At 47.4% G+C, this 69,943-nt stretch overlaps 2 protein-coding genes and 1 long non-coding RNA gene across 4 annotated transcripts; 2 read left to right on the forward strand and 1 right to left on the reverse strand.

Moving 5' to 3' along the window:
- Positions 1–18,130: 18,130 nt before the first annotated feature.
- On the reverse strand, positions 18,131–18,805 carry Gm51894. The gene is made up of 2 exons (XR_003949674.1): positions 18,714–18,805; positions 18,131–18,566 (listed from the first exon to the last, which is right to left on the reverse strand). It is a non-coding gene; the product is annotated as a predicted gene, 51894 (long non-coding RNA).
- Positions 18,806–21,073: 2,268 nt separating this feature from the next.
- Vdac1 (voltage-dependent anion channel 1) lies at positions 21,074–49,620 on the forward strand. Of its 2 annotated transcripts, none has more exons than NM_011694.6 (9): positions 21,074–21,375; positions 34,522–34,591; positions 35,141–35,190; positions 36,614–36,766; positions 36,871–36,923; positions 44,073–44,300; positions 45,806–45,956; positions 47,639–47,696; positions 48,655–49,620. In NM_011694.6, the coding sequence occupies exons 2-9, from the start codon at positions 34,525–34,527 to the stop codon at positions 48,744–48,746; spliced, it is 852 nt and encodes a 283-aa protein (NP_035824.1). In that variant the 5' UTR covers positions 21,074–21,375; positions 34,522–34,524; the 3' UTR covers positions 48,747–49,620. The 2 variants fall into 2 exon arrangements, with proteins under 2 accessions (NP_035824.1, NP_001349622.1); NM_001362693.1 differs by lacking the exon at positions 21,074–21,375 and adding an exon at positions 21,820–22,182.
- Positions 49,621–56,650: 7,030 nt separating this feature from the next.
- On the forward strand, positions 56,651–68,946 carry 9530068E07Rik (RIKEN cDNA 9530068E07 gene). The gene is made up of 3 exons (NM_153117.2): positions 56,651–56,826; positions 63,269–63,780; positions 67,168–68,946. The coding sequence occupies exons 1-3, from the start codon at positions 56,691–56,693 to the stop codon at positions 67,297–67,299; spliced, it is 780 nt and encodes a 259-aa protein (NP_694757.1). The 5' UTR covers positions 56,651–56,690; the 3' UTR covers positions 67,300–68,946.
- Positions 68,947–69,943: the final 997 nt, after the last annotated feature.

The following is a 69,943-nucleotide window of genomic DNA, read 5'->3' on the forward strand; positions in this document are numbered from 1 at the left end:
GCAGATGTCCCGCCAGCAAGAGGGGGTGACCTTGAAGCTTAGGTTCCAAAGTGCAACTCAAGTTGATCCTAGAGCAGACCCCCAGGAGGGAAGGGGAGACTGGGTGGGATCCAGAAGAGCGCCTGCCGTGCAGTGCTTTAGAAAGGCACCGTCTGCTCAGCTTTTTCTTTCTTATTTTATCTTACACGTTATTATTGTGTTAGGAAGCACGCCTACTATGGGGACATGTGCGGAGGTCAGAGGACAGCTCTGTGGAGTTGGTTCTCTCCTTCCACTTTTTATGATCTCGGGGACCAAACTTCAGTCACCAGACCTGGGCAGCAATCGCCTTTAGCCGCTGAGCCATCTTGCAGACCCCTGCTTCAGCATTATCATCTCTGAAATGGGCTAATGAAGATACCTCCCTCTGGGGATGCAGGGAGGATTGGATGAGATTGGGAGCCACTGCTTTGCTCAGTTCCTAAGGACTAAAAAATGGTGGCCTTTAACAAAAGCCTACCCATCCCCATCATGAGTGCGCCATCAGAATGAGAATGAGGAGCTGTTGGCAGCGAAAGTCCTCATTCTATAGTCACCTCCCACCAGGCAATTGAATCCTGCTCTGAGTGAGTTAGTTCCTGGCCCTGGTGTGGTCCAAAGCTGAGCTGCTCCTAGTCTGGCTTGTTGTGTGTCCTTGAGTAGTTGCTCTGCCTTTCTGAACCCCGGCGGCCTCATCCACTCTAGCATAACTGCCTGTGAAGAACAAATAAGATGGTGCATCTAAAACTATCAGGCGAGACCAGGAATCAGCCGGGAGCTACAATGGTTCAGGCTTTGGAATATCACTCTATAGGCTGTCTGCCGGCCACCACCCTTCAGACTGCCACTCACAGGTGCCCGTGAAGGCTGCCGAGAGGCAGTCCCCATCAGCCTGTCTCCTACACCCACACACTCTGTGTGGAGACCACAGGCGCCCAAAGGGTATGCTAGTCTCTGCTCTACCGCGTACCCTCTCCTGAAGGCAGGCATTTCAGAGATTCCAGTTTCACCAGGAAGCTCAGATCCAACAGGTCAGTTGGACAGGACCTGACTGCACACCCTGGAGACAGCCCGTGCTAGATGGGCCAAGCCTGTCCCTTGGGGCAGGACATCTAGCCTGGGCCTGTGAACTAAGGGATGGAGATAAATTTGCACTAGGGGCTTGCATCAACTTAATCCATTCCCACCCATGTAAGGAATTCTGGAGCCACTGAATGAGAAGCCTGGCCCTACCTGGGCCTAGTTATCCTCAAAGAAACGCTACCCAGCGTGAGTGGCGGTGGCCATGGCTCCGGCCCCTCAAAGCGGTGAGCAGACAGCCTTGCTGCTGAGTGTCCCCCTCCCCCGCCCTGCCCTGACTCATCCAGAAAGCACGTGGCCACAAGAGACTCTGTCCTTTGCCTTGGGTTTCTGCTCCCCACTCAAACAACCTTGTTTTCAAGTGAAAACCCACAGAGCGCTCTCCCCGGCTCTGATCCTCCAAACAAACAAAGGATGTTGGTCTGTGTTTTGGTTTGTTTTGAAGCTGCAGAAGAGAGAGGGAAATGGGTCACCTCAGGAACTCCAAGGGTGGTGGCTGAGGGGTGTGTGGTGGCCTTGGGGGGGGGGGTGGTGCCTAGCTCCAGAGCACTGTTTGGCAAGGTCACCCTGGGTGGGCCCTAATCCTCAGGGAATGACCCCCCCAGGATGCTCTGACCTGGGTGGGGGTCCTTATGGGGCTCCAGGATAGGACCACATGGGGAAGGCAGCCGGCTGGGGTCCTAGGCAAGACTCAGAGATCCTTTGCCAGGTGATCAAGCAAAGCTTGTCTTTCTCTGAAATTCAGTTTCCAGGCTACCAGGCTCAGCCCTGACCCCAGCTGCGGGAACCTGGGGCCACTGGGGACACACTGTCAGGCCTGAGGCCGGCTTCCTGCTTCTTTCCGATACTCTGCAGAGGCCCCCACAGTACCTAGGACCCAGGTTTTATGGCTGTGCCCTTTTGGGGTCTGTGGCTGTTCCTCCAAAGTGCTTTAACCTCTTCCCTTCTTGCCCATGTGGCAATCCGGATGGCAGCCAGCCCCTGAGGGATTTGTTTTTTGAGGCGAGGTCTCAAGGAACCAGGATTAGCCTGAATCTCACTGTGTAGCCAAAGATGAACTATACAGTCTGATCGTTCCGTTCCCACCTCCCAAGTGCTGGCAACACTGGCGTGGACCACCACACCCTGGTAAACAGCACTGGGGTTTGAACCCAGAGCTTTGTGCGTGTTAGGCAAACACTCTACCAACAGCTGCATCTCCAGCCATTTGTTAGTTTTACCATAGGTCTTACACGTAGCCCAGGGTGGCCTTGAACTCATGGGGATCCTCCTGCCTCAGCCTCCCCAGTATTAGTGTTAGGCATAAGTCTGCCCAATGGTTCATGCTCAGCTCAAGTCAGTGTTTTGGCGTGTGTGTGTGTGTGTGTGTGTGTGTGTGTGTGTGTGTGTGTGTCCTTAATTCTTATTGTGAAAGAGACATAGCTCGTTTGGGCAAGATACACAGCCTTGTTTTGCACATTATATAGAGAGGCTCCCAGGCCTCCCTGCTGAGTCCTTGGCCAGTTAAAGTAAAGCAGGCAGAAGCCTCCTGAGGACCCATTTCTCACTTTGGAGATGTCATAGTGAACTCTGGGTGCTGCCGTCAGAGAAGACATCTCATTGATGAGCAAAAGATAATATGGAGAGCCCAACCTGGGCCTTTTTGGGGGTTCCCCTGGCACTGGAAGGGCTGTGATGACACCATTTGCTTTCCCCCTGGCTGTCGTAGGTGTGTGGGCAGGTGCTTTGGGAGGAGGGGGCTCTGCAGCACATCCGCCCACCCCACTGATTCCACAGGAGCAGAATTGAAAACACCCCTGAGTGGACATCTTGGTAAAGCCACGAGTGAACAGCGAGTGGGGGCGTACACCTGTAATCCCAACACTTGGGAGGTAGAGGCAGAGGCAGGTGCTTCTCTGTGAGTTGGAGGCCAGCCTGGTCTACAGAGTGAGTCCCAGGACAGCTAGGACTACCCAGAGAAACACTGTTTCAAAAAACAAAAACAAAAACAAAAACAAAAGCAAAAAGTCACAAGTGGAGCCAACCAGGTGTCTATGGTGCACAGCTGTAATCCCAAAACTTGGGAGATAGAGGCAGTCGGATCAGGAATTCAAAATCAGGAGGTCAGCGTGCAATACACGAGACACTAACTCATAAAAAGCCAAATAGGATGACGGGATGTCAGCAAGAAAAGGGGCTTGTCCCACAAGCCTGGTGACCCGTGTTCCATCCCCCCAAACCATGCAAAGGTGGGAGGGGAAAATTGACTTTAGAAATTCCTCCGTCTTCCGCAGGAGTTCTCCATGCCCCCTCCTCCTCCCCTCCCTCTCCCTCTCCTCCCCTCCCCCCCCCATAGTAGTTATAAAATTCTTAAAAAGCTAAACAAACAAACAACCCACCTCAGTGGCCAGAGGCTAGTGAGGACTCCCAGGTTCACCCTCTCTCTTACCGTTTGGGCACCAGGAAGAAGAAATCCCTTCTCTTTGGTCATCTTCTAGCGCCACCTGGTGGCCAACTTTTCAAATAGCAACGGCGCTTTCAATAGACTTGGTCAGAGGGAGCTTCAACAAATGCAGTCAAGGCAAAAATGGTCTTTGGGGCAAGGGCCAGCTATGGTAGCGCTTCCCCCAGATGATTTCAACATGAGCCAGGGTGGAGAGTCGCTATGATACCATAGGTAGGTTTTTTGTTTCTCTAAACACCAGCAAGGAAGGGTGAGTGCGATGGATGGGAGACACCCCAGGCGCCTTCCACAGAGCTTTACTTCGCTGGTGTGGAATCTCCCTTCATTGCTAAGGGCTCAGAGGCCTTCAAACCAGTGGACAGTGACCACCGGAATGGAGCACCGCGCAGATCACCCACGGAGCCCATGATAGACCCTCACATCATTGTCTGTGCTGTTTCACTAATTCCCAGTTTTCATTCAGAGCCTTTATTAATTTATTTTATGTCTTTATTTTTGGGCTAATATCTTGTCCTGTTATTTAACGTGGTGTGTGTGTGTGTGTGTGTGTGTGTGTGTGTGTTAGTCACACGTGAGCATGAGCACATTTGCCCTGGCATAGATGTGAAGGGTCAGGAATCAGCCCTGTCCTACAGTGTGTTCTGGGGATTGACCTCAGGCCCTCAGGCTTCTGTGGCAAGCACTTTACCCACTGGGCCGTCCTGTCAGCCTTACTTTGAGCCAGGGTCTCTACTGAATCTGGAGCTTATCGGTTCAAGACCAGCATATCTTTCAGAGAATACAATTTAATTTACTATGTATAACATAGTTAAGTTGCTGGCCCCAAATATCCTTCTGAAAAACAAATGTCCTAGTATCTGGTACTTTTTATCTTTATTTTTCTTTTCTTTTTTTCTTTCTCTTTTTTTTTGTTTATTTTTGTTTATTTTTTGTGGATTTTGTTGTCATTTTGTTTTGGAGAAAGAGTTTCTCTGTAACAGCCCTTGCTGTCCTGGAACTCTATGGACTAGGCTGGCCTTGAACTCACAGAGCTGCCCCCTCACCCCATGGCGTTCTGATATAAAACAAATGTGCCACCATGCCCGGCCCTTGTGGGTTTTTTTTGTTTTGTTTTTGTTTTTGTTTTTGAGGCAGTGGTCTCACCACGTATCTCTGGCTGTCCTGGAATTCACTCTGTAGATCAAGCTTGCCTCACTCACAGAGATCTGCCTTCCTCTGCCTCTGCCTCCCCAGAGCTGGAATTAAAGGTGTACACCACTAGCAGTGGCTAGCTAGAATATTGTTATTTTTATGTTTTAGTTATTTGTTTGTCTGCTTATATATTTGGTGGTGGTGGGAGGGTTTGGGTCTACATGAATATGAAAATCAGAGGACATTTGGGACCCACCCTTTGGATTCCAAGGAGTAAGCTGATCCCAGCTGTCAAGCTTGACAGGAAGCATCCCTACCCACTAAGCCACCCCACCACCCCTACATTTGTTTCTTTATGCTGCTCTGAATTAGCACACATTTGGTGGTCCAAAGAAACACCATTTTGAGTCAGGAGTGTTGGTACACACCTAGAATCCCAACCCTTTCGAGACAGGAGCAAGAGGATGACCAAGGCCGCTCCGGGCCACATTAAGTATGAGGCCATCCACGCCTATAGCCTGAGACCCTGTCTCAACAAGACCAAACAATATTTACAGTGCTGGCAGCCAGAAACCTAAAATGGCTTCCCTGGGTAGGCACAAAAGTGTCGTCAGGCAGGCTTCCTCCCTGGCTCTCAGGGATATCCTTATGTTTGTCTTCTTCAGCCTGAGGAGTTATGGTTCCTGCCATGTAGCCTCTTCCTCCAACTTCAAAGCCAGCAGGTGACGTCTTCTCTTGTCACTGGAGCTTCTTCAGAGCAGGCGCTCCTGTCTCCCTGTGTGAGGACACAGATGAGTAGACACGGGGGCGGTCCCATGAGATAAGGAATTCCTATTGCCTCTGGGTGAGGGGGTAGCACACACTTTTAATCCCAGCACTGGAGAGGCAGAAGCAGGTGGATCTCTGGAGGCTCCTGGTCTACAGAGCGAGTTCCAGGACAGTCAGAGCTACATAGAGAAGCCCTGTCCCAAGGAATCCAAAGAAGAATTCCCATTGCCTCCATGTGGTCTATCACATGCAACACATCGATCCCCTATCCATAGTGATGTAGTGCAGGCACACCCACTGAACTGCTAGTAACGGAAAAATAGAACGCACGGGGTGCTGGAGAGATAGCTCAGTGGTTAGGAGTGCTTGCTGCACGTGCAGAGAGCAGAGCTTGGCTTCCAGAACCCATATCTCTGGCCCCACACTCCATCATGGCTGTTAAAGTCGATCTCTGTCTGTGCCATTCTATCTTAGTCTCTCAGTTGTCCCCAAGACCATACTTCTCACTTCACAGAGACATCATCTCTCTCTGAAGCCTGATCTCCTGGAAGGAAGGCAAGGACTTTGGCATGCCTGGTCCCTCCAAGGTCCGGCACAGAGGCCTGCCCATGCCCCCCCCCCCCAGCATTATCCCTTGATTGGCTTCAGGAAGGTAAGGTTTATTCTGGTTTGAGGGTACTCCGTTGTGGTGGGGAAGGCTTGGGGGCAGGAGTGTGTGGATTCTAGTCACACTGCATCTGCGGGTAGGAGATGGGAAGGGGTGCCAGTGGTCGGTTTGCTCTTTCCTTTCCTCCTGTTTGATTCAGTCTTGCCCTCCCCCCCCCCCCCCGCGTCCCTGCCCCCAGTCATGGGATGGTACCGCCTACATCCAGGGTCTTCCCTCCTCTGTGCAACCGCCACACACGGGTGTGTTTCCTAGGTGATTCCAAACCCAGGCAGGTTGACAATGAAGATTAATTATGACAGCCTCCTACACCCAACCTGTGAAGATCAAAAATACCTCAAGAGGTTGCTAAAATGCTCCCCAGAAGCAAGGACTGAATCTCCTTTGGGATCGGGTCAGAGAGCCATCAGAACACGCTATTGGGGATGAAAGGCAACCCTAATCGTTTTCTTACTGGCCCCACTTTCCTCATCAGGAAAAAAGTGCACTGATGCCTGCAGGAAAATGAATTTTCTTCAAGAGATCACACAGGCTTCCAAGCAAGCAACCTGGGGTGGTGCTGCCACCTCTTGGTGAGTGGGTGGAAGTACATCCGTGGGCGTGGTTGGCAAGCTATTGCTACCTAGTAAGAGCCTCTCTATCTCTGCCAGGGAGCCCAAGTAAAGGCCAGGCAGAGTGGACAGAAATAGAGGAGTCAGCAAACACAGGGAATTTTATATCAATCAGTGGTGTTGAGAAGAAACCTGGTCTAGGTTCAATTCGCCCCTTTTCCTGTATCATTATGTATCTCCGACAAGAAAAGGACACCAAGAGCGATTTGCCCCACAATAGCTGCCCTTGACTAGATTGGTGGGCGTCCCAGAGGCTGTCCCCTCCCCCAAGATTGGCCTCTGTGGAAATCAGGAGGGTGGCGCAGCCAATGGTCGCACCTAGATCCGCCATCTTCCCCAGAGGCCACGCCTCCTCCGCCCTTTCCCCAGTTACAGCTAGAAACTCAGCTTCAGTCCGTGAAGTCTACGATTTCCACTTCATCTAATTCATTTGACCCACTGCCACCTTCATCTTAAGCCCGGCTTCCCTGGGACTGTACTTTAGTCTTCCATGACTCTGGCTGCAGTGTTCATGGGGCTGTATTCAGCTGTGTTTGGCTACGCCTAGAATCTTCTATGAGACTGCTACAGATTACATTCCTGTAGCATTCCTCTTTGGAGGAAAATGGGGTGAAGACGCTGCTAGGGGCCTTTCTCAGCTTCTTTTTAATTTTGATTTTCTTCTTCCTCTTCCTCTTCCTCTTCCTCCTCCTCCTCCTCCTCCTCCTCTTCTTCTTCTTCTTCTTCTTCTTCTTCTTCTTCTTCTTCTTCTTCTTCATGTATTTATTTATTATATGCAAGTACACTGTAGCTGTCTTCAGACATACCAGAAGAGGGCATCAGATCTCATTACAGATGGTTGTGAGCCACCATGTGGTTGCTAGGATTTGAACTCAGGATCTTCAGATGAGCAGTTGGTGCTCTTAACCTTAACCTCTGAGCCATCTCTCCAGCCCTTTTTTCTTCTTCTTAAACATAGTCTCATTGCATAACACTGACTGGGCTAGAACTTGCCATGTAGACCAGGCTAGCCTCAAACTCAGAGATCCAACTGCCTCTGTCTCCTGAGTGCTGGGTTTAAATGTGGGTCCAGTCAGTCTTCATTTTTGTTTTGTTTCGCTTTGCTTTTATGAGAAAATATCTCACGTGGTCCAGACTTCAACCTTTCTCTGACCTTGAACTCCTGATCATCCTTCCTGTACTCCAGAGTGCCTGGGTCACAGGCATGTGACACTGTGGCCAGTCTTTACATGCTATTTCTACGGCATTTTGAGCAAAGTCTATCTAATCCTTTGATTATTAGTTTTGCAAGGGCAGCGGCGGCACCCGATTCTCCCATATCCTGTTCTGGCTCAGTTCTTAGTGCTGGGGAGCAAGACTTTCAGTGGAAGCTGAGTGAGCGAGGGACATCTGAGGGAGAGGGACAGGACAGAAGCTGAGAGATGTCCGGGCATAGGTGTGCTTCCTCCTACCATGCAGGTCCCAGACCCTGAAGAAGGTACAGGGCTGTGGTGGTTTAAATGGGAATGGCTGCCAACAAGGGTGAGCACACACACACACACACACACACACACACACACACCTGCACATATGCCCCTGCACACACACTAAATTGTTGAGGTTTGGTTTTGGTATGTATTGTAATACTAAATACTGGTTCCCAGGGACAAGAGAATCTGCACACACATAAGAGATACCATGTAATCTTGCTCCCCAAGTTATCCCTGATTGGTGAATAAAGATGCCTACAGCCTATAACTGGACAGAAGAAAGATAGGTGGGGTTTGGGTTCCCGGGCTTGGAGTCTGAGGAGAGACCACAAGGAGGGAGTCTTAGATGGAGAGAGGGAAGATACTATGGGATAAATGAGTCATGAAAATATGGCCTTGAGGGCTGGCCAACTGGAGTTAAGAGCAGCCCAGATGGAACATGACAAGTTATAACTCGGGGTTATTGACAGGGAAGTAGATATAAAAGCTTAAAGGGTAGATATTTGCCCAGCTGTAGTGCATTAAGGGCTTATTATAAATATAAAGGTTGTGTGTCGGGGGCTGGAGAGATGGCTCAGCGGTTAAGAGCACTGACTGCTCTTCCAGAGGTCCTGAGTTCTATTCCCAGTAACCACATGGTGGCTCACAACCATCTGTAATGGGATCCAATGTCCTCTTCTGCTGTGTCTGACAGCTACAGTGTACTCATATAAATAAAATAAATACATCTTAAAAAAAAAAAAAAAGGTTGTGTGTCTTTTATCTGGGAACTGAATGATCACAGGCAGGGTAGGAACCCCCAGTTGAGATTGAATACTTACTACAACACTAAATATTTAGAAATACTAATTTATTTTTATCTTATATGCCTGAACATCTTGCCTGCATGTACATAAATGCCCCATGTGTGCACCTAGTCCCTGAAGAGGCCAGAAGAGGGCGCCAGATCTCCTGGAACTGGGGTGTAGATGGTTGTGAGTCACCATGTGGATGCTAGGAACAAAATCTGGGTCCTCTGCGAGAGCAACAAGCGTTTTTAACTGCTGAGCCATTTCTCTAACCCCATAAAAGAATGTGGCTTGTTGTTGTTGTTGTTGTTGGGTTGTTTGGGACAACCTCTCTACTATGCAGACCAAGCTGGCTTTGCTCAAACTCAGAGATCCATCTGCCTCTGCCTCCCAAGTGATGGGATTAAATACATGTATCTTCACACCCAGCCTAATTTTTTTTTTTAATATCCTGAAGCTCTCAGAATGGTGGGGCATGCACTTAGGATGCTGAGGCAGGGCAAGGTCTAGTTCAAAGCCACCCTGGATACAGAGGGATCCTTATTCCCAAGATAGGAAAGGAGAAAGGGTTCTGAAATGTCTTTTCACACAGGCCGAGTGTGGCGATGCACGCTTGTAGTCCCGACACTCCATAGGCAGAAGTATTGCCACAAATTAGAGGCCAACTGAGCCACGCAACTCGGGCCTCAAAAGGCTAAACCACTAGAGGACACCGCAGAATGTAGAGCTGAAAGCAGCCACACTCTGACTTTCTTTCCTTTTCTCTTGCTAAGGGCGCACTCTCCTCTGGGCCGGCTGTTCTCAGGGACCTTGAGGGGCTTTGGGTGTGTGTGTGGAGGGGGGGTTTGTGAGTAACGGCAACACTCATGGTAGAAGTGGAGACCCTCAAACAGGGCCACGGTCCACCTGCAGCTACCCAGCCCTCCTCCCAGGCCTCCCAGGTATGAATCCTTTGAGAATCTACTTCTCTTCACTTCTCTTGGCCAAGTTGGCCACAGTGGCAATCTCCTTCAACCCCAGCATCCCAGAGGCAGAGGCAGATAGATCTCTGTGAGTTCAAAGCCATTCTGGGAGTTCTAAACTAGCCAGGGCTATGTACTGAGGTCCTATCTCAAAAATAAAATAAAATTAAATAATAATTAAAAAAAAACAAGAGCAAAACAACAACAAAAAAACCATTAACAACAAAACACAAAATTGGGACTGTTTTGTGAGACAGGGTGCTCAGGCTAGCCTGGGACTCACCTTGAGCTCCTGATTCTCCAGTTTGTACCTCCCAAGTGCTGAGATTATAGGAATGTGCTAGGTTTGTTTGTTTGTTTTTATGACCGCATCTCATTCTGTTGCCCAAGTTAGCCTGGACCTCCTTATGTCACCCAGGCTGATTTAAATTTCTTTGTAATCTTGCCTCAGTCCTCAGAGCTGGGATTACAGGCATGAGTCACCATACCTGGCTTCAAATTGGGATTTCTTCAACTGACTTTTCCTCTAGGATACTGCCTTAGTTATTTTCCTATTGCTGTGAAGAGACACTGGGACAAAGACAACTCTTATACAAGAAAACATTTGATTTGTGGATTGCTTACAGTTTTAGATGGTTAGTTCATGATCATGGTAGAAAGCAGACAAGCGTGGTGCTGGAGCAGTAACTGAGAGCTTTATATCCTGATGCTTAGGGCAGCTGGCAGGGAGGGAGGGAGGGAGGGAGGGAGAAGGGGGCGGGGAAGAGAGAGAGAATTTCCTGGTTCATCTGTGTCCATAGCTGATTGGTTAGTACCTATTGTCATTTAGAGACTGGGCCAGGCCTGAGTTTTTGAAACCTTAAACCCAGTGGCACAATTCCTCTAATCCTTCCCAAACAAGTTCACTAACTGGGGACCAAGCATTCAAACACTGGGGCCTATGGGGGCCTTTCTCATTCAAACCACCATGGGGACATTGTGTCTCTTAGGGGCTTTGTGGGTTTATTTTCACAGAAGGCTTTGAAAACAAGCAACCGTCTACGTTTCCTTCTGCAGGCTGGGTAGGGGTCCAGTCTCCTCCTGGGCAGGATCATTTGCCCTGGGATTCTCTTGCTCTGTCTCTGTCTGTCTGTCTGTCTATCTGTCTGTCTGTCTGTCTGTCATCTGTCTGTCCACATGTCTGTCCGATAGACTGACAGATAGAAGTATAAAGTTTGTGTTTGGGGCTCTGTGTATGGGGGAAAAGGGAGGTACCCTTGACAGATGCAGCTTCGGCATAGTGACAAGAAACCTACAGGGAGGAGCTGGGGGGCGGGGCGGGGCGGGGCGGAGCCGGGCGGGGTGGGGAGGACTGAGGGAGGAGCTGCTTATGTAAGAGTCGCCGACAGAACTTGTTTGGTGACCCCTAGGTGGCAGAGCTGCTAAGTTTAGACTTGAACCTGAAACTTTTGATCCTGGAAAGGCATCAGAGGCTGGTGTCTTTGGTAAGAAGGGCTGTGTACCCTGAACCTGGGATATGGAGGGGTCTGATGGGTTTGGGGGAAGAAGCTGAAGAAGTTATGGCATGTCAGAGCAAGCCCTTAAGGTCAGTTTCCTGCCTCCCTCCTCCAGGGTACTCAGAATCCAACCAGCTTGTTGATTTATTATCTTTCTAACTGTCACTGTCAAGAAAGTCCTCTCCCCGAGAGGGACAAAGGGCATTGTAGGAAGGGCAAAAAGGATCCCATAGTTGGAGATGCCTGAGCGGATCCAGACTTTGCAGGTAACATTGTGTGTATGTGTGTGTGTGTGTGTGTGTAATTTCCACGGAGGTGTAGCAGTAGCAAGCCGTATCAGAGGCAGTACAGACACTACTGTCAAGATAGGCAACAGGTCACATCCATACCCTCTCTCCTGACACCAATTACAAACCTAGGGATCCCTGAGGCCACCCTCACATTTAAGAACTCACTGGGATCTCTGTCACTCCCAGTCACAGGTAAAAGCAACTCAGGAAAGGGTCAAGTGGGCAAGACCAGGAGGCGTCCCAGGGAACTGTCTGCCGTCTCCTGCAGATGGAGTCCCAGCTGGTGCTCACTGCTCTCCAAATGTGCCAACTCACACGGAGCACCATCCGCTGCCTCAGGTGCTACCTAAAGCGCATATTGGGGTTCCATACTTGCTGCCTGTGAGGTCAACACCAGTCCTTCAGATAGTCTAAGGCCCAGCTTCGTAAGCTTGGCTCAAAGCTGGTAACCATGGCAATCTCGTTGATTTACACTGTAAGGCCAACTCTCTAAATGAAGATCCGCTCCTAGAACAGCACTTTGTGGAAGCTAAGGGCAAAGGCCAGACCTCCTTGTAGACAAGGTTAAGAACTTTACTTGAATGTAGATAAATTCAACTTCTGGCCTGCATTAGGCTGCAGAGGCCATTCTTCAGGACTGAAACCCCCCAGGACATGGTCCTCAGCTGCACAGACTGTAGAAGGAAGCCCAGGGGACTGGCTGCCTGCTTGCATGCTGTAGTCACCTGTCATACCCTGATGGCATGTTGAACACCAGCTGGGGGACAGCGTCCTGGAAAGGGACAGGGTGGACAAGCCAAGGCCAGGCCTGACCCCAGGGCAGCATTGATTCCAGAAAGGAAGTTAGCAAAGTTGCCATTAGGTATTGAGCTCTATGATGGAAGCAAAAAGCCAAGTTCAAAACAATGTGGAAGGAAGAACCTACCTTTGAATAGGAGTAGAGGAAGTGACCACCTGGTGGAGGATGTGGTTCCGTTGGCAGAGTGCTTAGTGTCTAGCATGCAGGAAGCCCACAGCCCTGGGAGATAGAGGTAGGAAGATCAGAAGTTCAAACTCATCCTTGGCTACCTAATAGTGAGTTTGAGGGAAGCCCGGGCTACGTGAGATGCAGAGATGCAGTGTCAAAACAAAAAACAAAACAAAACAAAACAACAACAACAACAACAACAACAAAAACCCAAAAACAACCTTTAGTCCTAGCACCCAGGAAGCAGATATAGATGGGTCTCTTTGAGTTCAAGGCCAGCCTGGTCTACACTGTGAATTCTATAACAGCTAGGGCTACATAGTGAGACTATGTCTAAAAACAACAAAATTCCCCCAAAAAACAAGAATCAAGTAATGCTTGTTCAAGTCTTCTTTGTTTTTGTTTGTTTGCTTGTTTGTTTTTTGTTTTGTTTTGTTTTTGTTTTTCAAGACAGGGTTTCTCTGTGTAGCCCTGGCTGTCCTGGAACTCACTTTGTAGACCAGGCTGGCCTCGAACTCAGAAATCTGCCTGCCTCTGCCTCCCAAGTGTTGGGAGTGCACCACCATGCCCAGCACTTGTTCAAGTCTTAAGGAGTTGGGTTGTTAAGTCAAAGGACAGAGGCAGGTACAGCTTTGCCCCTAGGGCAAACCCCATGCATCTGTTCACTTGTGTAGCCTGAGGAGACAATGCTATCTCTTGCAGTAGTATGGTATCTTAGCCAATGATCGATTGATCGATCTCTCTCTCTCTCAAATACACACACACACACACACACACACACACACACACACACACACACACACATATGCGTGCTGAGCAGAGAAACTCTGGCTTCTTTCCCACTTAAGGTCTCCGGTAGGAAGGCAGCCTCTGACAATTTCACTTTCCACACTCCAGCCCAAATTGGAGAGCCTCACAGCTGCCAGGGCAGGCAGATAAGTTTGCCACCCAATAGCAGAAACGACCGCACTTACTCCAAACCCTAATCATTCCAGTGCAGCAAATGGAGAAAGAGCCTCTGTCTTTATTAAGATTTTTTTAAACTTATTTTTATTTTTTGAATGTAGCCCTGGCTGTCCTGGAACTCACTATGTAGTCCAGGCTGGCCTCAAACTCACAGAGATCCTCCTGCCTCTGCCTCCCGAGTGCTGGGAATATAGGCGTGCACCACCACGCCCAGCTAAGAAGAGATTCTAAAATACAAGTGTGTGTCTGTGTGTCTATGCCCATGAGTGTAGTGCCTGCTGAATCTGAAGACTGAAGCTCGAGATACAGGGACATGGGTCACGGGTGGTGGGATGCTGACGAGGGTCTTCTAGAAGAGCAGAAAAGGTACTTAACTGGTACCTTCAGCCTCCTGTCCCGGATTTGAGACAGGGTCTCACTCTGTAGCACAGGCTGGCCCACATCCATAGAGGCAGGGAGAGCAATGGGGTTCCAGGGGCAGAGGAAAAGGCACAGGGAGGCATCTGATGATACAAAGTTTCAGCTACACATGTTACATAATTTCCAGAGCTGTACCTGCTGAAGCGTCCATGGCTAACAGTCCCGGGACAGGGATGGCTGCTGTCCTGTCTATTTGATGGAGTTTACAATTTGTAAACCTGGGCATGCCGGTGAGGGAGTTTCTAGAGTGGGTTGATTAAGGAGGGAAGCCCCGTCCTAATGCTGGGTGGCATCTGCTCAGGGGCTTAGCCTACATAAAAAGGAGAAAGTGGGCTGAGCCACCAACATTCATCTCTCCCTTCTTGCTGACTGCGAATGCCCTGTGACCCACTGCATCATGTGGCTCTTGTCATGTCTTTCCTGTTATGATGGCCTGCCTTCTCAACTCCCAAGCCAAAATAACCCTGTCCTTCCTTGAGTTGCTTTCGTCAGACACTGTGTTTCAGTAAGAACAGTCACTCATACAATGGTGGATTGTAAGTTTAAGTTAGATGTGAAGACAGATTTTTTTTTCCCTTTGGTTTTGTTTTGTTTTGTTGGTTTTGAAAGACAAAGTTTCTGTGTGTAGCCCTGGAACTTACTCTGTAGACCCGGCTGGCCTGGAACTCAGAGTTCTGCCTGCTTCTGCCTCCTGAGTGCTGGGATTAAAGGAGTATGCCACCACTGCCCTGCTTGCTTTGGTTTTCTGAGACAGGGCCTTGCTCTGCAGCTCTAGGCTGGTTTTAAACATAAAATCTTGTAGCTTCCCTCATGCACACACACACTGCCACTAATATAACTAATTATAATTATATAATAATTTTTTAAAGTTTCTGAAAGCAGATGGTAGACAAGATGGCTCAGAAGTTAAAAGCATTTGCTGCTCTTATAGAGGACTATGGTTCAGTTCCCAGCACTCACGGGGAGGCACACAATGATCCTTAACTCGTTTCAGGGGATCTCGCGCCCTCTTCTGGCCTCCATGGACAATGCATGCACATGGTACACAATCATCTATGCAGGCAAAACACTTATCACATAAAATAAAAATAACATATAAATCTCCTTTTAAAAAGTCAGGAGAGGGGCTGGAGAGATGGCTCAGAGGTTAAGAGCACCGACTGCTCTTTCAGAGGTCCTGAGTTCAATTCCCAGCAGCCACATGGTGACTTAAAACCATCTGTAATGGGATCCGATGCCCTCTTCTGGTGTGTCTTTAGACAGCTACAGTGTGCTCATATACATTAAACAAACAAACAAATAAACAAACAAATAAATCTTTAAAAAAAAGAAAGCCAGGAGAGATTGGTTAGTGGGTAGAGATGCTTACTATGGGGGCCTAACTAGTCTTTGGAACCTACAGAGGGAAACTGACTCCATACGATCTTCTCCAACTGTAGCCCCCTCCCCTAATATTAATTAAAGCAATTGTTTTTCAAAAGATTTCTTTAGTTTTATGTTATGTGTATGAGTGCTTGCCTGCATGTATGTAGATGTACCACATACTTGCCTGGTACCCTCAGAGGCCAGAAGAGTGTTAGATTACCTGGAGCTGAAATTACAGGTGTTTATGAGCCAATATATGGGTGCTGGGTCCTCTGCAAGAGCGGCCAGGGTTCTTAATGGCTGAGCAATCTTTCTTTCTTGTCCCTAAGATCAGTCATTACAAGGGAATGTAGGGATGTGGTTGGCATCTGTACAGCTTGTTGATGGAGATAGATGGTTTCCTGGGTATTTGTATCTAATGTCATGGAAATCTATGTATTAAACATGTATAGTTTTTTTTATATGCCAACCACACTTCAGGAAAACAATTTATTCTTATTTTGTATTATTTATGTATATACATGTGTGTGTGTAGGGGTTGTGAATGTGTGCCACATGGGTACAGATACCTACAGAGACCAGAAGAGGGCGATAGATCCTCTCCAGCTGGATAACAGGTGGGTGTGAGCTGCCTGAAGTGTGTGTGTGTGTGTGTGTGTGTGTGTGTGTATAACTGAACTCAGGTCCTCTGGTAGAGCAGGAAGTGCTCTTAACTACTGAGCCATCTTCAGCCCCAAGAAAATAGATTAAAAAAAAAAACTCTTTAATCCCAGCATTTGGGAGGCAGAGGCAGGAGAATTTCTGAGTTCGAGGACAGCCTGGTCTACAGAGTGAGTTCCAGGACAGCCAGGGCTACACAGAGAAGCCCTGTCTCAGAAAACCAAAAACTAATCAAACCAAACCAAAACCAAAACAAAAAAAACCCTGCTAGCCTCGAATCCTAGGACTCAGGAGGTAGAGGCAGGAGGATTTCTATGAGTTGAGGCCAGCTTGGTCTGTCAATATAGTGAGTTCCAGGCAACCAGGAGTATATAGAGAAACCCTGTCTCAAGAAACCAAAGTGGGTGGAGATATACCTTTGTGGTTAAGAGCACTGATTGCTCTTGCCAAGGACCTGGGTTCAATCCCTAACATCCATATGTTGGTTCATAATTTTTAACACATGCATGATAGTTCACAACCATCCAGAGCTCTAAGGGATCCAACGCCTTCTTCTGACCTGCAGGGGCATCAGGCATGCATGTTGCACACAGACATATAAAGGCAACATCCTTAGTGTAAAAGAAGTAAGTCTTTTTAAAAAAATAATCTTTGCTGGGGATGATGGTACATACCCATAATCTTTTTTTTTTTTTTTTAAAGATTTATTTATTTATTATATAGTACACTGTAGCTGTCATCAGACACACTAGAAGAGGGCATCAGATCTCATTATAGATGGTCGTGAACCACCATGTGGTTGCTGGGATTTGAACTCTGGACCTTCAGAAGAGCAGTCGGGTGCTCTAACCCACTGAGCCATCTCACCAGCCCATACCCATAATCTTAACAGTTAGGAGGTTGAGGCAGGAGGATCACGAGGAGTTAGTCAACTTCAGCAACATACCAAGACTATGCCTTAGAGATTGAATATACTCACAGGGCCCCAAGTATAGGATGGGCATCGCTCGCCCTTGTTGGGCCTGCTATAACTTGCCAGCAGTCAGTACTGTGGTTACAATAATGTGGATAGCGTTATAATTGCTCCCATTAATATTATGAATGAAGATTTCCTCAGAGGAAGCCTCTGAGACACTTTAGCAGGCTGAAGATGATGGGGGTGGGTCAGGACCTAGGGCCATTTTATTCCCTCAATCCCCAGGACTCACATGGAAAAGGGAAAGAACGGATCCCTGCAAGCTGTTTTTTAACCTGTGCATGAAAGTATAACGTAAAAACAAAATTCTAGGCCTTTAGGCCCAGGCTTGGGAATGTGACCTCTGTGACTTAATGCTCCAAGGTATGCTAATCATAAAACAGATAGCGACATTCCTCCACCCGCCAGCTTCCTGGGTTCAAAGAGTGTTCATTCACAGAAAGTCACCCTGACCATTGCTGGAACCCGCTATGCAAATGTGCTATTGTTAGGGGCTCTTAGAAACTGTCTTGAGAGATAACAGGAATAATTACCAGGTATTCCTTGTGACTCTTGTGACTTTGTACTTCCTTGGGACTCTTAACTGGTATCTTTGGTATTTTCCAACAAAGCCCTCCCCACTTCCTTGAGTTGTGGTTTCTTCCTTTAAATACCCCCTTACCCAGCTACTTGGGGTGCCACGGTCCTCTACCCCTGCGTGGTGTATGACCGTGGGCCCGAGAGCGCTCTTGAATAAGAGTCCTCTTGCAGTTTGCAGCAAGACCGTTTCTTGTGTGATTTGGGGTGTCGCCTCTCCTGAGTCAGAACGTGGGGGAGTCCTCACGTTGTGGGTCTTTCATGCACACATAAACAAAAACTTAAAATATAATTTTTTAAAAGAAGACCTAGTATAAGAAAGAACTTCCCTAAGGTGAAGAAAAAAAATACTTTTTTTTTTTTTTTTTTGAGACAGGGTTTCATGTAACCTAGGCTGGGTTTGAGGTCATTATGTAGCCAAGGATACAGTAAACTTCTGATCCAGCCTCTGAAATAAAATAGTCTCACACGCATAGACCATTTCATTATTAAGAGAAAACTGCATCCCCTCTGGATGGTTTACTTTGTTCTGTGCAAAGGAAGACTGCAACTGATTTTGCACCTAAAAGAAAATACAATGTAAATAAATTAGGCAAAAAGAAAGAAAGAAAGAAAGAAAGAAAGAAAGAAAGAAAGAAAGAAGGAAAGAAAGAAAGGAAGAAAGAAAGAAAGAAAGAAAGAAAGAAAGAAAGAAGGAAAGCAAGCAAGCAAGCAACCCATTACTCAGGTAGCTGGCAAACAGCAGGAGAGGCCAGATGCAGGTGCACACTAGCTGCACAGCTAATCTTAACCCTAGCGTCAGTTTTAGTCTATTTTCACAGCTAGAGAACTCCAGGGTCTCAGTGATTCCTCCCCAGAGTCAGGGGAAAGAGAGCAGGAGGACTCTGTCACTTGTCAGCTCCAACTCCAACGAAGCCTGTGCATGAGACAAAAGTGAAATAGGGTCACTTATCCCAACAGACCTATGGTCAGGACAAAAGTGACATAGGGTCACTTACCCCCAACAGGACTATGGTCAGGACTGGCCCATCCCCACAAGTCAACAAGACATCTCTGGACTCACATGGAACTGAAGTAGCTCTGGGGACCCCAAACTCAGGAGGGGGATCCATGAGGAAATGAGCTCAAAGCGTCTTGCAACTGCACAGTGTTCTGCTTGCTTTTCTGGGCCAACAGAGATGCAAGCCTGCCGGAGGAGTTGGCAGACTCAGGACATCCTGCTGTTTCCCTAAAGCTTCTGGATTTCTTAATTTGAATCTGCAAGTAAGAACCCGACTGGCCAGGCTTGGATCAGGTTTTCTGTCTCAGGCCAATCAGCTTTGGCAGACTCCGTAGAGGGGAGGCTGGGCAGAGTCCAGTTTAAAAAAAAAAAAAAAAAGGTGACTTGCTTTTCCCCTCCCTGCAGGCTGTGACTGGGAAGAAAGATCAATGAATAACATTTCTGGTGCACTTGGATTTCAATCCCAGGGGCTCCCAGGTCTCCTCCCTATTCTGGCTGATTTTCTTTGCCTTTCTTGTGTGGCTAATTCTTTGGATTTAAAACCTTCCCTTCTGGAAGGAAAGAGATTCATAAAAGTCAGGTTCAGTCCTCAGCACTAGAAAGTTAAAAACAAACAAACAAACAAACAAACAAAACCCAAAACATACATGGCTTGGGAAGTCCAGCTATCGGACTCACGAGGTCCCTCTAGTCAACAGTTGCTGGAGAGGGAACTCTTGAGCTGCTGATAAGTCATGCATTGGTCCAGGGATGCATGCAGGTTTGTTAGTTGGGGGCCTTTGGGGTGATCTTTTTAGTTACCTTGAGTTACCTTGTAAATAAATTAAACACTTTCCCTGGTTTGCCGACGTAGACTTTGGGTGGAATTCTTTAATCTGTCATCTGTGCCTTCTCTACCGCAAATAGCTGTCTGTCTCCCCAGCAAAAGTGACACAAGCCACTCGCTGAGTTTTAGGTAAGTGCCTTACCAGTCCTCTGCATCTCCATTCATTTTAAATTAAAACCAAGACTCCCAGGGCGCTGAACGGAGGTGGCGCACACCGCCTTTAATCCCAGCACTTGGGAGGCAGAGGCAGGCGGATTTCTGAGTTCGAGGCCGGCCTGGTCTACAGTGTTAGTTCCAGGACAGCCAAGGCTATACAGAGAAACCCTGTCTCGGGAAAAAACAAACAAACAAACAAACAAAAAACAAAAACAAAAAAAAAACCCAAAAAATAAAACAAAACAAAAAAAAAAACCAAGAAAGACTCTCAGGGCGAAGTTCCGAGAAGCCAGACTTTCTGCCCACCCACGACACACAGCCCTGGGCATCAGGGCTCTGGGTCAAGTGTTAAGATTCTTGGAGACAAATCTTGTGTCCCCAGGTCTTGTCCTTCCGACTCTGCCTCCCTGTACGCCCCTGTGACTCAGCAGCTTTCCCTGCCTGGCTTTAACTCCGGGAATGGGCTGGGTGTTTGTTGCCGGGTAGATAGAGCTGCAGACTTGGGAACAGGTTCTTTCTAATGCAAAGCAAGCCCTGTACCACGGAGCTATCTGTTTGCCCACATTCTATTTCGAAGGGCTTTCCCTCATAGTCTTAACTAGATATGGGCTTAGGCCCCCTTACATTCCCTCTCCTCGGCCTCTCTCTCTCTTGGTTCCCTTCCTTTAGCCCACGGAACAGCATTTTCAATCTAGAGTGGCTGCGGATGCCCAGCTGTCTTGTTCAGCTACAGCAGGTTGTGAGCAACCACCTGGCGTCTCCTCTACTGGACCCCAAATGCCTGAATTCTCCTCGGACGTCTGTTAGTAGAAGGCAAAGGGTGTGAAGTCTTCACTCACATGTGATTTCACAAACTCTCCAAACCTGATTTGGTTAGTCTTGGTGTGGCACGCTCAACAGGGCAGGAGGCCACGTGCTGAGACCAGGCTGGGAAAAAGTGTCCGCCCTCTCTACACTGCAGGAAAGCAGACATCCAGAACCCGCGTGACCTCACGTAGCGAGACTCCGCAGTCTCACAAACCCACTTTGTCTTTTTTAATTTCTTAAATGCTTGGGAAATGGCGGAAAGAGGCTTTGACACTAGGGAAGATTGCACGCAACTTTACAGTGCGGAGCCGGCTCTCGGGAGAGTTTAATTTGCAACTGACTCGCTGACGCACGCGGGCGTGTCGCAGGCTCCGGAAATCAAGGTTGGAGCAGAGGGGACAGTAGCCGCTCTGACCTATACAGCGCCACTTCCAGAGCCCAGTGTCCCCACTGGGCCTCCGAGTGACTTGCAGCCTCGGCGACTCCGGCGACACTATCCGCTGAGGTCCCTAGGCCACCGCTCTGTGTGCCGGAAGCTCCCCTCCCCCTCTTCCCAAATGCTTCCAGCAGCCTGGAGGCTGCAACAGTGACCCGCGTGTCCCCGCGCACGCACACACCTCACGCACGTCAGACCCACGCCTCCCTATCGCCCCGTGCCAGAGTGCACGCAGGCCTTTACGCGCGGCCACACATGATCACAGAGCCGCAGAGGGCGAGAGCGCGGCTCGCGAGTGGGAAGAAGACCCCGAGACTGGTCTGGGCGCTGTCCGGGGTGGAGCCGAGGGCGGAGCTTCGGGGTCCGGCGCGCAGAGCTGGGGCGTGTCCGCGCCGCCGCGATCTGCGCCGCTCCGCCCTCGGCCCGTTCGCTGCGCTCCCAGCCTCCTCGCCGCAACCCCCGCCGTAGCTGCCGCTGCTCCCGCCGTCACCGCCTCCGAGGTAGGCGCAGCGGAGAGGGCCTGGGCTATGCCTGAGTCCCCAGGGCCTCGGGTCGCGCTCCTGGGAAGTCTCCAGGGAGGCGATCGAGGGAGGTTCGGGCGAGGGCGCTGGGCCTAAGCGCTTGGCCCCGGGAAGGGTGAACCAGGGACGATCATTGCGGGCCTGGAGGGGCAGCGGGCTTGTAGAGGAGGCCTGGAGGGCGGGCGCAGAGCGGATCTCCCAGATTCTAGCTCGAGCGTTCAGAGCACCTGCATTTGGAAGCCAGGGGCGGTTCGAACATGCGAGGAGCGGAAGGGCAAGGGCGGCCGCGTGGAGGCCCGGCGGGCCGCGGGTCTAGGTGACCTTCCCGGCGGCGCCCTCTGGCTCTAGATCCCGTCGGTGTGGATCTGGTAGAGACCCTCCCACGGCCCAAGCCCTTCCCCACCAGCTCCAAGGGCCTGTGCAGACCCAGCTTCCTCCGCCGAGAGGACGAACTCCAGGCACGGCCATGCCCTGGATCCCCCAGCCCCTACACGCCCTAGCCGGCCCACGCCCGGAGTAGGTGGCGCCGGGTCCCTCCCGCGCATGCCAGTGTCTTCCCGGGCGGAACGGGCTGCCCTGAGTGGACTTAGGCCGCAGGAACAGGGACCTGGGCCTGGACTGAGAGCGAGACCCCATAGGGAGCCATACGCTTGGCCTCCTTGGCCTCGGGGACGGAGTCCGTGTTCTGTGTCGCCAAATGCAACTGTGCATTCTGGAAACTGTTTTCAGGGCCTGACATCAGATTGGAGGCCCGCAACTCTACACGGTTTGTCCAAGGTCACACTGGTAGGAAGATTTAAAACTTCAATCTTCTCATCTGCGAAATAGGAGCAATTATATACACTTCACTGAGTTTGGGGGAAAGAATAAAATGATCCGATTAACACGAAGCCTTGGGGCATGCACAAGGACACCTTAGAAACCTTGACATTTGCCTAGGAGACCTAGGAGCTTTTGGGGAGGGTTGAACTCATCCTCCACAGACTTTTATTTTATTTTATTTTTTATTCCACATGGTGTACAGGAAGGGACTCCATGAATATACAGGCGTATTATTTTAATGCCATTATTACTAATGTCAGAAGCAAGCATTTGTGCAGCACCAGGTATTGAGTCATTGGAGAATAATTCACGAGACACTGTCAGTTTGCAGATTGACAGCTGTCAGGCTGGAGCACTAAATCTGACTGCAGACCCAGAATGCAGGAAGAGTGTGGGCTTAGCTCAGGTGTGTGCTGTCCAAAACTTCTCTTTCCTTGACCAGAGATATGGGTGAGGGGCTTAACTCCGGCTTGTTTACTAGCAAGCCAGGCATAACTGCGGAGGGCCTGCCTGCTTTTCTCGGGACTGACAAAACTGAAGGGCCAAACTCAGGCTTGTCTTCAGGGACTTGGGTGGGACCACTTGGCACACATTAGGTGGTTAAGAAAGGTCTGTGGGGTAAATTCATTTTTAAAAAATGTCTATTTAATGTGTGCATGCTTGTGCCTATGTGAGTTTATGTACATACATGCAGGTGTGAGATGCCTCATGTGGGTCTGGGAATCGAACCTGGGTCTTCTGCAAAAGCAGTAAGCACTTTTTTGTTTGTTTTGTTTTTGTTTTGTTTTGTTTTTTTGAGACAGGGCTTCTCTGTATAGCCCTGGCTGTCAGCAGTAAGCACTCTTTTTTTTTTTTTTTTTTTTTTTAAGATTTATTTATTATTTTATGTAAGTACACTGTAGCTGTCTTCAGACACTCCAGAAGAGGGCGTCAGATCTCATTATGGATGGCTATGAGCCACCATGTGGTTGCTGGGATTTGAATTCAGGACCTTCAGAAGAGCAGTCAGTGCTCTTAACCATTGAGCCATCTCTCCAGCCACAGCAGTAAGCACTTGTAACCCCTGAGCTCTCTCTCCATTTTTTTTTCTTTCATACCACTCTTAACTACCCAGGCATGGTAGGTGCACATTCAATCGTGGAATCTTAAAACAGCCATTAGATGACCTAGACAGCTCACTCACTTCTAGAAGCTATCCTGTCCTAGCCGAGTCATAGATGTCATAAGAGCTGTAATCGTACATACTCACCTACAGCAGTAGTCATGAGAGATGAGAAACAGCTCCTTTAGCATTCTACAACTTCCCAAGTCCTGGGGGAACTTGTCCAACTGGTGTTTCTGGGCTTAAAGCTAGAGAGTGATATGGGTAGATGGGATTCTGGCCAAAGCTGTGGGGCCTGTAGCTTCTTCCCTTTCTGACAGGTGTGGGGGTATGACAGCTCGAGTAAGGTGCCAGTCCCCACTTGTAGTAGCTCACAGCTGATTCGCTTTATTTCTGGTTTCTAGAATGAGGCTTTGGACAGGGGCTGTCTGGGGCCATGCGGTCCTCATGCTGGACCTGAGCCCCTAGGATTCCGGAAAGGTTGTACTGTCGTTGTAGCTTTGCGCTTTCCCCAGGTTCCTTCGGTACCTGAAAGGATGGCAGAGGCATGCTTAGCTAGACCTGGGTGTGGGTCTCCATCCCGCAGTTAAGTCACAGCATGTGAGCACTTTACCTAGGGCTGAGCTAGAAAAAGCTCCAGAGGGCAGCCTGGGCTCTCAGTTCTGATCTGACAAGAGCCACAGAGTCTAGCTCAGGTGAAATAGCTTTCTCGTGTCTTAGTTCCTCTGTTATAATGTGGTGGATTGATTGATTGATTGATTGATTGATTTTGGCTTCTGTTTTTAAAAAAATTAATTGTTTGGAGGTGGCTAGCACATGTGGAGGTCAGAGGTCAACTTCTGGTCTTCCTGTCTCCACTCAGGCCTTGGGATCACCTGGGTCTGCAGTAGAACTGTGACTGTCAGTGCTGGCCATTCTGGTGTTCTGCGGCCCTGCTGTGTATACTTGGTGCTTGGGCACCAGTCCTCCGCTAGTATCCCCACACTGCACTGCTGCTGTGTTCTGAGGAACCCATAGGTGTGAGTGCCTCTGCACAGCAGAAGTTACCAACTGGTTGGGAAAGGAGAGAGGTAGCTGCTGTGGGCCATCTGTAGTGGACGGTGCTCATAGAAATCATTTGCCCTGGGGTGAGATAGGAGGTGTCCTTCCGGGACCTGGCCAGACAGTATCCGGCTAAACAATACCTCTCTATGGGTGGGAAGGACTCTGGACCCCGTGGTTCAGGGTGAGCTTCTGACAAGATGCTCAGAAACCATTATTATAATAGTAGATATACAAGACCAGAGCTTGGTTAGATTCCCTAGCCATAAATATAGCAATGGAAACTGTCTATTGGACTGGCTTGTGTGGGACTTAGTAGAATGCTAGCCCAGCATGCAGAAAGCCCTGGATTCTTCCTTCAACACTGCAGAAACTCAGTAAGGTGGGGCACACACTCAGAGGTGGAGGCAGGAGGATCAAGTTCAAGGTCATCCTCCGTGACATAGTGAGTTTGAGACTCACTGTGGGCTACATTAGATCCTGTTTCAAAGCCAAACCAAACTGGCTGGTGGTGCACACCTTTAATCCTGGTACTTGGCGGGGTGGGGCAAGGGGAGGGCACAGAGGCAGACAGATCTCTGTGAGTTTGAGACCAGCCTGGTCTACAGAGTTTCAGGACAGCCAGGGCTACACAGAGAAACCCTGTCTTGAAAAACGAAGAACCAACCAACCAAAGAAACCAAACTTATTATTTATTTGTCTGCTCATCTCAGATGATAAGTTGACCTGTCATCTGTCATCTTAATAGAATTCTACTTGTGTTTGTTTCATGGCTTCTGCATGTACCAGCCGCAGGGATGTATACCAAGGGGAATTGGGTCAGAGAGACTGACTTTGGGGTCTTTTACTTAGAAAGGGAGTAGGATATAGACCCATATGTCCTTGATTCCCAAGGCTGAGCACTTAAAAAAAGCGCTGACTGTGTCAACCCCCTATGCCTTGTGGTGCCTGGGCTATCCTGGAGCCCTGGTGTACCTGGCTGGACCCTAGACCCTGGAGTGCTGCTGGCTGCCTGCATGGCCTTCTCTCCACAGGTGGGTGAGGGAGAGAAGGCAGGTTGCCTTGAGTCAACCACAGCCTCCCCAGCCTTATAGAAGGCTGTGCTGCTGCTGGTGGCCCAGCTTCCAGAGGGTTTTAAAATAGAAGCAGAGCCTGGAAAGCCAGACTGTCCCCCTGTGAGACTCTGTGGAGGGGGAGGGGAAGGCAGCTGCTTTGGGAACTCAGCCTGCTTCCAGAGCAGAGGCCACTGCCTTGCCAGATGTGTGTGTGTCTGTGTGTGCCTGTGTTTATGTCTGTCTGTGGTGCAGGGAAGCTCCTGAACTGAGCCTGCTTTCTGCTGAGAGGTTGATTTTTGCCCCTGGTCCCTAGCGTTGGAGAAGTGGTTGATTTTGCTGTAATCTATCATGACCTCTTTTTTATTTGTTATTTTAATTTTTAGATATATTTATTCATTTTATGTATATGAGTACAGTGTAGCTGCCTTTAGACGTACCAGAAGAGGGAATTGTATACATTACAAATGGTTGTGAGCCACCATGTGGTTGCTGGGAGTTGAACTCAGGACCTCTGGAAGAGCAGTCACTGCTCTTAACCTCTGAGCCATCCCTCCAGCCCCCAACCTCTTGATTTCTTTATATGTATAAGGGTTTTCCCTGTACATATGTATGCATATCATGCTCATGTAGTACCCACAGAGTCCAGAAGAAAGCGTCCATCAGATCCCCTTTAACTGGAGTTAGAGAATATTTTGAGCCCCTGTGTGGATACAGGGAAGCAAACCTGGGTCCTCTGCAAAAGCAGCCAGTGCTCTTAATGGCTCAACCGTCTCTCCATTCCCTTGATACCTCTTTTGTTTGTGGGTCAATTTTTTGCCCTGGCAAACCATCCAAAACTGTTGGAGAAAGAGCAGAGCCAAAAGTTTTCCCATGATTCCCTAACCTGGGATGGTGATGGTAACATTTGGTGGCTTTGGCTCCTGACAGTAGCTATGTACTGTTAACCGGTTATTCATGCAGCGTAATAAGGAAGTCACTTGCGGGTGTACTTGAGAAAGGGTGGGCTCTGGGTCACACCCAGGGGCTCTTCTGCCAAGTTGATGACTCCTCCATCATCATCTGTAGTTCCCTGGATGGTCTGAGAGATGCCACCGTAGGTGGCTCCTGATTTTTGGGAAGCTGATCTTGTTTCCCCTTTGCTTTTGGAGATGGGGGTCTGAGCTCACTGCGTGTTTCCAGTGTTGAGGAGACTCTACTTCCTGGTTAGGCGTGAGACCTGTGTTAGCCTGTGTTAGCTTGGGGTTCTGGTGGGTGCACAGTGCCGAGTGAGGCTAGTCTTTTTTTGTAGTCCATTGCCACCCTCCCTCAGGCTGCTTGATAGCTGCCCTGGCAGTTTTTATACACATTGAAGATAAGGAGCTTTGCCCTGTTCTTTGCCTTCTGGGCGGAGTGGCCCAGATGTTGGTGGCTGCTCGGGAGAGGAATATGCCCCCATAGGCCTTGCCCAGTGATAGGGCTACTGTCTCAGTTTGAATCAGTCCTTAGAACCAGTATGAACACTGTCCAGACAACTTTTCCTTCCTGTATCTTAAAATATTACTCTTATGTCAATGGGTGTTTTGTCTGCTTGTGTGTATATATACTATACCATGTGCATGTCTGGTGTCCTCAAAGGGGATTGAACCTCCAGGAACAGGAGTTACAGATGGTTGTCAGCCACCACATAGGTACTGGGAATTGAACCCTGGCCCTCTGGAAAAGCAGCTATTGCTTTAAACCAACTACCATTTCTCCAGTTCTTTCTCTTAAAAAATACTTTATGTGTACGTATGTGTACTACATGTGTGCAGTGCCCGAGAAGCCAGAGGAGTGCGTTGCAGCTCCTGGAGCTGGAAACCCAACCCTGATCCTGAGAAGAGTGGGCAGTGCCCTTAGCCTCGGAGCCATCTCTCCAGCCCTTTGGTGTCTTGACTGTGATGACATGTTGGAAGGTTGCTGACTTCCAATGTTTTCTGCTCTTCACAACACTATTTCAATAATGAAGTAGAATAAAAAATGGAAACCACATCTGAATTCCGCATCTACTTTTCCCAAACCACATTTCTCCCTGAGGCAGCCATCCTGCCCAGATGGGGCCCCTCTTTCCTGATTTCTCCCACTCACTCACAAGTTCCTGAATTGATAAAGGACCCACTAATTATGCAGAATTAGAAATTTCCCTGGCATGTTCTTTTCTTTTCTCTCCTTTTCTTTTCTTTCTTTTTAAAAATATTTATTTTTACTTTTTTAAAAAAAATTAGGTACTTTCTTCATTCACATCTCCAGTGCTATCCCAAAAGTCCCCACCCCCACCCTCACCCCCACTTCCCGGCCCTGGCGTTCCCCTGCACTGAGGCATATAAAGTCTGCACGACCAATGGGCCTCTCTTTCCACTGATGGCCTTATGTTCACTTTTTGAGGCAGTGTCTCATTATGCAGCTCTGGCTGGCCTTGAACTCAGAGATCTGCCCGCCTCTGCCTCATGGGAGTTGGGGTTTTAAAGGCCCGCACCACAACACCCAGCTTGGCTTTCTCTTTTCATTAGGTGGTACATAATGTTCTATGTTCTCACATATAAATTCACCACTGTTAATTAATTGTGTTGAGATAGACTCAAAACCCAGGCTATTCGTCCCCTGTATGACCAACAATAACCTTGAACTTTTGGTCCTCCAGCCTCATCCTAAGCGCTGGAATTACAAGTTTTCTGCCCCCGTATCCATCTCCCCTCATTGCTTTTTGATGACTCTTTGGTGATCCTTAATTTGTTACTATCGTACTTTTTTTGGTTATGTCATTTTTCTAATGATGGGCATATTGGTCACATCTAGGTTTGTGTGACACAGGCAATGGGGTAGAGAATATGTTCTGTAGGTATTTTGGTGCCTAGAACACTTAGTGCGTGGGGTTCCTGGAGTAAGATTAATGCTGAGTTAATTGTTTATCAATTATTCTCTAAAAAAAGTGGACTGTATTCACATTCCGTTTCCTGACATTTTTCCATTCTTGGGGTCGTCAGTGTACAGCAGCTCCTGGAATAAAACCCATAGCTGGTTTTAAGGCCTGAAGCACCCAGGATACCCCCTGAGAGGTCCCTCACCCTGGCCTCAGCTCTTTCCTAGGGGGCTTGCTGCTCTGGGGACTCCTGGTCTGGTCTGCTCTGCTCCGCGCTGGCTTGCCAGCTGCCTCTGGGGGGGTGGGGGTGGGGGTAGGGGAAGCGCCCACTTCCTGGTTACATTGTAATTTACTTGTTCCTATTGTCAGACACCAAGTTTCTACTTTCCTCTTTTTGTTACAATGATACTTTTTCTTTCTTTCTTTCTTTTTTTTAACTGAGTCGGGCTCTGGCCTGAGTCCTGGTTCATCTAGAACTCACCTTCTGGACTATCCCTGTTTGTTTTTCATCCTTTTTTTTTCTCTCTCTTAAATTTTATGTATATGAACGTTTTGTATGTGTGTACACCTGTGAGCCACCATGTTGGCTGATTCTAATGAAAGAACAGCAAGTGCTCCTCCCTCACCTCTGAGTCATCTCTCTAGCTCCTCCTCTCCACTGTTTGTTTTTTTTTTTTTTTTTTTTTTTTGAGACAAGAGTCTTATGTCGCATAGGCTGGCTTCGAACTCACTATGTAGCCAGTGATGACTTAGAACTTCTGGTCTTCTTGCCTCTCTCTCCTGCAGGCTGGGATTATTGTCATATGCTACCAAGCCTGGTTTATGCAATGCAGTGATAGTACTCAGGGCTCTGTGCATGCTAAGCAAGCATTATACCAACGGAGACTCATCCCACCCCTTAAGCTCGTCTCTGGCCTCAGCCTCTGAAACTGCGGCAGCAAAAAGCACGAAGCACACCCGGCTTGCGGTGATGCTTTGGGAGGGCTGATGAGGTAGCTCAGCAGTTAAAGGCACTTGCTGCCAGGTCTGAAGACACAGTTTCAGTTCTCAGAAGCTATATGGTGGAAGGAGAGAACTAACTCCTAAGGTGTCCTCTGACCCTCACAGGTGCACCACGGTACACACAGGCTCACTAAATACACGTAATTAAAGATATAAGATGTGTTACTCACTGCATAGTAACTCACGAATGCCCATCATGTGCTGGGCCTTGACTTCTTTATAGACATTTGGGTAAACATATGCTTGACGGGCTCCGAGGAGCTTTGAGTTCAGGGGGTGTATGGTGGGAGGAGGGGTAGAGGGTGGGAGCACGGTGAGTGAGCAGCTGTCACTGCCATGTAGTTGATGAGTCAGGAAGATGTTGTCCTCCCTAGGCCCCAAGATGGAAGTTACGTAAGTGGGTTGTGTGAACTGCTAGGTGATACACAATCCTTCCCTCTGCTTCCAGTATGGCTGGGTATCCATTCCTTAGGCTGGAGTGGCGTTTGCATAATTTGTTCAAGGTCAGCCAGGGAAGGCTTGGGTTGGTAGGCTGGCAGACAGGGGGGCAGGGGAGTCGGGGAGGAGCAGGTGTCCCCCGAGCCCCCCCCCCCCCCCCCCCATTGAAGGCAGTATGGTGGAATAACTCACTCCCTGGTTGATAATCTCCTTAGAGCTGATGCAGTAGCTGGTGTTTGCTGTGGGTAGTGTTTTTTTTTTTTTTTTTTTTCCTCTTTTGACAGGTGGCTTTCCATGCTGGGTTTGAGGATTAGTGTCAACAGACTGCATTTGGGGAACACTAAATAATGAATGTTCTGTCTTTTCCTCAAGGTGGGATCTGGTCTAGATGCCTGCAGGGTAGGGGCTCTGGGGGGCTGTCTTTTCTGTGAGGTCAGAGAAGAGTAGCAGGAAAGACCTGGCTTCTGATAGGCTCAGGTAGACACAGGAAGATCAGAAGTTCAAGGCCATTCCTGTCTGCATAGTGAGTTGGAGGCTCGATTGGGCTACATAGGACCCTGCCTCAAAAGGAAAAAAAAGAGGCAGGTGTGTAGGCACACTTTCAAGGTTAGCTCAGGGGTTAAGTAAGAGCACTGTATTTTTGTTGTTGTTGTTGTTGTTTGTTTGTTTGTTTTTTTAAACTTTGGACCTGCAGTTTTGTTCCCATGACTACCTTTAACTCCAGCTCCAGGGGATCTGGTGCCTCCTTCTGGTCTTTACAGGCACCTGCACACAAGTGGCACACACAGATATATATTTATATACACAAAAATAAAATGAAATCTTAAATATTGGTTAGAGTGTGTGCATGGGCGCTTTAGTGTTCTTGGATGCTGCAGATGGGCCCGCTCCCCCTCTGATCCTTCCTCTAGGGGAGAGACAGCTCTGTCTGTAGATGTTTCTTTTTGTTTGCTTTGTTCTGTTAGGGGTTTTCAGGTTTATTTGATTTTATGTGTAGAAGTGTTTTTGTGTGTGTGCGCGCGCGCTGGGTCCCCTAGAACTGGAGTCATGGACAGTTGTGAGCCACTGTGTGGGTGCTGGGAATTGACCCCTGGTCTTCTACAAGAGCAACAAGAAGTCTTAGCCAGGGAGCCATCTCTCTTGTTTTTGTACTTTCACGGATGGCTCTTAATCCAGCAGAGATGGAGAATGTTCTGGGCTCTCTGCCAAGATTTTCTTCTGCAGGTCTGCTGGGCTGGGCTGCCTTTCAGCCCAGGATTGCTTGGGGGTGACTTTTCTTAGGGGAAGGGCTAGGCCCATCTGGCCTGAGGGGGAAGGGGAAGAGGGGAGTCCCCAGCTCTGGAAGAGCGGGTGGGGCAGTATTGGGTATATCTCTGCCCTCTCTTTTGACCTGACCTTAATGTGGGCTGGTCTGCCTACATTAGGTTCCAGCCTGTTGGTGGGCGAGAGGTAAGAGCCGCAGCAACACAAAGAAGGCTCGAGCAGTCTCTGAAGATGTGAACCATGGCCTGGGCCGCAGATTCCATTCACAGTGGAGGCTATGGCTGTTTCTTCTGTAGTGTTTATTGGGTTTGGCCGTAGGCTGTCTTTAGTTATTTACTGAAGGATTGGTTTATTATGTGGAGGTAACTTTTGGGAGTCCCGTTGCATCCTGCAGGTTCCAGCTGTGCCAGCAGGCACCTTCACCTGCTGGATTACCTTGCAGGTCCTGCTGTGAGCTCTTTGTGGTGTCCTTGATTCAGGTGTTGGTCAGTTGATATTGTTTCCCTGGAATCATTTGAAATCTTCAGTGGGCGCCCACTCGCCAGGAATATACCATAGTATATTCGTGTTTGTGAATGGGTACATGTGTCATGTCAGATGTCGCCTATGCAGATCCAGTTTGATAAATTAGGTGTACAGTTTTTGTTGTTGTTGTTTGTTTCTTCATTTGTCTCCTCACCTCTGAGACAAGGTTTCTTTGCATAACAGACCTGGCTGTCCTGGAATTCACTTTGTAGACCAGGCTGGCCTCAAACTCACAGAGATCCACCTATCTCTGCCTCTTGAGGAGCTAGGATCAAAGGTGTGTGTCACCCTCACCTGGTAGGTGTGCAGTATTTTAAATGAAGGGAACCAGCTGAGGATGTAGCTCCACTGGCAGAGTGCCTGCCTGGGGACTTGAAGTCCTAAATTTGATCCCAGCAGTGCAGAAACTAGATGTGGTGATGATGCCTGCAATTTCAGCAGTTGAGGGATGGAGGATTAGAAATTCAAAGTCATCCTTGGCTACATAGAAAGTTCCAGGCCATCCTGGACTACATGAGATCTTGTGTGTGTGTGTGTGGGGGGGGGTTGTGTGGTGGGAATGGAACCACTCTTCTGGTTAGTGACATTATGGTTCTGGGATGGGACTCTTGTCACTCATGGGTCCTTCTCTTCAGGACAGAAGTCACAGTGTGTGCTGTCCCAGAGCAAGGTTTAATTTTTTCTACACAGCTTGTCAACATAAAACCTTCCAGGAATATAATGTCACAGAGACCATTAGAGTTATTCTCTTTCCCTGACCACTGTGATATTTAACTAATATTTGCTCACTAACTTAATTATGTGTGACAACTAAGTCCTGCTTCTGACCTCCTAGGGTCCCAGCACCCATGTGTGTGTGTATTCACTCATAGATACGTAAATAAAAGAGATGATAGCACTTTTGATGGAACCTGGAGCCTTTCATATGCTAAGCAGATGTGCTACCCTGCACTCTAGTCTCAGCTCCCTGGAGAGTATTTTTTTTTAAGATTTATTTTATTTATATGAGTACATTATAGCTGTCTTCAGACACACCAGAAGAGGGCATCAGATCCCATTACAGATGGTTGTGAGCTGCCATGTGGTTGCTGGGAATTGAACTCAGGACCTCTGGAAGAGCAGTCAGTGCTCTTAACCGCTGAGCCATCTCTGCAGCCCCCAAGTAGTATTTTATGTGCATTGGTGTTTTGCCTGCATGTGTGAGGCTGTTGGATTCCCTGAAACTGCTGTTGCAGACAATTGAGACCTGTCCTATTTGAGTGCTGGGAATTGAACCCAGCTCCTGGAATAACAGCCAGTGCTTTTAACCACTGAACCATCTCCCTAGCCCCACCCCTCATAGTATTTTGATAGTTGCCTTTTAAAATAAAGGCCCACTGGAGGTGAACAAATATTTGCTGCTCTAACAGATGACCCAGTGTCCACATGGAGGCTCACAGCTGTCTGTAACTCCAATTCTAAAGGATTGGACTTCCCTCCTTTGGCCTCCTCGGGCACCAGACATGAACGTGGCTCACATACATACATGTGTGAACGTGGTTCACATATATACATGCGGAAACACATAAGGTGAAAAAGAAGGGGCTGGAGAGATGGCTTGGTGGTTGAGAGTACTGCTGCTCTTCTGGAGGTCCTGGGTTTGATTCCCAGCACCCATGTGGCAGCTGAGGTTGTCTGTTACCCCAGTTCCAGGACATCCAACACCCTCACACAGATGTGTGCAAAACATCAATGCACATAAAATCAAAAGAAATCATTAAAGAAAAAGCCAGGCAGTGGTGGCACGTGCCTTTGATCCCAGCACTTGGGTGGGCTTGTGGGAGTGACAGGTGGATATTTGTGAGTTCGAGGCCAGCCTGGTCTACAGAGCAAGTTCCAGGACAGCTAGGTCTACACAAAGAAACCCTGTCTAAAAACAAAAATCAAATCAAAACAAAACAACAGCCCCCCCAACCCAATATTTAAAATTGTTTTGTGTGTGTGTGTGTGTGTGTGTGTGTGTGTGTGTGTGTGTCTGTGCTCGTGCACATATGCACACGTACATGGGCACATGCATATAGAGGCCAGAGGACAACTTGCTGGGGGAACTATATCATTTTCTCAGGGATTGAACTCAGGGAGCCTGGCTTGGTAACAAGTGGCAAAAGAGCCACTGAGCCCTCTTGCTGGTCCCTTCTTTTGTATCCTTGTAGTTTGTTTCTTTCTCTCTCTCTCTCTCTCTCTCTCTCCCTCCCTCCCTCCCTCCCTCCCTCCCTTCCTTCCTTCCTTCCTTCCTTTCTTTTTTTCTTTTTTTGAGACAGGGTTTCTCTGTGTAGCCCTGGCTTTCCTGGAAGTCACTCTGTAGACCAGGCTGGCCTCGAACTCAGAAATTCGCCTGCCTCTGCCTCCCAAGTGCTGGGATTAAAGGCGTGTGCCACCAGGCCCGGCTATGATACCCTTCTTTTGTAGCATGTTGTTGGACTTCATTTCCTGTGAGGAGATACTTAGCTAGCTTGTCATGCTGTAAAGAAAGTTTTGTGGAGCTGGGCTTGCAGCTCTGATACTTGTTGAAGGAATGAAATCAGAACCATGTGAAAGATACATCGATTGCCATGGGAAGCTTCAATTTATCCGTGTGCAGTTACCAGCTGGGCGGCCGGCATTTTGTAATTACTGGCAAGAGTTCTGCGGTTCAGTATAGTGGCTGACTCCTGGGAATATGTCTTGGATGGTTCATTCATTCATCAAATATTGACTGACTCCTTGTGCTCTGGGTCGGTGCTTGGGCCTGGCGTTGCTACAGTCAAAAGCAATCACTAAGTGTCCCCAGCTCTAGCCTCAGGGGAAGGGTGAGACAACTCAGGGCACACCCACATCTGGCACACCCACATCTGGATGCCTGAGACTTAGAGCTGAGTGATTTTTATTGGTTGTTTAATTATATCAAATAAGTTTTATTGGTGGTAAACTAATTTCCATAATTACCTATGTGTTCATTCTTTCTCGTGCTTTTGTTGTGGCAGAACATGGCCGTGCCTCCCACATACGCCGATCTTGGCAAGTCCGCCAGGGATGTCTTCACCAAGGGCTACGGTGAGTGTCGGAGGAGTCGGGAGCAATGGGAAGCCTTTCACCTACTAAGGGAGTTGGCATCTTTGTGACACTTGAGGTGGTCAGTTCCCAGCTGACAACTTATATGTCCAGACAAAAGGATGAGCTTCCTGTGGCTGTGCGCCACCCAGTGGTGAGGCTCAGGCATCACAGGGGCAAATGGCAGATCTAGTCCCTTGCAAGCTCCAGCGTCTGCCCCAGTAGAACACTGTTCTAAATTTACCCTGATGGTCCCACCTCTGATGACTGCCTCTGCCAGCTGCTGGAACCTGCCCCACAGGTCCTGCAAGGGCACAGGTCAGGCCTGTGTTTGTGTCTGCCACTGTTGCCCTGGCTTCCTTTAAGTATTTTCAGATAGCTAGGAGGAAAACAGTGGTGTCCTAGCTTCAAGCTATTATTTTGATTATTTTTTTTTTTCCTCAGTGCTGGGGTCAAACCTTTAGCTTGCTAGCAAACATTCTGTGGCTGAGATACACCTCCAACTCCTGGCTTAATTAGTTAACCTGATTTTGGCTGTTTTTCCTTCTTTAGGCTTTGGCTTAATAAAACTTGATTTGAAAACGAAGTCAGAGAATGGATTGGTAAGTCTCTCCACTTGCACGGGACGTTATATTGTCCCTTACCAGGAGTGGGTACTGTGGCCCGGGTGGCAGAGCCAAAAACAGTTGCCTGCTTGGATTGTGGCTGTTAGTGCTTGTCATCGAAGCGCTGTTCCATAGGTGGTCTGGGACTATAGTAGCTTTTAATGCTTTTTTTACCAGTTATTTTATGTTGTTTGAAATCAAAACTTCTGGCCTAATGTACTGTAGGTGTGTGCTGTACCCACTGATCTACCCTGATCCATCCTTGATGCTTCTTATTTTAAATTTGACCTCTCCTTCCCCCGCCCCCCTCTTATTTTGAGGTAGAGTCTTACTGTGTAGTAGCTCAGGCTGGCTTCAAGTCACAGAAACTCTCCTGCCTTAGTCTCTCATGTGCTTGGAGTATAAGATGTGAGCCATTACACCTAGCTTTGACCTAGGTTGTTTTGTTTCTTTATTTAAAGACTTAATTTATTTCTGTGCATGTGTGCGTGCCTGCAGGAGTTTGTGCACCATATGCATGCAGGAACCTGGGGAGGCCAAAGGAGGGCATTAGATTCCCTGGACTGGAATTACTTTTATAGGCCATTGTGAGCTGCACAATGGGTGCTAGGACTCGAACCCAGGTCCTCTATAAGAGCAGTAAGTGAGTGCTCTTAATTGCTGAACCATCTCTTCAGCCCCGCTGACCTGTTTTTGTTTTTTTTTTTTTGTTTTTTTTGTTTTTTTGTTTTTTGAAACAGGGTTTCTCTGTATAGCCTTGGCTGTCCTGGAACCCACTTTGTAAACCAGGCTAGCCTCGAACTCAGAAATCCTCTTGCCTCTGCCTCCCAAGCGCTGGGATTAAAGGCGTGCGCCACTGCTGCCTGGCTTTTTTTTTTTTTAATTACTTATTTATCTTTATTTTTTTTGAGACATTGTCTATCCACATGGCCCTGGTTGCCCTAGAACTCACTCTGTAGACTAGGCTGGCCTTGAACTCACAGAGCTCCACCTGTCTCTACCTGAGTGCTGAGATTAAAGGTGTATGGCACCACCTATGTTTGTAATGTTTCATTATTATTTAGGAAACATTTCTGGTGTTGATTGATACAGATACAGGTATCTAGCAATTGTTGGAGGGAAGGGGTGTGTTGCTCTGTCAGTAGTAGCTCCCTCTGAGGCTGGAGGCAACATGGAAGCTGGGTGGTTTCCTGTTCAGACTTTAGGGCCCCCAAGGGAAGAAGGAAGCTGTCTTCCAACAAAGACCTTTCCAGTAGGTTTCCTTGGGTAGCAGACCTCTCACTCCTCTGTATTTCCAGTATGTAATTGAACTGTAGAAGTAGTTCTGCCTGGACACGTTGGGGACTCTCTGTTGCTTAAGGGCCTGGACCAAGGGCAGACTGGACTGTAGGCTAAGGTCTCTATCTCTCTCTCCTTTAAGGAATTTACCAGCTCAGGCTCTGCCAACACGGAAACCACCAAAGTGAACGGCAGCCTGGAAACCAAGTACAGATGGACTGAGTATGGGCTGACGTTTACAGAGAAGTGGAACACAGACAACACCCTGGGCACTGAGATCACTGTGGAAGACCAGGTAAGAGCTCCCTGCCTGCTGGAAGTCCTGGCTCCTCTAGTTCCCATTGAGACATCCTGGGTCCTGTCTTTGGTTAACCTGTGCCACCTTTCTCTTATTTGCAGCTTGCTCGTGGACTGAAGCTCACCTTTGATTCGTCATTCTCGCCGAACACTGGGTAAGGTTCTCCTTACCCACGAGGATATTCTGAGATGTTATGGGCCCTGGAAGTCCATTACAGCAAAGGATTTTTGGGCTGACATCATGCCAAAGGTAGCCTCTTAGCTGGGAGGCTGGAGGGTGGAAGGAATCGTGTGGTCAGGACCAGCCAGGGGTATGTAGTGAGATTCTACATCAAAGAACAAAAAACCAACTAGGTAGCAACAACAGTAAGGCTGCCTTGGTCCAAGTGCTACATATTCTGGTCTGTCGTGGTGTTCTATCCAGGACATGAAGATACAACTGTTAAGGGACAATGCTGTAGCAAGCATTTAAAAAAAAAAAAGATTTATTTATTTTATGTATGTGAGTACACTGTAGCTGTGTAGAGAGTTGTGAGCCATCATGTGGTTGCTGGGAGTTGAACTCAGGACCCCTGCTCGATCTAGCTCTGCTTGCTCCAAGCCCCGCTCGCTCTGACCCAAAGATTTATTTATTATTATATGTAATTACACTGTAGCAGTTTTTAGACACACCAGAAGAGGGTGTCAGATCCCCTTACAGATGGCTGTGAGCCACCATGTGGTTGCTGGGATCTGAATCCAGGACCTACAGAAGAGCAGTCAGTGCTTTTAACCGCTGAGCCATCTCTCCAGCCCATTGCAAGCATTCTTAATTTAGGAAATGTATTTCTCTAGCAAATGGTTTTGTGTGTTCCTGTGCTCATTTGGAGACTGAAGGTGTCTGAGCTGGGATACTATTTGCCCCAAGGAACTTCCCTTTTCTTTTTGTCACAGGGTCTCCTATAGCTCAGACTGGCCTTGAACTTATTTTGTAGGCAAGGGTGACATTGAACTTCTGGTCCTCCTGCTTCTGTCTCTTAAGTCCTGGGATCATGGGCATGTGGTCCCATACCCACTTATGGGGTGGTAAGGATGGAAGCCAGGGCTTATGCAGTCCATTTGTGACGTATGCTACGTCTACACCGAGCTGTGTCTCCAGGGTTAAGGATTGTCCTTGGTAGTGGAGGACTCAGGCCAGTGTTTACTGCTAAGATCCCACAAAGCCACTGTGTGCCTGGCTGCAGGCCACGGGCTCTCTGTCCCAGCTGATCTGTTTCACATAAGGATGCCAGTCAATGAAAGTGGCCAAGGCTGAAGGGCAGAGGTGACATTTGGAATCAGGGGCTGACTGGTCACTGTTGCCAGCCTATTTTGTACATGTGGAGGGCTCTTCTCCCAGTTTTCTGAGACCCTGAGATCCTGAGAGCTTAACCACAAGGTGGCTCCTGGGGCTGCCAGGTCCTCCGGCCAGAAATAGTTTAGGCTTGTTGGTTATTGACACATCAGAGGACAAAGAGAGCAAGCTGGTCTGCCTCTCCTGAGTGCTCCACAGGGCAAAGAAGGAACTCTTCTTTGAGTTCAGGCTTTTACTAAGTTTCAAGCTTTGAGTTTTTGATTTGGCAGGTGTTTTGCTTGTTTGATTTCTTTTTTGTTTGTTCCTTTTTTTTTTTTTTTTTTTTTTTTGAGACAGGATTTTCTGTGTAATATCCCTGGCTGTCCTGGACTTGCTCTGTAGGCCTGGCTGGTCTCGAACTCAGAGATCTGCCAGGCTCTGCCTCCCTAGTGCTGGGATTATGGGATTAAAGGCATGAGCTAGCATTCCTGGCCTTTGGCAGGTCTTTAGCCTGGCAGTACATGTTCACCATCTCCCACCTTTTGCATCCATGGTTCAGCGGCATGTGCGTTTTTATCTTTTGTGATTCTGTGCTTTTTTTTTTTTTTTCTTTTCTTTTTTTATTGCCCACCTAAGCCTCTTCAGTGCTGGGATTAAAGGTATGAGCTGCCATGTGGGTGCTTGGAACTGAACCTTGGTTCTCTGCAAGAGCAGCAAGTGCTATCAACTGTTGAGTCATCTCTCCAGCCCCCTGAATTTAACCTTTTCTTTTGAAATAGTTTTAAAGTTTTTTTATAGGGAACTGTGATACAAGCAGTATGTAGAGCTCTCCTCTACTTCTCCCCTACCTCCCTCTGATGTTGAAGTTTTCTATCTGCCATCACATTATAACATACTATATAATATACAGCTATTCATTACATAATAATATTTCAGTCAAGCACCTATAGGACTGTGGCCTCTGAGATTATTACAGAGCTGAAAAATTCCTGTTGCTTATTGCCATCAAAACACAGTGCATTTATTGAGTCTGTCAAAATTGACATGAACACCACCCACTCTGTTATCTCCCCATAAATGTGGAGCAGGTATAATTTTGCTCATGTAACAGTATTTGGACCCAGTGTGTGCCTCTCTTGTGGACTCACTCCCTGTGTTCTTACCATTAGAGCATGTTTTTTTTTTTTGTTTTTTTTTTTATATAAAATATTTACTGTGAACCCACGTGCTATGTTACGTTTCCTGCCTTGGACATCTGTCTCTTGGGTACATGAGGAGGTCATGGTTGAGTGGTTAATCATGGTCATCTAGGTTTCTGTAAGTGCACCCTGTGATGTTTGCTTAATGACCAAATGGCCCAACGATGCAATTTTCAGAATGTGTCCCTGTCATTAAGCAATTGTGACTAACAAAGATCCATGCCATCAAGTGACCATTGGTACCACACTATTAACTGATGTCCTGCTGATATCATCTCTCTGGCCTGGAACCTAGTTCTGGATCCTCTATTGCATCAAGCTCTCAGGTCTCCTTTGTGGCCTCTCCCTGGGACACACTCTCCATCTTTCTCTGTCTCTCTCGACCCTGACATTTTTTGAAGAATTGCTGAGAGCTCTTTGCAGAGTGTCCTTCTGTTTGGATTGGTCTGATATTTCCTCCTGAGTGTATTCAGTTGCATCTTTTTGGCAGCTGAGGAAGCGGCACCTCAGTGTGCTGTCTGGAAGGCCACTATTGTGTGTCTTGGCCTGTGATACCAACCCTGATTATGCGGCTAAGGTGGCATCTGCTGGATCTCCGCTGTAAAGCTGTCAGTTTCCAGCTTTGTGCTTAGTAGCTGTGTTACGGGGAGATACTGAGACTGCAAATATTCTCTCTCATCACACTTTGGGTTACATGGAAGCATCCTTTGATGCTTGCCTGTGCAATTATTGGTAGGTGTTCCCTTCCTTCTTTTCTTGTTTCTTGAGACAGGGTTTCGTTCTGTGTAGCCCTGGCTCGATCTGTAGACCAGGCTGGCCTCGAACTCAGTGATCCTCTTGCCTCTGCCTCCCAAGTGCTGGGATTAAAGGTGTGAGTCACCAGGGAGCCATCATTCCTTTCTTACTTATGGGCTTTTACTGTAGGGAAGGGCAGTCCTACTCCTCCCTTAACCAGTTTTAGTTTTTATTTTGATGTATTATCTTTATATTTTGTCTATATATGTGCTTTGTCTACATATGTGTGTATGTATGTATGTATGTATACCGCTTATGTGCCTGATGCCTGTGAAGGTCAGAGGATGAGCCTGTAGTCCCTGGAACTGGAGTTACAGATGTGTGAGCCACCACGTGGGTCCTGGGAATGGAATTCATGTTTTCTGCAAGAGCAGCTAGTGCTCTTAACCACTGAACCATCCATCTCTCCATCCCTTTATTATCTGAAAAAAAAACACATACACATAGATATGTATATATGCACACACACACACACACACACACACACACACACAACATGCAGTTTCTTCTGTGTGTGTGTGTGACAGTGTATGTATGGACATCAGAGAACAACTTGGCAGGTTTGGTTTTTTTCCTTTTTCCATGCTAGTCCCAGGGATTCGCTCAGGTCATTAGGTTTGCCTGCAAGCACCTCTACCTCCTGAGCTATCTTGCCCGCCCCTAATCATTTTTGACTCATGGACACTTATTCTGTGAATTATATTCAGTTGCATCATTTAGACGGTGGCTCAGGCTGTGACAGTGTGGCACTCCTTCAGGTTGACATGTGTGGGCTCCTCTCACTGTCTTTGAGGCACCCTGTGTTTCTTGTTTTGGAGTTGTGTGAAGTTCATCTTAGGGTCTTTCTTCCCTGGTCCTTCTGTCAGCCATTTGTCCTAGGCGCCTTGGCGCCTTATGTTGGGAATGCTGTTTAAAGGCGGTGCTGAGGCCCTAGGTGTGTTGCAGATGAACTTTGATGACTTTGGCTCGCTGGGAATTAACACTGGCTTTCTGAAACTCTGGTGATACCGGGAAATCACTGACCACCCTGAGCCAAATGTAGGCACTACTGGATGGGACCGCAGGCCTTCCTTACGGATTAGCACCCACCCAGGAGTTGCCTTCTACAGATAGAGCCTGCTTGCTAACCATCAATCCGTGCTGTGTGTCTCTTGAGTGCTCGTCAAATTAGCACCACTCCTTAAGTAGCTAAAAAAAAATCCCAGCAATTTGAGACATTTGAGAAAGGAAAATCTCCATAGCTGTGCTCTGGGCAGATCGCAGGGGGAATCTGAGTCACTGCCCCTCCTCTGTCCATTTTCTTGGGATTCTTGGACCCTTAGCTAGAATCCTATGAGAATTGATGTGGGTGGTACCCACCATTGGTCAGAGGCTCTGCCACAGGCACCACACTTTGTGGTCAAGGGCAGCTTTTTGCTGGTTTTGTCTTTTGAGAGAAGGTCTCCTGTAGTCCAGTCTGGCCTTGAGTTTTTATGTGTCTGAGGCTGGCCTTGAACTCCTGATCCTCCTGCCTTCATGGCCAGGTGTGTGCCACTCATGTTTTATTGAGACAGGTCTGATTATGTAGCCCAGGCTGACCTCCAAGTTATGATCCTCTTACCTCTTTGGGAGTTGGCTCCCTCCTCCCTCCATCATGTGGGTCTGGGCGATTGAACTCAAGTTGTTAGGCTTGGTGGCAAGTGCCAGTACCTTAAGCCATATTACTGGCCCTAAACTAATTTTTTTTGATGTATTTTAGTCTATTGCCAATTCTTGTCTTACCGATGCTAACATTTCCCCATCTTTGAAGGCCTTGGGTGGAAACCTTATTTTAGCAATTAGATCTGTTGGCCCAATAATTCCTGCTAATCTCTGATAGCTTAAAGAGCCGCTTCAGGTTTACTTTGTATGTTTGCTGCCTTGGATCTGTAACTGGCCATTTCCCAAGAAACAGCAAGGCCTCTGGGTTTAGAGCCATGGTCTGAAAGCCGCAGATGAACCCTTAATGTCACTGGATAAGGCCAGGAATGGGCAACTATGTGTTGTCTTTTGGAGCTCTGAGTCCTGGTTTCTGTGGTTTAGGCTGAGAAGCAGTTGGCTAGGAAGTCATCTCTTTTGTAAGCCTGTGATGTAGTTCTAATTGTACTTGACAGATTTGATCTTAAAAAAATTTTTTTTATCTGGGCAGTGGTAGGTGGCCTTTAATCCCAGTACTTGGGAGGCAAACAGATCTCTGAGTTCAAGGCTAGCATGGCCTATAGAAAGAGTTCCAGGACAGTCAGGGCTGTTATACAGAGAAATCCTGTCTTGAAAAGCCAAAAAACAAAGATTTTTTTTTTTTAAATTCACTTGTGTGTATGTGGCCTATGTACACAGTGCCTCGGTGTGCTTGTGGGGGTCAAAGGAAAATCTCCGTGCTTCATTTTCTTAAAACAGGCTGGCTTCCTTCCTTCCTTCCTTTAAAAATACTGCATTTATTTTTATTTTATGTGCATTGGTGTTTGGCCTGTATGCATGTCCGAGTGAGGGTGTTGGATCCCCCTGGAACTATAGTTCCAGGCATGTATGAGCTGCCATATGGGTGCTGGGAATTGAACTGGGGTCCTGGAAGAGCAGCCAGTGCTCTTAACCATTGAGCCATCTCTCCAATCCGAGGCATAAGTTCTTTTGTTCACTGCCGTGTCCGTCGATCAGCCGGCTTTCAAGCTCCTGTCTCGCTCCCATCTTCTCATAGAGGTTTGCTGGGATCATGAAGGCTTCTGTTGTGCATATGGCCCTTTCTGGGTTCTAGGGCTTTGAACTCAGGTCTTTAGGCTTGTCTGGCAAGCACTTTACCCACTGAGCCATCTATTCAACCCAGTAGGTGCTCTCTTATTCTCTGGGGTTTGTTTTGGAAAAAAAGTTAGGCTATATAAATAAATATTGGTAGTTGACATAAATCCTTGCTGAGGGACAGTGGGTCTTGAGAAACAGCTGACAGACACTGAACTAACTGGGCTTCGATTTAAATGTGGGCTGGACCTGAGACCTGAAGGACTCAGGGTCCTCATCAGTATCCAGAACTCTTGAGTTGTGAACTCAGTGGGGTCTCACGACTATGGTGGCAAAAGGTCTCCTAGCATAGTCACTAGGCAAGGGAAAGACCCATTGTTTATTTTATGTGTATATTCCTGAGTGTATGACTATGTATCACATGTGAGGGGGAGGGGGAGGGGGGACCTGAAGGTGTCGGATGCCCAGGAACTGGAGTTACAGGTAGCTGGGAGCTGCCAGTGTGAATGCTTGAAACTGAATCTCAGTCTTCTGCACTCTTAACTCTGAGCCTGATCTCCAGCCCCGGGGTCCGCTCTTTCCAGCCTGATCTCCAGCCCCGGGGTCCGCTCTTTCCTTTTTCGCTGGCTACTGGGTGAACCACAAAGATGACCATCTCCCTCAAACTGCTGTGTGGGTAGCTTTGAGGTACATGCTTCTTTTCTTTTTTTTTAAAGATTTATTTATTATTATATGTAAGTACACTGTAGCTGTCTTCAGACACTCCAGAAGAGGGAGTCAGATCTCGTTACGGATGGTTGTTAGCCACCATGTGGTTGCTGGGATTTGAACTCTGGACCTTCGGAAGAGCAGTCGAGTGCTCTTACCCACTGAGCCATCTCACCAGCCCCACATGCTTCTTTTCTGTAGGTTTGGAAAACAGCTGAGAGGCCTAATAGATGCCTGTGTCAGGTTTTGGGTTAGCCGTGGGGAGAGGCTGGAAAAAGAACATGGTTGGCACTCACTTTTTGATCTCTTCCCATGGTGTACACAGTGCTGATGCGGCCTTTTTCAGACCGAATTTGAGCTCAGGAGAAGTTGTGTCCTGTTGGTGGCTTAGCAGGTGTTTAGGGACAACTGGCCACTGACCTCACTTCTATTTCCTGGCTTCTACACAAACTGGGAACAGGCAAAATGTTTACCGTTCTTGCATGATTGTATCGAGATGAGTTAGCTCGGCTTTAATACACTCTTCCTTTTCCCTTTAGGAAAAAAAATGCTAAAATCAAGACAGGGTACAAGAGGGAGCACATCAACCTCGGCTGTGACGTGGACTTTGACATCGCTGGGCCCTCGATCCGGGGCGCTCTGGTGCTTGGCTATGAGGGTTGGCTGGCTGGCTACCAGATGAATTTTGAGACCTCGAAGTCCCGAGTGACCCAGAGCAACTTCGCAGTTGGCTATAAGACGGATGAATTCCAGCTTCATACTAATGTGTAAGTGTATGTGGGGGGTTGTTTTAGTTGCTTTCCTGTTGCTGTGACAGAATACCACGACCAAGGCAACCCGTGAAAGAAAGTGTTTGGTTAGACCCACCGTTTTAGTGTGTTACAGTCTATGAGGGCAGCAGGAACCACTGAGAGCTCCCATTTTGATCCACAACCACAGGGCAGGCAGAAAGAGGGAACAGTGGGGGTGGTGGGAGACTTGTGAAACCTTCTCCAGCAAGGCCACACTTCCTAATCCTTCCCAAACAGTTTGACCAACTGAAGACCAAGTATTCAAGTGCAGGCCATGAGTGTTTATGTGTGTGGCTAGGGTGGTGGCTTTTCTTTTCCTAAGTTTGGTTTTCAGTCATTTGGGTCAATGGGCCCCACGGCCTGTGAGCATTTTTGTTTCCCGTCACACTGAGGATAATCAGGCACTCATTCTCTCCATTAACTCGGTTAACAGCTTGCTGGACAGTGGGGTGCTGGGTGAAGGGCTGGCCTATAGGTTGGGGAGAGTCTGTGCGTGGTCTTGGAGGTTGAAGGACATTGATGACATGAGGTAACAATTTTAGTCATAAAGACAATCTGATTTGGGGCCGGAGGAAAGCTCAGCAGATGAGAACACTTGCTGAGAGGATAAACAGTTTGGATCCCAGCATTCCTGTCATGCATGGCTCACAACTCCCAGAAACTCTAGCTCCAGGGGGTCCATTGCTCTCCTCTGGGATTGGAAGGGGACATCCCCCCAGGCCCCATACATATAAAACTTTTTTTTTTTTTTGAAAAGTAACTTTACTTGGGTTAATTCGATGAAGTACTAACCTGTTCTTTCCACTAGAGGGCGCTAAGTAAATAGCTTCTTAAATTCAGACCAATAATGGTATTAGTCTAAACAAATACTTTTTCCATTAATAACAATTAAAAACATGTATATGTATGTATGTGTGTGTGTGGGGTCTGTCTGTCTGCTTGTCTGTCTTTCTGTCTGAACTCCTATGCCTCAGTGTAGGTGTGGAGGTTACATAACAACTTTCAGGGAGTCTGTTGTCTTCTTCCTCATCCAAACCACAGTGCTTGCCTTCCAAGGAAAGTGGCACAGAACTTTCTTGACCATTCTGGCTGTATCAGCTTCCCTCCTACCATCTTTGACACAACCATTAACCAAAGTGAATACACAAACACAGTAGACAGCAGAAAACTCTGTAGGAGTCTAATTTTCTAGTTTCTGCTTTCATTTGGAAAAAACAAAACAAAACAAAATGGTTTATTTTTGCTCACTGGTGTGTATGTGTGTGTGTGTATGTGTGTGTGTGTGTGTGTGTATCTGTGTGTGTGTGTGTCACATGTGTGCAGGTGCCCATGATGGCCAGAGGGGGTTCTGGATGCTCTAGAGCTGAGTTATGGGCAGTTGTGAGCTGCCTGATGTGGGTGCTGGGAGCTGAATTCAGAGCCTTTGGCAAAGCAGCGAGTACTCTTAACAGCTGGACATCTGTTGCTATGCTTACTCACAGGAATGACGGGACAGAGTTTGGTGGCTCCATTTACCAGAAGGTGAACAAGAAGTTGGAGACTGCTGTCAATCTCGCCTGGACTGCAGGAAACAGTAACACTCGCTTCGGAATAGCAGCCAAGTATCAGGTCGACCCTGATGCCTGCTTTTCGGTGGGTACCCGAGAATCACCCATCTCACACCAATTCTATGCTTCTGCTTAGACATTCTCTCACAGGGCAAAGACAAGTCTTGTGTTTGAGATACTTGAGACAGATACTTTTTACAAAGTCTCACTATATGGCCCTGGGTGGTCTGGAACTTACTCTGTAGACCTCACAGAGATCCACCTAGTCTGCCTCAGCAGCGCTGGGATTAAAGGTGTGCGCCACGATATTGACCTCCATGGCTTTTTGTTTTTGTTTTTTGTTTTTTGTTTGGTTTTTTTTTTTTTTTTTGAGACAGGGTTTCTCTGTGTAGCCCTGGCTGTCCTAGAACTCACTCTATAGACTAGAATGGCCTCAAACTCAGAGATCTGCCTGCTTCTGCTTCCTAAATGTTGGGACTAAAGGCATGTCAATTTTGCTTGACACCTGCAGTTTTTTTTTTAATTTACTTATTATTTATTTATTATATGTAAGTACACTGTAGCTGTCTTCAGACACTCCAGAAGAGGGCATCAGATCTCATTACGGACGGGTGGTTGTGAGCCACCATGTGGTTGCTGGGATTTGAACTTTGGACCTTTGGAAGAGCAGTTGGGTGCTCTTACCCCACTGAGCCATCTCACCAGCCCACCTGCATAGTTTTTATATCTTCAGAATTTTCACACTGGAGACGCTGAACGCTTATGGAGGTCGATTGGGTAGCTTCCTTAAAGGCACATAGCAAGTATGTGCTGGGACCTGGCTGTAAGTAGACCGCTCTGCTATTGAGCCTCTCTTACTTAAGTGTTTCACTCTTCCTCTCCTTTCCATTTGGTTTTCAGTCTCTACATCCACATTAAGACATCAATGGTCAGGATGATGTATTCCAGTGGTAGAGCCCTTGCCCAGCATGTCTGGGCTTCAGCCACATTTCTGGGAAGAACCCAAACAAACAGAAACAAGGCTGGGATGTAGCTCAGTTGGTAGAGTGCTTGCTTAGCATACAGAAAGCCTGTGCTCGGTCCCCAGAACTGCGGAAACAGCAGGCAGAAGGATCAGAAGCAGGCCATTCTTGCCTATGATGTAGCAAGAGTTCAAAGGCAACTTTGGGCTATATAGTGAGATCACATCTCTAAAAGAGACAAAACCAGGTGGCCTCTTGTCTTGCTTACCCCGTGGTACCCATCAGGGTTCCGGAATGGCTCAGGTTTTGTTGTGAGCCTATTTGAGCTGGCTTGTGTTATCACTCTGTAGGTGGCCACCTTTTTGAGGTGGGCTGAGGAAGTGTCATGCTGCAGAATGCTTCTGCTGGTTGGTGTGCCTCACAGAGAGTCTATTTTAAGTCTCCTGACCTGGGAACTGAGTGCTCTCAACATGAGGCATGCATATAAAACTGAAAGACAAAGGCTCTCCTTGTTGGGATGTTGGGAGCATAAAGGAACAGTTAGAAGGGACACGGCCTGCTGAGAGCCCTTCTTCTCCTCGCTCTGTCCTTCAAAGTTCACAGGAGCAGGAAAGCACACACACTTGCACATGACACATCTCATTGAGTTTTACCAGATGGCCATGAGCAGACAGGAACACAGTTCTGATACCTGTGACTTGCCTAAGATACTGTCACCAAGTTTGGAGGTACACCTGTGGGACAGTTTTCATGGGTGAGGAACACTGTCTTCCCTTGGACTTAATCTTTTTTTTTTTTTTTCCAGGCCAAAGTGAACAACTCTAGCCTGATTGGCTTAGGGTACACTCAGACCCTAAAACCAGGTATGTGTTGTTGCCCATGTGCAAAGCTCGTTCTCGGTTGCATTTTGCTGATGTCTGCTATTGCTGAGGGACATTATAAACGAGTATATATAAGCTTTTATAATTAAATGTTTATAAAGGAAGTTGTGAAGTCATTGTAAAAAGAAAAAGAGAGTCTGAGAAATAGAAAGCAGAAGGAACCTGTCTGGGCTAACTCACATCACAGCTCTAGTTATTTTCTCCTTTCCTTTCCCCAGTATGTGATATGTGATAGCTGCTTCCAGACTGTAGTCAAAACTAGCCTGTCAGTCATCCTCACGATGGAAAGACTAGGGTATAGGGATGTAGTGGGTCTTCTATGCATAGTTATTCCATCCTCTCACTGGTGTGTGAGGGCTGCAGAAATCCCACTCAAGGCTGACTATGTAATATGAAAATCAAGTTCTTCCAGGGAAAACCATCCCGTTTGATCTAAAATTACAAGTAAGCCCCAGGAAAAGAAGTTTATTGTTTTTTTTTTTGTGTGTGTGTGTGTGTGTGTGTGTGTATGCTCACGTGTTATGAAAGTGAATGTAAGACTCAGGCTGTTACAAGATAGGGTTTCCCTCCAAGGCAATACTGCTCAAGCAACTTACTGAGTTGGGGCAGCAGCGGATGGCACACTCATTGTAATGGGACTGCAGGAGGCTGGAAGGGAGGGGGATTCGGAAGTACGTTCCAGCAGGGTCTCTGCTCTGTGTGCCAGTGATGGCCGTTGCATGTGTTGATTCGAGGATAGCAGCAGGTCAGGTTGTATTACAGAGCACACCTTGAAGGGTCGCCTCGCTTGGCCACTGCTGACTGCACCTGGAACAGATTCTGACCTTGATTCTGACCTTGATGCTAACCTCTCTTCTCTTTCCTTTGTCTCTTGCCCCTTTCTCCCTCCTCCGTCCTCTGTCACCCCTCCCTCCCACACCTCTGTCTCAACTCCCCACAGGTATCAAACTGACGTTGTCAGCCCTGCTCGATGGCAAGAACGTCAATGCGGGTGGCCACAAGCTTGGCCTAGGACTGGAATTTCAAGCATAAATGAATATTGTACAATCGTTTAATTTTAAACTATTTTGCAGCATAGCTACCTTCAGAATTTAGTGTACCTTTTAATGTTGTATGTTGGGGATGCGAGAGTTGATAAATACCACGTTAGACCTCCAGGCTAAGGATGACTCGGCTTTAAGGTGTTTACCATTTCAGAGGTACAGCAGAAACCCCATTCCAGAAAGGGTCCTTTTTAGCTGTAGGCGTGGGTTGGGGAGGAGCCCCTGTAGAGATGCCAGGCTACAAGTGGAAAGCTGGGAACATGTGGGTCCTTTGTAAATCTGTATCCAGTCCCCAGATGAAATTGTGACTTCCCGAGCATCGAACCCTGGTGTCCAGATCCTATCTGCTCGGAAGCATGTACACACCTGCGTGAAAGGGATGTTTTTAGACTGATCCTCACACCCTGTTCCCATCGTGCCCTGTTCCCATCCTAGCCCATCACTTAACCTGTTTTACACCAAAAGTAGTCTTTAGGGTGTGGTTAGCTATTTCTTTTGTGCCATTTTAGGGTGGAGAGGGTGGGCGTGATGGAGCCAGTCATTCAGGACTTAATTCTTCCTTGTGTTGTGGTGTGGTTTTCTTTCTTCTTCTTCTTTTTTTTTTTTAATTCCTTCTTTCGCCATTGCACCAGAGTATGAAATAGCTTCCGGGTTCTCCGGCTCTGAGCTGGGCGGTGATTGTGGTCACACCCTGACAACACTAGGGATCTCAACTGACTCCTCTTGTAGCCTCACCACTATTTTTTAGCAGTTTAATGGGTACATTATAGAGTCTTCCATTTTGTGTGGAATTAGCTCCTCCCCTTCAAATGCTGTAATTAACATCACTTAAAATAAAACTTGAATAAAATACTGAAACCTCATCCTCTTGTTGTTTTTGTTAAAATACGAAATGGCCAGGGCATTGGTTTGGATTTGTGCTGTGCTCCTTTGTGGTGTCTATCAATAAATCTAACCTGATGGTAGAAAAGAACACTTGGGAGGCTGGAGAGGTGACTCGGGGGTTTATAGTGTTTCCTGCGCCTGTAGACCTGAAGCGCTCACAACTTCCTATAACTATGGGTTTGGGGTATCTGATTCCCTCTTCTGGTCTCCTTAGGTACCCACACACATGTGACGCACAAATAAAAATAAATCTTAAAAGCACTTAGGGTTGATGTAGTGGCACATCTCAGTACCTTGGAGATTAGCACAATGAGATCAGTGAGGAGGAAGGTTGCGGGGTTCAGGAGAGCCCACCCTTAGTTGAGGCACTGCTGGCATTGATGACTGTTGGGTGAGAGTCAGTTTTCTTTGGGGGTGTATGCAGCTGCCCCAGGAAGCTAGGGCCGCTGGCTGGATCTAAGGAGAACTGCAGTCAGTCACAGGCAGTTTGATGAGGGTAGTGGGAACGAACGGAACCAGGGTCATCGGCAAGAGCATCCAGCACTGTTGAACCACCACCGCCTCTTCCAATAATACATAATAATCTCACTGTTGTAGAAGGTGTGTCTGGTTGCTTTGCTCAGGTTTGAATGAGAATGTCCCCTTAGGCTCTGGCTTTTGAGTACTTGGTCTCTTGTAGGTGCAGTGTGGTAAGGCTTAGGGGGTGTGGCCTTGCCAGAGGAAGTACGTCACTGGTGGGTGGGCTCTGAAGTTTCGCAGCTTATGCTGCTCCTAGTTTGTACTCTCCAATTCTTGTTTGTGGTTTGATGCCTAGGCTTTCAGTTTGTCATTCCTGGTGCCAAGCCTGTCCGCTGCCACGCTTCCCGGCCTTGATGGTGATGGGCTGCTATCCCTCTGGAATTGGAAGCCAAGATGATTGCCTTGGTCACGGTGTTTTGTCACAGCAATAGGAAAGTAAACACAACTAGGCTGCACCTTCATTCAGCAAGAGACTTTGGGTCCTTTTCCAAGCCCACGAGGTTATGGTAGAATCCATTTGTTGTGAAACTGAGTCCCTTCTTGCTAGCTTGTTTCCCGACGACCACGCAGTACCTGGAGAGCCCCAGCATTTCTTACATTGTCTCCCGTCTGCGGTGTATGGAACAGAAAGACTCGCTGTTTAATCCTTACTAGGCTCCTGTTATCTAGGACCAACTCTGTCTCTATTACCGGCTCACGATTAGGCGAGGCTCCCCTTTATAAGGATAACTGCCATGAAAAGTAAGCTCACCACACTTATAACTCTCATTCGCAGGCTTTCCCTTGTGGGCCATGGGAGGGGGTCGTTTTGAAGTTTACTCTTGGTTTTTCAAGACAGGATTTTCCTGGGCAGTCCTGGAACTTGCCCTGAAGACCAGGTTGGACTCAGAGATTCACCTGCCTCTGCCTCTTAAGTGCTGAGGTTAAAGGTGTGCGCCACCACTGCCTGTCTTTTTTCTTTTCTTTTTTTTTTTTTTTTCTTTTTTTTTTGGTTTTTCGAGACAGGGTTTCTCTGTATAGCCCTGGCTGTCCTGGAACTCACTCTGTAGACCAGGGTGGCCTCGAACTCAGAAATCCACCTGCCTCTGCCTCCCGAGTGCTGGGATTAAAGGCGTGCGCCACCACGCCCGGCAAAAATTTGTAACGTCTTTTTTCTTTCCTTTTTTTTTTTTTTTTAGATTTATTTATTTATTATATGTAAGTACACTGTAGCTGTCTTCAGACACTCCAGAAGAGGGAGTCAGATCTCATTACAGATGGTTGTGAGCCATCATGTGGTTGCTGGGATTTGAACTCCGGACCTTCGGAGGAGCAGTCGGGTGCTCTTACCCACTGAGCCATCTCACCAGCCCCCCACCCTTTTTAAAAAAAAATATTTATTTATTTGATTTATTTTTATTCATAGCTGTCTTCAGACAGACAGATCCGTAGAGGGCATCAGATCCCATTACAGATGGTGGTGAGCCATCATGTGGTTGCTGGGAATTGAACTCAGGACCTCTGGAAGAGTAGTCAGTGCTCTTAACCACTGAGCCATCTCTCCAGCCTGCTTTTTTTTCTTTTTTTGAAGAAAGGTTTAATTGCTTCTATTTCACAGGTATGGATGTTTTGCCTGCATGTGTTTGTGAACCACATGCAGTCTGGGGCCTCCAGAGACCAGAAGAGGGAGTCAGATCCCCTGTGACTGGAGTTACAGATGCTTGTGAGCTGCCATGTAGAGCTGGGAACTGAACCTGGGACCTCTGGAAGAGCAGCCAGTGTCCTTAACCACTGAACCATCTCTGCAGCCCCCCTCTACTATTAACATTTTTTATGTTGTTTCTCCTTGTGTGTGCATGTGTGTTACAGAGAACAAGCGAGGGAGTCTCTTTCTTCCTAGTTTGTGGGTCCTGGGGATTGAACTCAGGTTGTTAGGCTCGGTGGCAAATGTGTTTACCTGTTGGGCTACCTCGAGATTTTTACTAAATCGTGAGTTCCTCCACGGAATAGGAATTCTACCCGCACACTCTTCAGCTTCTATAGGAAGTGAAGTGGAGACTTCTGGTTTCTTTGGAAAGTCAGTTATGTCAGCGTTTTGCTGGGGCACCCAGGTGAAAGGATGGTTTGCTGAAGCAGATACAGGTGGAAGGATGTTCTGCTATAGCAGACATGTGAAAGGACACATGAAGTTTAGAAGGAACATAAATCTGACCCCACGGACAGTGGGAGCTGGAGCATTGGTTTGCCTTGCTCTCCCTTGCTAGTTTTTGCTGACATCATGGATGCATTGGTTTGCCTTACACTGCATTGCTGTGCTTTGCATGCAGTGACTTCATAGAGAGAGGCTTGCAAAAGAAAGGTCCCTGCGGCTTCTTGAGGCTTCTGTGGCATGGGGCCAGTTGGTGAGCCTCACAGTTCCTTCTGGATTCAACTGCAGTTGCTGATTCCTGTGTGGTATCTGCTGAGTGGACTGGACTGAGAACAACAGAGACTGGAATCTCCCCAAAGAGCTATGACTAAACATAGCTTATCCTAATAGCCTTCCTTTTCCACTATCTCTGCTGGTTGGTGGGCTAAGAGGGGAGGTTGAACTCTTATTAAAGGAGGTTGAGAAAAATATATGCCTACAAGGAACATTCTTTTTTCTTGGCAGGATTCCTTTAAAAGAAAGAATTTTATTACTTTCTTTACTCTGTCTGGACATGTGTGGGCATACATTTGGAGTTCAGAGGACAGTTATTGGAACCATTTTCCCCCTATCTTTTTGTGAGTTCTATGGATGAAACTTAAGTTCAAGGTTGTGGCAAGTATCATCTGCTCTTGTGTGAGAGTTGAGGCTTGTTGGTCACATCGACAGCACTAGGTATGTATAGACGTGCAGCTAATTCTTGAGTGAGTGCTTAGGCTCTGACCAGAGACTTTAAAGAAAGTGGTTTCCCGGGGCTGGAGAGATGGCTCAGTGGTTAAGAGCAGTGACTGCTCTTCCAAAGGTCCCGAGTTCAAATCCCAGCAACCACATGGTGGTTCACAACCATCCTTAATGAAATCTGATGCCCTCTTCTGGAGTATCTGAGGACAGCTACAGTGTACTTACATATAATAAATAAATAAATCTTAAAAAAAAAAAAAAGAAAGAAAGTGGTTTCCCTGTCCATGTAGTTGAAGGCCAGGCATAGTGTAAAGTGTTGTGAAATGTATAAAAGACCCCCCTAAGTATGATGGGATGTCATTCACCAGGCACTTATTACATCATGCCTGCACACAGTCTGCAGTGTGTTAGATGGAATTTCACTGCAAAATGCCTTGAGTTCATAGTATCTCATTACTGAAAAGAACTCAGATGGGGCTGGATGCTTCAGCAGGTAGAGCACAAGATGTTCTTGCAGAGGACCTGGGATTGGTTCCCAACATCCACGAGGCTGCTCACAACTGTCTGCAACTCCCGTTCCAGGGCATCTGATGCCCGTTTCTAGTCTCTGATAACACTACTCCCATGCCTAAGCCTCGAAAGATGAGACATATACACAGACATGAAAAATAATCTGAAAAATGGACTCAGCTGATCCATCACTGAGGACAGAAGAACAAAGTAGATTAGGGAGGATGATAGAGGGTGTTGCAGAAGCCGATCAATTGAAAACCATCTCCAAAGAGGCAGAAGCTGGAATTGAGATTAGTCTTTGTAATGGTTTGTATAGGCTCAGCCCAGGGAGTGGCACTATTGGAAGGTGTGGCCCTGTTGGAGTAGGTGTGGCCTTGTTGGAGTAGGTGTGTCACTGTGGGTGTGGGCTTTAAGACCCTCATCCTAGGTGCCTGGAAGCCAGTATTCTGCTAACAGCTTTCAGATGAAGATGTAGAACTCTCAGCAACTCCTGCACCATGCCTGCCTGGATGCTGCTTTGATGATAATGGACTAAACATCTGAACCTATAAGCCAGCACCAATTAAATGTTGTCCTTATAAAAGTTGCCTTGGTTCGAAACACACACACACACACACACACACACACACACACACACACACACACACACACAAAGAGTGGCCTTGGTCATGGTGTCTGTTCAAAGCAGTAAAACCCTAACTAAAATAGTCTCTAAACACTGGTATTTTCTAGACTGGCAGAAAGCAAAGCTTTGGGGTGCTTGGAGGGACTGTACCTCTGCTAATCTGGAAGGTTTGGGCACCATTCCATGTACATGGGCTTTATGGCAGACTGTGAAATGAGGTAGATGAATGGCTTCTTGGTTTGTTTAACAGAATCTGTGTGCTTTTAAGATGTCTTGGGGTCAGAGAAATTGGCTTTGGGAAAACACAAGCTGTTTCTGGGGAGGGAATTGCAGAGACAGCAGTGAAGCTGTTGGGGGCACAATAAATGCCAACTGCTCATTTTACTGAAAATTAGTGAAATGAACATATATGAATTGAAATCTATAAGAAACATTCACACAACATACTCACAGATGGAAACTGTACCAAGGCTCTAGGCAAACTTTCTAAATTCACACTTCTCTTCTTTCTTTTTCTTTCTTTCTTTCTTTCTTTCTTTCTTTCTTTCTTTCTTTCTTTCTTTTTTCCTGTGTGTGTGGGCAGGGAAAGGGGGAGAAAGCATTTCTCTGTGTACCCCTGGCTGTCCTGGCACTCACTTTGTAGACCAGGCTGCCCTTGAACTCAGATATCCACCTGCCTCTGCCTCCCAAGGTTTATATTTTAGTGTTTCATCAAATATTTAACACTTCTCCGTAGTTAAGGGTGCATCAATAAACAAAGTAAGGTCAAGTTGGCCTTGGCAGGCTTGCTTTTGTGTGTGGGGCGCTGTAAGAGAGGATAATATTTAACCGGATGATAGTGTTATAAAAGAAAAGCAAGGAAATTGGCTAGAAAGTCAGAAGGAGACACTGGCATTGAGAATAGGTTCAAATGTTCCAAAGACATACGTCTATCACTTTTTACATTTTGTAAAACAAACCTCTCAGTATACAAAAATATAACCCAGCAAGTGGGAGGTGAAGGTGAAGGAGTTCAAGGTTATCCACTGGGTAGAAAGGGATTTTGAATGCCGGTGCCTGGCAAACACAGAAGTGGATGCTCACAGTCAGCTATTGGATGGAACACAGGGCCCCCAAAGGAAGAGCTAGAGAAAGTACCCAAGGAGCTAAAGGGGTCTGCAACCCTATAGGTAGAACAACAATATGAACTAACCAGTACCCCCGGAGCTTGTGTCTCTAGCTGCATATGTAGCATAAGATGGCCTAGTCGGCTCGGCCATCATTGGGAAGAGAGGCCCCTTGGTCTTGCAAACTTTATATGCCTCAGTACAGGGGAACGCCAGGGCCAAGAAGTGGGAGTGGGTGGGTAGGGGAGTGGGGGGGGATATGGGGGACTTTTGGGATAGCATTTGAAATGTAAATGAAGAAAATACCTAATTAAAAAATAAAATTAAAAAAAAAAGGAATTTTGAGGCCAGCCTGGGCCACTTGAGATCTTGTTTCAAAACCAAAACCAAAAGGGTGCTGGAGAAATTATTCAACAGTTTAGAGCAATTGTGCTTGTAGAGGACCAGGGTGTGGTTCCCAGGAGCCACATGGGGTGGCTCATAATCACAGCAACCTCCAGCTCCAGGGGAGTAGACGCCCTCTTCTGGCACTGGAGGGCATTTGAACTTACACACAATTTTACTCTTTCTTTATTGTTTCTTTAATGCTTATTTTATCATTATTATTTTTTGAGACAGGGTTTCTCTGTGTAGCCCTGGCTGTTCTATAATCGCTTTGTAGACCAGGCTGGACTCGAATTCACTTAGATTTACCTGCTTCTGCGTCCTGAGTGCTGAAACTAAAGATATGCACTATCACACCTGGCTAGTTTTAATTCAGAAATGATTGCTTGCATATATGTTTGTGTACCCCATATGCCTAATGCCTGTGGAGATCAAAAGAGGTCTTATAGTCAGATCCCCTGGAACTGGAGTTAGAGGTGGCTGTGAGCTGTTTAATCTGAGTGCTGGGAACCAAACCCAGTCCTTTGCAAGAGTAGCAAATGCTCTCAACAGCTGAACATTCTCTCCAGCTCCATATATATATATATAATCTTTCTTAAGTGTATTAAACTTGTGTGTAGTTGTTTTACTTATGAGTTTCTGCATCAGTTATACGTCTAGTGTTTGAGGATGCCTAAAGAGGGCACCGTATACCCTGGGACAGATGGGTGTGAGTCCTCACATACAGGGGTGCTTGGAATCGAACCCAGGAGCTCTGGGGGAATCAGCCAGTGCTCTTAAGCGATGACCCCTGAAATACATCTCAAAGATGACAACGATAAACCACAGAGCAAAACAAAAAACCACCAGTTGAAAATAAATCCGTCCCATTCGCCTTTTTTTTTTTTTTTTTTTTTAAGCACCCTTTTCTACACTCCCACGCTAACCTTTCGGGTTCAGAGATGCAACGTCATCACGCCGGGACGTAGCTGCTTCGGGAGTGCGCTTCGGACGCGTATCTGACGTCACCTCGCAGAACCTAGCAACAGCGCAGGCTCGGGGGCCGAGTCCGTTATGGCCGCCTCCGCCCTGGGCAGAATGTGCGGGGCTGCACGAGAGAAGCTGTCTCCCGGGCCGGGCGCCCGGGGCCTCGGGGCTCTGGCGCGATCTCTGGTGCTGGCGTTGCTGCTCGTGCCCGTCCTGTGCTCTGGTAATGAACGCAGGGAGACGGCGAGGGACCGGGTCGGGCCCGACGGGGACGGAGCGCCGCCGACTCACGGTGGTTCCCACCGGCCGAGTTCCCGCGCCCAGGGCTGGGCCCGAGTTGGGAAGCGCTCCCAGTGCGGTCTCCCCAGGCCTGAGAAGTGGGGTTGTGAGATTCAGAGACCCGAGTAGGTGGGCGGGGACGGGAAGTCCCCGTGTCGTGGACGGAGTCTCTGAGAATACACTCCCTGGAGGAAGGGCGCTCGGTGTGGAGGGGGGAGGTCCCCAAAATGGGGAGTACAGAGATCTCGCAGACTGGATAGGAAACAGGCCGAAGAGATAGTCGGAGTTGGGGAGAGTGATGTTAAGAGAGATGCTTGAGGTTAGAGGGACAAGCAAGGCTAGGCAAGTTTTTGTTTTGTTTTCCCCTTCGAAATGGTGAGGTCAGAGATAAAGATAGGGACAGCGACCCAGTGTTGGGACTGAATTGATTGACTGTTCCAGAGTGGAAGAGGGGAGGAGCTGTTTGTGGATTCCATCTCTGAGGTCTGAGAAGTTCTGGGGCTTTTGGTGTAGAGGCAGAGTCCGGGGACGCTGACCGGCTGAGGGCCTTGGAGGAGGAGTAGAGTTTAGAAACAAAGGGAGAGAGCGTGTCTGCGGCAGATGCCCTTCCTTGAGCTGAGGTTTTACCGAACGCCCTCTCGCCTCATTTGAGAAAAACTTTCTTTTCTTGCAGATGCTATAGCATAAATCAGGATATTAAAGCCGTTCTTGAAAGTGAAATCTGTAAACCGAGGCAGAGATTTAGCAGGAGAAACTGAGCATTGTTGAGTAGTCATATTTTTCTTTCTGTCCAGCGTGCAATCATTTTCTCCCCAAGTCTTTATTGATTTTTTTTTTCAGATGAAAACTTAATGTGAACTGGGGCTGACTTCCTTCTTTGCCCAGGGAGACTCTCCAGCCAATCACCCGTCCCTTTATTACAGTGCTGGGTTGCATACATAGTTTCCTTCCTCAGCAGCACTGAAAGCAGGCAGCTGACTGCCCTAACTGGAGGGTTTTGGAGTCTGTGGGAGGAAAGACTAGGTTTTCCAAGGCTCTTATATCTTGGGTAGAATGTAATGAGGATTTCCCTGGTGGATGCAGACATAATTTTGATCTTTAATCATCTAGAGCAACAGTCTGTAACTGCATCTTTAGGAGTAATCTGACACCTGTGGCTTCTTTGGGTACTGCACCTAAGTTTGTGTCTCACACACACACACACACACACACACACACACATTCTCTCTCTTTCTCTCTAAATGTTACCTTTATTTATTTATTTGAGACACGGTTTCTCTGTGTAGCCCTGCCTGTCTTGGAACTCACTCTGTAGACAAGGCTGGCCTGGAACTCAGAAATCCACCTGCCTCCGCCTCCCAAGTGCTGAGATTAAAGGCGTGCGCCACCACTGCCCGGCTGAATGTTACCTTTAAACTAGAGGTAGTACCAGTTAGGCAAGGGGTCTGAGCAGTCTCATTGATAGATACCTTTGTGGATGAAGCTTGGCCATGAAGTCCATTAAGCACAAGCAGTCTGACATCAGCTGTTCTGAGTTCTCTTTCCATCCAGCTGGGTCAGCATCGCGTCTGTTGTTTCATGTAAAGTCCTAGCTTATTTCCCTGTGCTGGACTTGTGTGTTCCTTCTAATTTTTTTTTTTTGACTTCCTTGGTGCTGGGTGTGGGCATTCATCAATGAAGAGGGATTCTGCCCAGCTGGGTCTCAGGGCCGAGCCCTTGAGGAAGTACAGTAGGTGCTGAGATGCTCTCTGGGGTGCAGTGCGCATCGCGATGGGATGAGGTTGGGTTGAGTGCATTTACTGCTCATTCACTCAATGTTGTGACTTTTTAAGTAGACAGTATGGGTCATTAGGAGATTAGGAAGTGGCCAAAGGTTGTTGACTTTGTAAAAAAAAATACATCTTTCTTTACATTTATTTAGTGTGTGTATAGGTATAGGACATTGGACAGTGGACAGCTTTTGGTTGGGAGTCAGTTCTTGCTTTCCACCATGTTGAGTTTCAAAGTACAAACTTCCTTATTTGCTGAGCTACCTCTCTGTCCCTCAGATAGGACCTTGTAGACAGTTGTTTGTTTGTTTGTTTTGTTTTAAAGTGTACCTGTGCAGTGGGGACACACACCTTAATCCCAGCATCCAGGAAGCAAAGGCAGGCAGATCTCTCTGAGTTTGAGGTCAGCCTGGTGTACAGAGAGAGTTCTGGGACAGTTAGGACTATAGACAGAGTGATCCTTTCTCAGAAAAAATAAATAAATAAAAGAGTGTGTGCATGTGTCTGTCTTCCTGCCTGTCGCCTGCCTGCCTGCCTGTGGGTGTGTGGTGGTGGTGCCAGTGGAGGCCAGAGCATTGATGACTTGCAGGCAGTTGTGAGCCACCCAATAGGGGTATTGGGAACAGAAATCTGATTCTCTGGAAAGCAGTATATCACCTTAGCTTCTGAGCCATCTCTCCAACCTGCTAAGGGAGTTTTTGAGTAGAGGAGTGGCCTCATGTCACTTCTGCATGATGCTGTGCTGAACGTGGGCAGTAGGGTTAGGGCAGAAGCAGGCAGATGAGTTACAAAAGCAGAGGTGATGGTGGCTCGAACCAGGCCTGGGCACTGAAGTGAAAAGCCTTCAGGTCTTGCTATGCTTGGTGCTAGGTATAGGCATTAGTGTGTGTGTGTGTGTGTGTGTATGTATGTATGTATGTGTGGTGGTGGTGGTGGTGGTGGTGGTGGTGGCGTCGAGTGTGAGTGTGGAGGTCAGAGGGAACTTAGGGTCCACTCTGTTCCCATCGTCCTTCTGTTCCACGTGGATTGTTTGCTTTCTTCACTTTTGAGTTTTGAGGTTCTTGATTTTAGGAACACGTCCTTTGTTGTTTATGGAGCTTGCAAACAGTCTTTGCACTGTAGCTGGTCTTTTTATCTTGGGAGGCTCTTTGACAGAGCAGAAGTTTCTCTTTCGAAGAATAGCAGTTACGAGTTTTTCCCTTTTACGCATTGTGCTTTTACTTTATTGGTAAAATTTTTTTTTTTTTTTTTTTTTTTTTTTGGTTTTTCCTGAGACAGGGTTTCTCTGGATAGCCTTGGCTGTCCTGGAAGTCACTCTGTAGACCAGGCTGGCCTCGAACTCAGAAATCCGCCTGCCTCTGCCTCCCGAGTGCTGGAATTAAAGGCGTGTGCCACCACGCCTGGCTTATTGGTAAAATTTAAGAACTTCTTTTCTAGTTCCAGACTGCAAATATTTTTCTCCTTTTTTTTTCTAGTTTTGTCCTTTAATATTTTATATTTTACTTGACTTATGCTTATTTTAATTTTTGTGTGAGGTGTGAAGCCTAGGCTCATCTGGCTTGGTAGCGTGTGGATTACCCTGATGGACTTGCAATATCATGTCAGGGTTACAGCCTAGAATAAACAGCAGCATCTTCTCCACATTCTCCCCGTCAGTTCTTTCTCGTTGTGGGTTGACCCCAGGACCTGCCGCACACAGCTGGCCCATTACTGCCCTGTGGCTGGCATGGAGAACCTTGGAAGACTTTAAAGGAACAGGGTTGGTTGCTCATTGTTTCAGGGGTTCCTGTCTATGGTTGCCTGGTGTGTCGCAGGAGGGGTCTGTGGTAGAGGGCGGTGCTTAGTGAGGCTTGAATGAGCAGAGTTCTGGTGATTTGTGGACATTCTGACGAATGGGAGTGTTGGGAGTTTGAGGGAGCTTCGGGGAGTTGGAAGGAAAATGGACTAGGAAATTAGCGTAACCACTAAGAGTTACACACTGGGTAGAAGCTTCCACACTGGATTTCAGATGAAATGAAAACAGTGGTATGGTTGTGTTTCCAGCTGTGGGCAGCTGTCTATTGCCCTTGGGGATAAAGAATTTGATTTAGCCTTTGCCAAACGAGGGAGACTCCATATGAGTGGGGAGACCATTAGCCATGGACGCAAGAGGGATTCGAGTGCTTGGCCACACCATTGACCTATGAGAAGGAGTTGGTAATAGTGGAGCTAGAGGCTGATGGGTAGTTGGGCTGACTCAGCAGAAGAGAGGTCATGGGCTTTGAAATAGAATAGCAGTTACCAGTTCCAAATAGGAGGTCTTCTCTGGATGAGACAGAACCCTGCAGTTAGGAGCTAAAGTCTTCTGATGAGGAGACCTGCCAGGTGTGGGAGATGTGTGCCCCCAAACCAGTGGCCCTTCTGGGGACGAATGGGAAATTGTGTGCGGAGCAGACCCTTCTGTCTGTGCAAGGGTGTGGGAGGGAAACCGGCTGTGGAGGAAAGGGCTGTAGGACCTGTGTGTTTGCAAGGGAATCAGATTTCTGTCACGACAACAGAGAAGCAGAGGAGAGATCTGCAGGGCTCAGGAGAGGGTTTTGTGTACTTATTTCTGCCCTTCCCAGTGCAGGTCCATTAGAGACCATCCAAAAAGGTAGGTAGGGGGAGACGAATTTTTTTGTTGTTGTTTATTTTGGAAATAGGGTCTCCTGTAGTCCAGAGTGCCCTCAAAACTAGCTGTGTACTGCTAGCATACCAGGTGTGTGTTGCTATGCCTGGCTCTAATGTACTGTCTTTTAACATTTGTTTTTCTGATGCTAGGGATCAAACCTAGTGCCCCACTTATACCAGGCAACATCGTTAATTCTATTATCTTTATAAACTATTTCTTCTTCTCCTCCTTCTAAGATTTATTTGTAAGAGTATACTGTAGCTGTCTTCAGACACACCAGAAGTGGTCATCGGATCCCATTACAGATGGCTGTGAGCCACCATGTGGTTGCTGGGAATTGAACTCAGGACCTCTGGAAGAGCAGTCAGTGCTCTTAACTGCTGAGCCATCTCTCCAGCCCCCTAGTTTTCTTTGTTAGAAATTGTTTTTCTGGGAGACGTCTATCTAATTAAGACCCTCTACTCAGAGATTGACTACACTGTTCAGTTTAGCAGCTTTCCTCTGTGGACTGTCTCCATTGATTCTTCTGTTAGGTGGAGTTACTCTGTAAACAGTTTTAGCTGTACTTCAGTGAACTTCACTAAGGAGGTAGGGGCATAGGGCTGGAAGATTGTGCAAGCATTTGGCCTCGTTTCTTACCTGGGGCCTGCCTTCCCAACCTTTACACTGCTGTCACTAAGCTTTCAAGTTTCTGGTTCTTGTCCCTTAGAATTTTGGTGATATAAAAATTTTAAGAGTCTTCAAGTATCACTTAGAGATGCTGTCTACAGCTTGTTTGTAGCTTTGTATACTGGTTATATGCTTGAAACAAGATTTTTTTTAAGAGTAAAAGTCTAGCCTCTGGCAGCCCCAACAAACTAGGCACTGTTACCTATCTCCAGTGTTGCAAATTAGAGTCAAGGAATACTGAAAAGCAAATAATTAATGTGGCTATTTTGGGGAGAGAGAGAAACCGAGAAAGAGGTTTAGTGACCCCTAACCCCTATTTTTAGGAAGACCCTGACAGGAACTTTGAGCATGGGGCAGGGAGGGGGGCAAATGGTGCATAATTGAGCATCCGGTCAGGGTGTAGTCTGGGATTCTTATCTCTGGTTTGATTCTACAAGGTGGTCAGAAGTTCCTATTGCTGGAGGGGACATGGAGTTCTCAGGGGATGTACTCCAGTGCTGGGGTACACCCTCTCCCTGGTGGATTGCGACTCTGTTCTAGGAGGGCCTGTTCTTTGTAGAATCCAGGGTGCCGACAGGGTTAGGACAGTGGCTGGAAGGATGACACAGACCAGACAGACACTTTGACTGCTTACCATACCAGCCTGCAGAGGGAAGCAGGACACGGACAAAGTGAAGGCTTTTACCTGTCCTTTCTCGTGTTCTGGGCTCCTTTGAGGGTCAGTCAATTTGGGCAAAAGAAGTTTCTAAGTACCTGTTGTATACTATATTTATTTCCAGATTCTGTGTCGAGAGAGAGAGAGAGAGAGAGAGAGAGAGAGAGAGAGAGTGTGTGTGTGTGTGTGTGTATGTATGTATGTGTGTGTGTGTGTGTGTGTGTGTGTGTGTGTGTGTGTGATGTATGTGTACTAATTGTGTTTTGTGTCCCAAGGCCTCCCCCCTCTCTGTTCTGGCAATGAGATAGAGCCTGGACAGGGCCGGCTGAGTTCTGGTCTTTGACAAAGGGAGACAGTGCAGGTGGGGTGAGTGCTGTGTGGACTTTGAGGCTGACCTGAAAGCTGATGCTTGTTTATTCTTTGAGTGCTAGGCTGTTCAGGCCATTACTGAGCAAAACAATTATTACCAGAGATTAACTGACCAGGAAGAAATGGAATTGATTGCTAGCCATTGAAACTTAACTAGATCTTAAGAGAAAGCTGCAGGAATTTATTATATGGAAGAGAAATGCTCAGGAAAAAAATGGTAAATCCATTTTTCTCTTGTAAAGGTTAGCAATGTTGGGATGCTTTTGTTTTTCAGATAGATCAGAGAATCCTCCAAACAATGCTACCGTTTCTTCTCCAGTTGTGGTGACTGCGCCTGGAAACCACACCAGCCCTTCTGTTTCCCAGATCAGCACCACACTTAGCCCAGCCAGTGCAGAGAAAAGTGGGAGCAGCTCTGCGGCGCCCACCCCCACTGCTGCTCCGTCTGCGCCCGAGGAGGAGGCTGACAGCAATGAGGACCCCAGCATGGAGGAGGAGGACCTCCTGGCTCTCAACAGCTCCCCGGCCACAGGCAAGGACACCCTGGACAATGGCGACTACGGAGAGCCGGACTACGACTGGACCACCAACCCTAGAGATGAGGAGCCTGAAGACATCAACATTGCCATCAGCAAGGAGAGCAGGCGCTTCAGGGGCTTCCAGGACTCAGTGGAGGTCGTGAAGCTCCCGCCCCCCAACAGGGAGGATAGCCATTTCTTTTTTCATCTCCTTATTTTTGCTTTCTGTGCAGCTGTTGTGTATGTTACCTATCACAACAAAAGGAAGGTAAGTTGGGATTTTAGCCCTTTCTGTAATTCATTGTCTCGGCCACATTTGTATAAATTTTTTCAGTCAGTTTGAAAGTCCTGATAAATGTTAACATTTCTAATGAAGTTATGAGTCCGGTAATTAGAGAAATGAGGAATAATGAATGTCACATGTGCTTCTAGGAAAGTACTTGAATTTCTTTCATAATGAACTAAATCAAAGGCAGTGAGTTGTTTTTTTTTCAGACAGGGCCTCACTAAAGTAGCCTTGGCTGTCCTGGAACTCACTCTGTAGACCGTGCTGGCTGGAACTCACAGAGCTCCACTTGCCTCTGTCTCCCAAATGCTGGGGTCAGATGTGTGCCACTATGCCTGGCTTGTATTTCTTAATTTGGTAATGATGCTTCAGTGGGAATGTTTGTGGAGCAAGAGTATTAATTTAATTTATTATGCATTCACTAACTGACCTAACAATAATGTTATTTTCTGGCTACCAAGGATTGGGCTGGGGATGTGACTCCATTGGTAGTTCTTCCCTAGTGTACGTCAAGCTCTGGGCTCATTTCCCAGCATCACATAAACCTGACCATGCTAACACTTCTGTAAGCCCCGGTGAATCCCAGAGGATCAGAGATTCAGGGTTAGTCCTTGTCAGCTTTGACTTTGTACGGAGGGACAGGGCTATATTTTTAAGAACCCGCCTTAAAAAGAAAAGAAAAAAAAGGATCTTATATATAAGCAGAGGTAGTGCATGCTTGTAACCTTGTCTCTTGGGGAGTAGAGGCAGGTGGGTCACTGTTGCTCATGGCCAGCTTAGACTGTTTGGAACTGTGTCAAAGATAATTAGCTAGGCTGGAGAAATGGCTCAGTGGTTGAGAGCTCGGGCTGCTTTTGCAGAGGACTGGATTCCCCACACTCACGTGGTTGTTCGTACCCTGTAACTCTACTTCTGTGGAATCTGGTTATAAACACACAAACAACACTCCTCCCAAGCAACATGTTTAATGTAGAGAATGTAGAAATCTCAAGACTTTAGGAAAAAAGGAAAGTTTACGCTGTCACTCAGAGCATTAAAATATACCTTAAACGTATTATTGGTTCACAGGTACACATATACACACATTCCATAGTTTTTTACTGAACGTTATATAGAATTTTACATTTTGCTTTAAAATCTTAGGTAATTGTGGGTGTGGGGCCCTTGCCGTAGTCTTTGTGTGGAGGTCAGAGGACAGTTTTGTAGACTTGTTTTCCACCATGCTTGTGTGACAGTGTCTTTACTTGCTGAGTCATCTCAACAGCCCAATATCTTATTTATTTATTTATTATTGCTTATTTTGAATTGTGTGTGTGTGTGTGTGTGTGTGTGTGTGAGAACACATTGCCACCAGGGGCTGAGTTATAGGTGTGAGGTGCCTGAGGTGGGTGCTGGGCTCTGAACTTGGTCCTCTGTAAAAGCACTCACCAACTGCTGAGCCGCTTTTTCAGCTCCAGTAACTTGTGTTTTGCCAAACAAATTATGGATATTTCCCACAGCATATGGCCCTCATTTCATCTTTTATTTTTGAGATTATAATATATCATTTCCTCCCTCCTTATCCTTCTAGGTACCCCTCCTTGCTCTTTCAAATTCATGGTCTTTTTCATTAATTGTTGTTACATGTATATACATTCTTAAATATATACTTATATATGTTCTTGAATAGAAATATATATTTGCAGTGCTCCAGGGCAGGGGAACAGGGTGATCCTGAGTGTTGAGACCCTGCAGCGATCGGTGCTGAGAGGTTTCTAGGCCTGTGCTACCAGGAACTGGCCAAAAACTGGATTCCCCACAGCCAGCGTGAGGGGCACAGTGGGTGCCATAGGACTGGTATGGTCCTCAGACTGGCCGTTGACCCTGGACTGGTTGCCTCCCATCAACGGCAAGTTTAAGGATGATTAGGCCGCCCCTCCCCCACCACAGGCCTCGCTGGTGTCACGCTGCTGCCTTAGTAACAGCTTAGCCCTGTGGAGGATGCTGAGGAAGCCCACATCACTCCAGGGGCGTCTGCATTGATGGACTCTGGGGCTGCCTTGATGGGTGCAGCATTAAACCATGTTCTTACAGCTGGGGGTGGGGGAAACAGATATTCATCAGAATAACCTGCTTAGCATGCATGTCACTTGTATGTGCACTTTCAGGGCTGACCATTTATTTTTTTTATTTTATTTTATTTTTTAAAGATTTATTTATTTTTATTATATGTAAGTACACTGTAGCTGTCTTCAGACACTCTAGAAGAGGGAGTCAGATCTCATTACATATGGTTGTGAGCCACCATGTGGTTGCTGGGATTTGAACTTCGGACCTTCGGAAGAGCAGTCGGGTGCTCTTACCCACTGAGCCATCTCACCAGCCCCAGGGCTGACCATTTATATTAGGTAACCAAGTGGTGTGCTCTTCCCTTGAGCAGACGTTCTCAGCTCTCAGCATCCCTTAGTTGCCTGGATTCTTTGTGTAGGCTGAAGCCTCGTGAACTTTCCCTGTCCACTGTGGCATCGTAGCATATTATTTACAAATGTGGTTTAGGGAGCTGGAGAGATGGCTCAGAGGGTAAGAGCACCCGACTGCTCTTCCGAAGGTCCGAAGTTCAAATCCCAGCAACCACATGGTGGCTCACAACCATCAGTAAGGAGATTTGGTGATCTATTCTGGCCTGCAGGCATACATGCAGGCAGAACGCTGTCTACATAGTAAATAAATAAATCTTTAAAAAGTGTGGTTTAATATCTGCATAATTGATTGTGCTGTGTTCCTTCTGGATGGTTCGATGATTCCAAGTTTCAGTTCAGAGGTAGCACAATGACGATCATTTCTGTGCTCGAGTTAAAGGAAGCAGAAGCTAATGGGTGGGCGGGGGTACGGGGCGGTGTCACTGCAGCTGAGTGGTGGAGCCTTGGGGAGTTCTAGAGGGTACTCAAGCACAGTTGCTCCGTGTATACCCCCCCCCCCCCATCTATTGTCTCAAGGCTGAGCTCTTGGGACTTGCCTTGTCATTTAGGCTGTCTTCTTCCTCTCTGGGGCCTGAGAAAGGACAGAATGGTACAGTTACTGCTGTCAGAATGTCTTCCAGCCTCCAGTGTCGGTGAGCCAGTGACAGCAGCAGTCAGACCGCCAGAGGTGCCTGTTAACTGAGCTCAGTGCTGTTACTCAGGCTGTGGGCAAGTGGGATCCTAGTCTTCACCCCTCACCCACTGAGAGGCACTGTGTAGTCGTGACAACAAGCTTGAGAAGGGTGTCATCTTATTATTGCTAATATTAGTTTTTGTGTCCCAAAGCTTTAGCAAGGTCCTGCACTTGTTACAAAAACATTACTTGGTAAGTTTTTTCTAAGGCATGTCTAATTGTTTTGTTTTATTTCAGATTTTCCTCCTAGTTCAAAGCAGAAAGTGGCGTGATGGCTTGTGTTCCAAAACTGTGGAGTACCATCGTTTGGACCAGAACGTGAACGAGGCCATGCCTTCTCTGAAGATCACCAATGATTACATTTTCTAAAGCACTTGACTGGCATTTGCTTAGTATGCTGTTTTATTTGCTTAACTTTTCTATGATGTGCACATGTTTGCCACAGGGCAAGAGGTACTTAGCCGAGAAGGGGCACTCTATTTTGCCTTGGTGCTTTGAAAATTAACTGTCACAAACAAGGAGTATATGGCTTCTTTTTTCTTTCTTTTTAAAAAATCTTTCTTTAGAGCTAGATTCAATCAGGTGTCTGAAATGTGAGTTAAACATTACTTTATCCTTTGGTGTAGTTCTTATTATTTTCCATTTATTGTGCCTCTGGCAGCAGTGTTCCCTTTGAAAGGCCCATCCCAGAGCTCAGGCCCTGCGGGGTCAGCGCTGCTGGTTCTTATCACTTGCTGCCCCCCAGATGCTGTTTCCGGTCCTTTATTCTACGTCTCTAGTTGAGATAGGGCCCCACTCAGTAGTCCGGGCTGGCCTCAAACCGCCGGTCTTACTGCCTCAGCTTCTCAAGTGCTGGTACCACAGGTGTGGCAGTGCACCCACTTCCAAATCTCATATTTTCAAACACATTTTTTTTGTGTGTATGGTCCCCAATTTTAATGTACAAAGATATTGCAATACAATGCTTTGCTTTAAAATAACATTTCCCCCCTCTCTTTCAAAGCTGCTTTAAGGACAGTGAAGTGGGTTCAATTAGTGAAGGCACTTGCTGCCTACCCTGACAGCCTGAGTTCAGCCCCCAGGGCCTCCGTGGTAGAAGGCAATAATCTTAGAGGTTGTCCTCTGACCTCCACATGTGGACCATGGCATCTGTGCACCTATGCACATGCTTACACACATGGTAAATAAATGTAGTTAAAAAGAACCCACTTGGGGTGTTTTAGGCACTTGACACACACAGTGTAAGATGATGTAGTTGCTGCTTCATGGTCACGGTAAACTTGTGTAGGGATTCTGGCAAAAGAGACTGCAGTTCCCAGTGAGCACAGGTGAAATGTTAGGTAGATTCCAGGTTTGGTTTGGATTACTGAATGACGAGTAGGGTAGAAGCTGGTAGAGTATTTAACCCATGACCAGGGACTGTGTGTCAGCACTTGATTTTAGCATGAGCTCCAAGGTTCAGACGACAAGCAGAGTGTAAGACAGGTCAGAGGTTTCTCAGTTTGTTTCTTGATCACAGTAAGTTGGAGGAGACTCTAGAGCCCATTGTCACTTGCGTGAGACTGTGTCTTGGTCCTGCAGTTAAAGCAGTAATTGGGGAAAGTTCACACAGACCTGTTTAACAGTGACCTTCATTCAGACTTGCCTCCCTCCAGCCCCCAGCCACTGGGATTATTTGCCGTATTTCATGGTAGCCTGCCTTTTCAGAGTTGATCAGAATGTAAATGTGTGATTTGAATCATGCTTGGCTACCAAGCTTCTTTACAACTTTGCAGAAAGCATCGTCTTTACTGCGAGCTCAGTAAAGCCTGGGCGGGTAGGCGGGCCGGCAGCCACGCTCCCTGTGGACACGGAAGCAGCAGCGTTGACTTCCCCCGTCAGGGACAGTTGACTGTCCGAGGGAAGGGCACTGTGGTGAAATAAACCTGAACTGTTTTATTGCAGTAGTTTTTTTCATATCTGAAATTGTATTATTTAATATTTTGAATAAGATTTTAAGAAATAAATGGTAAAGGTATAAATCTGCTTCTGTTAGTGTGTTCTTTACAATGCTGACTTGAGTGCTTACAGAAGAGCTGTGCTGGCCGGGAGGAAGTGAGCCTCAGCCAGTTGTTCCTAGGCCTGCTCAGCCTCGGAGCTCGGAAGCCACTTACACTTCTGACTTGTTTTTAGAACCAGTTTGATACTGGGTCCTGACATCTGCTATCATTAGCATACCAGGATGGCAAGAAAGACTTGTAGGACATCACCGTGTACTTTCCAGGTTGGCTCCCTGTTATGTGTGAGCTGCCCAAATCAGGAGGGTCAGCCCCGGTGACCTGGGCCTCTCGCTGACCTCCTGCTGATGGTGTTCACTGTTGAAGGTGCTGCCTTAAATAGCCTCCTACTTGATCATACACAGTCAGAAAATGCTGCCAGGGTTTAGCAGGCACCTTAGCAGCTGGGCAAGGGGGCCCACAATCCACATTTGAACCTCGGCACTCTTGGATGAAGGACCCATGATCCACATTTAAATCGTGTAGTACTAAATGGGTCCCAGTGGATGCGACCTGCTTCCTCCCACACTGGCCTTCTGGAACCTCTGTCCTGGCTTGTCACTACTTAGCCCCTCTGTTCTTGCCAAGCAGGGGGGAGCAGCATTTATGTTTGTGTGGGGCCCTGTCTTGGTCTGTCTGTCTGTCTGTGTGTGTTATTTTTTGAGACAGGTTCTTGCCATGTGTGGCCATGCCTGGCTTGGGTGAGGTTTTCTTTGGGGTGAGGGGCCGTGCATATGGATCGTCCCAGGCTGAGCTTGAGAACAGGAAGTGACTGTTAGCGCCTCCCAGTCCCAGGCTGGCAGTTCCCACATTCCTTTAAGCTTTTAGATAAAGTAAGGAATTAGAAGCAAGGCAGCCCCTGGCTCCTTCCAGGATTATACAGTTGGCATCTAGTCCACCTCAGCGGCTAACACTCAGGGCACACCTCTCTGCTGGGTAGACGGAACCAGCCTGCAGAGTGACAACTGTCACAGTCC

The sequence above is a fragment of the Mus musculus genome, chromosome 11 (assembly GCF_000001635.26).
Source record: "Mus musculus strain C57BL/6J chromosome 11, GRCm38.p6 C57BL/6J".
NCBI classification, from domain to species: Eukaryota; Metazoa; Chordata; class Mammalia; order Rodentia; family Muridae; genus Mus; species Mus musculus.

What these genes read in the sequence shown, in the direction of transcription:
- Vdac1 (NM_001362693.1), top strand. Translation starts at nt 21,940, where the DNA reads ATGCCAGTGTCTTCCCGGGCGGAACGGGCTGCCCTGAGTGGACTTAGG. An exon ending in TTCCAGCTTCATACTAATGT is followed by an intron (nt 44,301 to 45,805) that starts GTAAGTGTATGT and finishes GCTTACTCACAG; the next exon opens with GAATGACGGGACAGAGTTTG. An exon ending in ACCCTGATGCCTGCTTTTCG is followed by an intron (nt 45,957 to 47,638) that starts GTGGGTACCCGA and finishes TTTTTTTTCCAG; the next exon opens with GCCAAAGTGAACAACTCTAG.
- 9530068E07Rik (NM_153117.2), top strand. Translation starts at nt 56,691, where the DNA reads ATGGCCGCCTCCGCCCTGGGCAGAATGTGCGGGGCTGCACGAGAGAAG. An exon ending in CGTGCCCGTCCTGTGCTCTG is followed by an intron (nt 56,827 to 63,268) that starts GTAATGAACGCA and finishes TTTGTTTTTCAG; the next exon opens with ATAGATCAGAGAATCCTCCA. An exon ending in CCTATCACAACAAAAGGAAG is followed by an intron (nt 63,781 to 67,167) that starts GTAAGTTGGGAT and finishes GTTTTATTTCAG; the next exon opens with ATTTTCCTCCTAGTTCAAAG.